General features: G+C 40.1%; 1 protein-coding gene across 1 annotated transcript; it reads left to right on the forward strand.

Annotated features, from left to right (window-relative positions):
• The first annotated feature begins 1035 nt into the window (after positions 1 to 1035).
• LOC308689941 (tripartite motif-containing protein 16-like) lies at positions 1036 to 29799 on the forward strand. The gene is made up of 6 exons (XM_081364066.1): positions 1036 to 1686; positions 4995 to 5090; positions 5176 to 5409; positions 14104 to 14266; positions 14417 to 14464; positions 28274 to 29799. The coding sequence occupies exons 1-6, from the start codon at positions 1114 to 1116 to the stop codon at positions 28810 to 28812; spliced, it is 1653 nt and encodes a 550-aa protein (XP_081220192.1). The 5' UTR covers positions 1036 to 1113; the 3' UTR covers positions 28813 to 29799.
• The last annotated feature ends 42290 nt before the right edge of the window (positions 29800 to 72089 follow it).

Here is a 72089-nt window from a genome sequence, read left to right on the forward strand (position 1 = left end):
GATTCATCACACACTGACTGTCAGAAGAGTGAAACTGCAGAACGTTCTCAATGGATTGCTGATTTAGATGAAGTTGCAGGAGATACCTCTGAGTTCATCTCAGCATACAGAGATAGAGAGTGATTTCTAGTGTATGTCATAATTGGGACTATGTATATGGCATGGTTTTTCAAATGGTTGATTGTGTCATGGGTCCGTGTGTGTCACCAGTTATTCTCTATTTGTTATGGCCCTGTCTTGTAGGACTGTGTGCACAATCTTCTGTCTGTGTGTCCGCTGTGTGTGCGGTGCGTACGGGAACCACCATACAGAGAACCATACAGTGTCACATGAACTGTTTCTATTGTTCCCAAAGTTTTCTAATTAACTTTACTCACATTTGTCACCACAATTGAGTCCTCCATTTATCTGAGCTACCAGACAGATTGGGGATTGGCTACACTTGATTTATCTGAATATTTAACAAGTTTGCTTTAAATCTGTATAACCTAAGGTGGTTTATAAGAAATTACATCACTGATATGTCAAGATGTTGGTCTGTCCAATAATCTAGTGTAAAACAGTGGGGGTGGATGTGATGAGTGTATGTTGTTATTTTAATTTCTTTATATATATATTTGTATTTTCCGTGTTATTGTCTTTGTTTTACCCTTTTTATAAATGTGTTAATCTGTATAAAATGTTAAGGAAGCACCATTACGTAAGTTACGTTGTGTAAGCGTGAGGCTAAAGCTGATGGTATTTCCGGTGGGTGCCCTCTCTCTCTTGCGCGGGATGTCATGGTGATGAGAGGCATGTACCAGAGTTTCTCCTTGTTAGAAGTGTCTGATGGAGTCTGTTATATTTTGATACAGAAACTGAAAGAAGCCTAGAGTAAATCACATCACAACTGCATCATCGTGTGGGATCTCTTTTATTAAGAAGAAAACACAATGCAGACGGAAACCCACCACACTAGGAGTGAAGAACCTGCTTTACAGATTTGAAGACACGTGTTTTCACACATCACTCAAACACAGAACCAGGAAACAGGAAACTCTTCAGTTCAGAGAAACTGAAACTGAAGTGTAGTTGAGCTGGTGTGTGTTTGTGTCTCTGTATTCAAGCAGTAAAATGGCAGAAGCCAGCATTTTTCAGAATGAGTTCCTGTGTTCAGTGTGTCTGGATCTTCTGAAGGATCCAGTGACCATTCCCTGTGGACACAGTTACTGTAAGATCTGTGTTACAGTCTGCTGGGATCAGGAGGATCAGATGAGAGTCTACAGCTGCCCTCAGTGCAGACAGAGCTTCAGTCCAAGACCTGCTTTAGCTAAAAACACCATGCTGGCTGAAGTGGTGGAGAAACTGAAGAAGATTAATCTTCCTGCTGACTGTTACGCTGGAGCTGGAGATGTGCAGTGTGACGTCTGTACTGGAAGAAAACGCAAAGCCGTCAAGTCCTGTCTGGGGTGTCTGGATTCTTACTGTCAGAGTCACCTTGAAGAACATGAGAGTTTCTTTAAAAGAAAGAAACACAATCTGACTGATGCCACTGGACGACTGCAGGAGATGATCTGCCAAACACATGATAAACTCCTTGAGGTTTTCTGCCGCACTGATCAGAAGTTTATATGTCTGCTGTGTACGATGGATGAACATAAAAACCACGACACTGTATCAGCTGCAGCACAGAGGACAGAGAAACAGGTATGAACTATAAAGTAGACACTGATGAAATAATGTTGACACTATTTATATTGGCACCCATATGATCAGGTAACATCATCCACACTGCAGACGTCACAGAAGTGAACAGAAGCTGTAAGTGGACTTTCACTGCTGAGTGTATTTGTGCTCCGCACTGAACTTAACAGAAAATATGGTGAAAATTGCACCGTAAACACATTTATCAACACAAACTTTTGTAAAACTTTTTATGTACTTCTCAGAAATATACTTCAAATTCCGCTTAAGTATACTTGACTTATACTGACAGAAAAGTGTAAGTATATTTGGCCTGTACTTGTTGATTGAGATATACTTATGTATAATTAAGTATTCTAGGTATTCTTGGCTTGTACTTGTGTTTACTATTTAGATTTTTTTTTAAACATAATATTACACACTGTCTTATAAATTAACATGGTCAAGTTTATATAGTAACAAGCTTTCGGGTGGAATAGCTTATAGAGATAAATAAAATAAGCATGGAACTGAAGCTGATCTTGTAATTCCCTTACGAAAAATAAGTTTATTCAAGTGTTCTATTAGTATATTTCTTTTCAACTAAAAAGAAGAAAGCATACTTTCAGTCTACATTTTATATACTTCTCAAAAATATACTTTATGTACTTCTCAGAAATATACTTAATTACACTTAAGTGTACTTGACTTATACTGAGAGAAAAGTCCAAGTATATTTGGCCTTTACTTGTACTCAATGTTTTGATCCAGATATACTTAAAAGTTTAATTATTCAAAGTATACTTGGCTTGTAGTTGTGTTAACTCTTTTGATCGTGTAGCTTATTAAATATACTTTTTTTACATCGTTTTTCATACACAGTTTTATGAAACTTACATTGTTTGAAAATATTGATATAAAACAGATATGTTTCTAATTCTGCGTATCTGAATTTTTGTGTAGGCTAGTCCACTGGTAGTGTACATAGGAATTTACTCTAATTCTACTTTTTCCCACCATTGGCTGAATTTTCCAGCGTAACCCATGAAGAGAAAACAACTGTGAAGCTTTGGGGGTGTTGGACTCGATCTACTCCATCTGTGTTTTGATCATGTTTCTGAATCTGATCAAGGCGTAGTTTTTGACAAAAATTTGATTTTCTCATCTTTTTCGTTTAAAATGTTGCCTTTCTTTAAAACTTACCAACATTCAAGTGTTGATTAAAAAAAGGATGCATGAAGCTAATAAAATGTTTTTAAAATTAAAGTACAGTTAAAGGTATTTTTCAAGTATAAAAAAATAACATTTGAACATAGTAGTATAGGCCTACTGCAAGGGCAAAAATTATATATAAATAGTAAACTATAAGTATAAAGTTAAGTTCACTTAAAAGAAAACTTGTAGTATAAAACTACTAAACTAGTAGTTTACTGAATATGCTACAAGTATTAAAATAGTGAACTACTAGTATACCCATAAGTTCACTTGCAGTACAAATGAGAAACGTAATTATGACCTAGTTGTGCACTTAAAGTTTACTACTGTTACACTTATAGTACACTTAAACATATACTTGTATGTACTGAAAGTGGGCCAATTTAGTCCCAAGCGGTATTATAATAGTACACTTACAAGTTTACTACTAGTTAGTCTCAGCCTCAGACGTCACGCCCACGGAACGTTGGCTAAACGTCTGATGCATATGGTACACTTAACTGGAAACACTTCAGGAATGTCAAAGTCGTCATCTGATTTGTTGAATTTTATCGGATTTCCGGGGGGCGCGAGTGTCGCGTTTATTTTCGGTCCGCCGGGAAACAAAGCACAGACGTGTAATTGCGTTTCCTACTGATTTACTCGGTGTTTTGATCAGATGTGGTAATGCAGACGCAATTGTTGTTATACGTGCATGAACAGATCAATGACTTACTGCTTGTTTTCTTCTCTTTCTTTGATTTTCTATACTGACTGACTTGTTGCACGCCGGTCTGTTGTTGTGGGGACATTTCCACGCAACGAAACGTGACGCTGAACGAAAGGAACTGTAATTGGTTGTTTGACATGTCGGTCAAACGGCCTTAAGGGCGGGCCTTGGCCAAAGAAAGCTGCTATGAATTCCAGACCTTCAGCCTGAAGGTCTGGAGGTCTGGAATTCATAGCAGCTTTTCTTCTGGCTACGCGAGACTAACTACTAGTACATATTGACATTAGTATACTTACTTCATAATGTATACTTAAACATGTACTTGAACATTACTTAAGTATACTTCATAAAATGAACATGAAGTATACTTTATCGTAAGGGTTAATAAAATGGGCAGGAAAAACACTATCCACATAGCCTGGCAAGCCAGACCTACATCAAGATGTTAGGTCTGGCAACTCACCATAGACACGGCTCAATCCGAGGGGCGGGATAAACGGTGGTCTTTCAAATTCCCTCTGCACGCAATTGGACAGTGCTTCAACCAACCAGAGCGTTTTCCCAACAGCGGAGATAACGTTAGTTGATAGATTCAACTTTTGAATCTGGCCGGAAAAACTACAAACACGTCTTCCTTTTTTAAAAATGACTTAAGTGCCGTTCTTTGCTCTTTTCTCAAAGAAAAACTTAACTCCAAGTCCTCCAGAGTCGCGGCCAAAGCCGATTTGAAAGACTGTTCTCCAGCAGCAGAAGCCATTCTTTGTTTTCAAGTAGCAGGGAACCGTCGCAACTCTGTCGTCATTATGGTAAGCCCGCCCCGCCTACTCTATACACAATGTGATTGGCCTGACCTAATTTTGTTTTTTCCAGCTCGAAATTCAACAAAGAGTTGCTAGACCACAACTGGCTGCAAAATAAATTTTGCTGCCACTAGGGTGCGTCTAGATTTCTAGGCTACTATCCACATGCAGTTCAACAAAAGACTAAATATAACATGAAATCGCGTCCGTTGGAAACACGAATCGCATGCTACACAGTACACAACACCACACATGGACAGAAGAGCGTACGGCCAGAGCAAACTCGAAACCGCATGCTTACACAACAAGACAGAGCGCATGAGAACGAGCGAATGCTCATCCTGTGAACTCACACCAGAATACAAGAGCATGAATGTCTGAATCACGGCACAACCAAAACCAGACTAGACATGAGTGCTGGAATCCGACCATCATGATTAGAATATTACACAGACACGAGACCTTATGCTCACACAAAGACAAGACAATACAGGAGTGTCAGGACTCTGGCACAAAACCAAGAATAATCTAGAACAAAGTGACAGAACCCTGACAGATATAGTGACAGCAGTATAAACTGAAATCTCTGTTATTGATTTGTGGTGCAGAAGCAGCTGAAGGAGACGCAGAGGTCGTTCCAGCAGAGGATCCAGCAGAGAGAGAAAGATCTTCAGCAGCTGAGAGAGGCTGTGGCGTCTCATAAGGTGAGTTTGGAGAAGAAGAGAAGTTTGAGAAGTCTCAGTCAGGACTCACTGAAGCTCACTGTGTGATTGTGATGTGTCTTAACAGCGCTCTGCACAGACAGCAGTGGAGGACATTGAGAGGATCTTCACTGAGCTCATCCGCTCCATTGAGAGAAGCCGATCTGAGGCGACACAGCGGATCAGAGATCAGGAAGAGACTGCAGTGAGTCAAGCTGAAGAACGACTGGAGCGACTGGAGCAGGAGATCAATGATCTGAGGAGGAGAGACGCTGAGCTGGAGCAGCTTTCACACATACAGGATCACATCCATTTCCTGCAGGTAACAGAGATCTAGAAGAACAGGGCCATAGTGGACTTGAGCAAGAGACTCACAGAAATATTTCATGAGAGCAGAATGAGCTGTTGACTGAAGTATTGTGTTATATAATATTAAGGTAGTTAAGGTAATTTGTTGTGTGGGCACACACATGGAGTGGAAGTTGGAAGAGCAAGATCTGATAAATATGGTTTGCGGTAGGTAACATTAACCCCTTTTTTTTAGCATTTTGATTTTACGATTCCTGGATGAAATCTTTTGCCTGTGATCAAAGACAGTGAGAGCTGATGTTGAGGACTATAGCTCTAACCCCTAATTTCCACCAACTGCGGAATGGCTGCAGATCCGCTCCGGCGATCCGCAGCCCTCCGGAGCAGATACGCAGAGCTTCTATTTTTGCCGGGTTCCGGAGAGCTCCGCAGCAATTCAGCACTTATATCGCGCGATCATACGTGAATTCGCGAGATCTCGTGGGTCCTTGTGACTTCAGCTGTTAGTCATGGCCGCAGCCGTTCTGCAACAAATCCGGACCTAGTGGGTATTGGAGGATGGTGGAGCACGGAGCTGACACGCAGCGGAGCCGATTCGCAGCCGTTCCGCAGTTGGTGGAAATCCGGGGTAAAACTCTCCTTCTGCTTTTAAAGGTGTCATCGGATGCAAAATTCACTTTTATAAGGTGTTTGCATATAAATGAGTCTTTGCAGTGTGTGGACACAACCGCCATACAATGAAAAAAAAATCCATTCACTCCTTTTTTTTTTTTTAAATCCTCAAAAAGCCTAAACACTCTCAATAATCAGGTCGTTTGGATTTTCTGAGCAATATGGTGTCATATTGGTCATGCTCCGCCCACGACCTCTTACGGACTGTCCCGTATTAGCATATTTGCGCCCTCAGCCATTTCTATAGACCTTGCACATCCATCTGTAGAATATTGTCTTTGAACTCCTATTTTTGCGGTCGCTCTGTATATTTCTATGGCATCGCTGTTGAGGAGTAATTCGCTGGTGAAGTGGTTTTACTTATTGTAGAGTTAATGAAAGTTATCATGAGCATTGTAATGTTTTAAGCAGATGTCTTAACAAATGTCAGTAGACCGAGAAGATACACAAGATCGCTGTGAAAATACAACGCTGAAAATAGGGCGGGGCTACATATGGTCTATATTGTCCATCAAGGCAGGTTGCCAAGGCAGCACTTTACGTGTCTTGTGTTGACACGCCCCATGGCAGTTGCAAATTATCCTTTAAAGAGACATGGTTGAAACGGGTCGCTGTGAACAGAGCTGTTTTTGAGGAGGTAAAAAGGGTGTTGTTTTACACAACCATCGAGGAATTTTAAACATAGTATGTTACAAACTTTACATGAAGACCCTAAAGAATCATATCAACTTGTGGAAAATGGGCATCCGATGACCCCTTTAAAGGTGACCGGTTTGAGCAGATTTGGAAGGCTGTCTACGATTGCCAAACTGGTTTTATTTCTTCCTCACTCACATGCAGATGCAGAGAGAGTGTTCTCCATGGTGGGTTTGAACAAAACCAAAACTAGTAACAGTTTGGCTCTGGATGGAATGCTATCATCCATCATGACTGTGAAAATGGCTGGCTTTGAGCCACAGTGCTTTAAGTGGAGCCCCCTACCCCTGTCATCAAGACATCCAAATGTGCAACAAACACTTATAACACAAAACACCATTCTTGTTAAAACTGTGCCGTATCAATGAGCTAAATGTGTACACTCACACAAAAACACAGACACACACAAACACTTTAAAGAACTGCTGTTCAGTTGGCTCGTTTGGGGCCAAATTTATTTCTATTTTTATTTTGTGATAAATTTGTATTTTTGAAATATATGAACTGCTAGCAAAAACTTTTGCGAATTTGGTGGGGCTGAGGGGCCACTGCTGCAAATATTTGGGTGGCTCCTCCCCAAACAGATCTCACTCCAAACTTTTGATAAAACTTGAGAGCGATATACAGTTTCATAATTGTTTGACCGTTCCCTTGAGGATCACACCCATGAGAATCTCAATCTAGATCGCATGGTACACTACTCAGATGACTCCCTGTGCACCTTATATCAAGCTGGGCTCAAAGAGCAGAGAGAGGCGTGCTATTCTCTGAGTGTGTGGAGAAGGTACTCTCCAGCTGTGGTTCCCCCCTTCACAGTGGGTGAAGAGGAGGAGGACCCCTAATACGGTGGTCTCGGTGCTAGCACTCATTGACCTACATATTTTGGAATGGACTCCTACCCATGCTCCCACCCTTGAGGTCTCCTCTTCTCCACCGGTCCCACCAGGTATAATGCACTTACTGGTTCCAAATAATTCCTTCCTCTGCTGGTCCCACCCAGCCTCCTGGCTCCTTTGTGTCTGCTGATCCCAATCAGCCTCTAAGCTTCTGCGTTCCAACCATGGAGGTTATCCAAAGACCTGTCACCCTTGCAAGTTCTGTCCAACTCCTTGGCTCCTCCCTTTCTGCTGGCTTCATCCATCTTCCATTTTCCAGGATTCACCACTGACTTCCAGACCTCAGGCTGAGCCAGAGTCCTGCATGGGTTCTGACGGGTGACCCACAATTTTGCTCTAACGGGTGAAAAATATCCAACTGTGTCGGATACGGGTGCGGGTCGGACATGGGCTAAACGTGTCTAAACACGGGTTTAAAACAATCACGTGCAAACGTAAAAATATATGCATATTTTTAGGAACACATCTACAAGAATATGCCTGTATTTTAAGTTGATAAAATAATTTAAAATCCACATCAGTTTATTTGTGCGCACGCCCTCCCAGAAGTCTCTATACCTACTTTCACTTTTAAAAATTCATCATAACCACGCGCAATCTGCTTGCAGTCATCGAGATGGATGCTGAGGAGTTGAAGAAAAGAATAGCTAATGGAGATTATAAAGTTGTCGACAATACGTCATCAAAAATCAAATCCAGTGACTAGGACTAAAACAGACAGGGTATTAATAGACAGGTACAAAGAATGTGATGAGAAACAGCTGTATGCAATGATGAGTGATAAGGGATAGCTGAGTGCAATGTAAAGACAAGAATCATGGGGAATGTAGTACGAGAGTGTGCTGGACACCGTGAGGAAGGAGGACATCTAGTGGTGACCCAAGGAACATAAACCAGACACTGTGACACCCGCCTACCTTCTGGCCAATCCATATATGGGTAAAGGTTATCTCTGTATATTTTAGGCAACGAAATATGTTATAAAACACCATACTAACTCTTTTCGTTTTCATTTAAAGAAATCTTAAACATTATAGCCACACAAATGTGGTTCAGGCAACGTGTATTGATTATATTCACTGCATATAACGTTTGCCTATTTATAACAAAACGAAATATAAAACACAAAACGAAATATAAAACACAAACCTGCCTCTTTTCGTTTTAAATATAATATAAAAATATTAAACATTTTAATATGGTCCAGGCAATATGTGCATTTGTACTAAACAACAGATGTTGCAGTAAACAACATTACAGATCATCTTCGTTGTATTAAAATTTAAAATGACAAAACTCAACCCAGTCTCTTTTTGTTACATTTCAGTTTTATCAATATTAGTTATTATAAAATTATAAGTAAAAGGTACAAGAAGATATACAAATAAAGCAAACAATTCAGTCAAACATACAAAGTCAGCGCTCTAGTCTAACCATACAACGGTAAAGTTAAATAGCTTATAAAGTTATGAAACTTCCCCTCAGAACGACTAGCCGAGGAAAGGCTGTTCCAGGCGGGGTACATGAGCGTTGAGCGTCCGGTGATCGTCTAAATCTCACAACCTGGATAAAATTTTCATAAATCTTTATAAATAAACCACAGATTTGTGCTTTAAACAACTACATTCTCGCCTGAAAAACTCTTAAAACTACATTTCATGATTCAAAAACAGTAGTATTATATTTCAACTGTGTTAAAAAATGGCGCTTCTTATGTTGTCATTCTCCTTGGCGCTGCCTTATCAGCTGTCAATCAAGCTGTCAATCCAAGTTAACCACGCCCTTATTTGTCATACATTTTATATCTAAATACGATCTAAACTAACGAGTTAGAAAAAAATTCATCCCCCTCACAGTTGTCAGGCACTCGGAACCTATCGAAAAATATAATAAAAGTCCATGGGACCAACCTGTAAAAACATGAATGTATGCTGTGCTCCCTTTTGGGACCTCCCTCTAGCGGATTTTCGATGTATTGCAGTTTTTCGCACTTCCGGGTAGGCTTCATTTTTCAGATTAGAATGTTGCCGCTTGGGTTATAACCAACCCAGGCACGTGCACAGGTAGGGCTCAACATAGACATAATATACATAGACGCCCTATTGGCCGCTGGATCGTACGTCAACGGCGCCGCCATACTGCGGAGGGCAACTTTCCTAACCTCTCATAACGAGAATTGAGAAAAATGCCTATTTCTTGTGCTGCTTGGGGCTTTACAAATCGCCACACAATTGAAAACAGGTCTCAGGGAATTACCTTTCTCAAGCAAAACTGAAAATTTGTTTCTGGTTGCATTTCATTTACTATTTTTATTTTCAGAGGAGAAAGGCCACGAAATTTAAAAATACTACTGTTATTGTGTCACGAAATGTAGTTTTAAGAGTTTTTCAGTCGACAATGTAGTTGTTTAAAGCTCAAATCTGTGGTTTATTTATAAAGATAGCGCCTTTTTAAAAATGTTATCTGACGGTTTCGGAGTTGTGAGATCCAGCGATCACCGCGGGCGCTCAGCGCTCATGTACCCCGCCGAGAACAGCCTTGCCTCGGCTATAGTGCATGTCGTACACCGCGTTCTGACGTTCGTCGCTGTCAGTCTAGTGAGAATAATTCGTCTTGTGTTTATCTAACGGGCGATCTTTGGTTTCATTAATCTATAATTTGTTCCTTGGCAGATTGTTTTGGCTGAGGGCAAAGTGAAGTTTCATAACTTAATATATTTAGGCTATTATAACAGTGTAGCCTGCTGTATGTTTGACTGGATCGTTTACTTTATTTCTTGATTTGTATAGCTTCTTATACCTTTTAAAAACTGAAATTTAACAAAAAGAGACAGGGTTGCATCATTTTATTTTATATAGCCTATGTAATAATATTTTAAAATGTATAAATTTACATTATTTATTATTGTTATTATAATAATATACCACTTACAATTATCAATCTATTATAGTTATGCTGTCAAATTATTTTACTATTCATAGTAACTATTTAACCTATTATTTTTTATTGTCTATATTCTGTAATTGATATTTCATATTCTACTGCTATTATTATAGTATACATAAACTATATGCTATTATCAATATATTATTATTATTATTATTATTATTATATTAGTACTTATGATATTATATAATTATACTTTTCAATACTATTTTATTTACTGTATACTGTTTGTTTATTTTATTGACTAAACTATTTACTATTAGCCTACCTCTCACTTTATCTTATATTTACTATTTGCATTGCACTGTAGTTGTACCATATCATATTACCATAAATGATCCATCAGTTATCTTTGTTATTGCTAAAATCGGGTCAATGACAGAATATGCTTTTCCCACAATAAGAAAACTTTATTTAATTTAATGTGAAAATTAAATTATATCTCAGTATGGGGGTGTTCACAATTCTTATCCAAGAATGAAAAGCTAAATACATGACAAGCCAGAGCTTTGGCCATTCCTTATTAAAAAAAATAAAATAAAATATAAGTCTATCTATCGAGAGTTTAACTAACTACAGATGGAACTTTTTTTGTACACCACATACAAACCACCGAAATCGGTTGATAAATGTTTTTTTTTTTTGGTTTTTATACAGAAAAACCGCAGCTCAGCAGTTTACTTGCATTTGATTACAGCGCAGTCTTGCCCTCCACAAAATGGCGGACGCGTTGACGTATCGCAGCAACGTTCCAAAGCGGCCAATAGGGCGTCTATGTATATTATGTCTATGGGGCTCAACCTGTGCAGAGCACATGCCCTTTTTGCCCTCACACTCCGAAGTGCCCTTTTTTTGGTGGTGGTGTTTTTTTTTTTTCTTTTCTTTTCTTTTTTAATCAATGCTATTGGTCATCCTTTACGTCTGTCTGTCTGTTTTACAAATATTTAGCCAATGAAAATTCTTAAACCGAGCTTGTGTAAAACTTATTCGATCCTCAAGCTGTCAGTAAGCTGATAACTCCGCCTCCTCTCACTGAATCAACTGAAGTTCCACAAGCAGCCGCACAGTAGACAGCAGCTGAACAAAGTTTTGCGAAGGGTAAATAAATATCTTGTTGTTTGAATAAGTACTACTAAACACTGTCTATAAAGGCTCATATTTTATTTATTTGATGACTCACTGACTGAGACATGTGGGACGTCGCCTGAGAGAGAGGTCTAGGCTAGCATTTGCCATAGCCAATACATAGCCTAACGGAAATAACTTAAATATCCTGTGCATACAGTAGTATTTCATCTTTTATAAAATGCGATTTTGGCCTAATGTATTTTACAACAGGAAAAACAAACTAGTTTGTAACCTGTTGATGAAAATGTAATGTGATACCGCCTGCGCCGTTTTAATGACGGACAAAAAAATGCACATTTGCACACATTCGCTGGTCAAAAACTATATATTGATAAGTAATACAACAACATATAATTTGTTTTTACCATCGGAAAATCATAACAGGTGCGCCCCCGCGCTGTTTCGTACTGGAACTTACATAAAGCGATCCTCATCACCTAGGTAACTTCTAAGAAATTTCTTCTTTGATTTATGATTGCTGATACAGTTAATTTATTAACATTTAGGATAATCATGTTATGGTAATAATATTCAATTATGGTTATTTCAAGGCTGTTAATATGCATGTGTTCGCTATCTAGCTAATTTTTAATCTATATTATTCTATACTCTCCGCTCATCCTCACATGTATAAAATGTAGTGAATGAAACATGGTTTTACTACAGTAATGTTGTAGTAGTAACAAAAAAAAAAAACATTACAGAAGATCACTGTGAAATCTTTATATTGTATCATGCAGAATGTCATTCATGATGTAATTCATTCCAAGGCTTCATTTATTTGATCCAAAATACAGCAAAAACAGTAATATTGTGAAATATTTTTAGTGAATAAGAGACCTTCAAGAGACCAACATCCCTTGTCCTCCACAGCACAGTATCAAATTTTTGCCAGGTAGGCGGATACATGTTGGATATAGTAAAGGTATGGCTATAGTTTCTTATAATCTGGAATTGATTTGGACATAATTACTCAAATTATATTTCAAAATAGTTTGTCAAAAATACTTGACTCATTGCTCTACCTTCCCCTCTTCTCAATGTCATACATAATCATGGTAACCAAATAATACAAATTAGCTTATAAAACCAAACAGAATAGCTAAAAAAGAGAATATGAAGAGTTCAGATGCAAAAGCCTCTAAGTGCCATCTGAAAAATTCTTCTAGAATGATAATTTTTATCAAGCTCATATATTTAAGTTCAGTAATTTCACTTAAATGGCAATGAAAATTAGCTATTAATTGTCATTTAAGTGAAATTACTGAACTTAAATATACGAGCTTGATAAAAATTATCATTCTAGAAGAAATTTTCAGATGGCACTTAGAGGCTTTTGCATCTGAACTCTCTCTCTCTCTCTCTCTCTCTCTCTCTCTCTCTCTCTCTATATATATATATATATATATATATATATATATATATTTCTCTGCAAAGTTCATAAAGTGCATAAAGTTCAATAAAAAAAACAGATTTTTTTAGCTATTCTGTTTGGTTTTGTAAGCTAATTTGTATTATTTGGTTAACATGTTTATGTATGAGTCAAGTATTTTTGACATATATTTCTATAAATGCAATTTAAAAAAGAGGGAGTACACAAGAGCAACAGAAGGTTGCTGTTGTATTTAGGTTAAGAGGCCCTTAAAACCCTGTTTATCTATATTATCTATATTATTATTATGGTTGTTAATCGTGAATAAATCTAAAGCTTTTGAGACTATTATTTTGTGTTATTGAATTTGTCATGAAGACGTGACCATTTCTTCCTTTTATATAGGCTTACTAAATAATTTTGATATAAAAAAAGGGAGGAGGGTGCCCTTTTTCAGTTTCAGCACATGCCCCTCAAAAGGTCTGTGCACGGCCCTGAACCAACCCAACATGTTATTTTGCTGATGCTGTCATTCATTTTTTAAATATATAATTTCAATATACACTAAACATTTGGAATCATGATCGCAGTCTTTCTAATAACGTTTAAAAATGATATCTTTATTATGCTAATATGTGTCTTATGCTTAAATTTTCTTAGCACATGGTGATTTTCTGCTAAAATGCAGTGTCATTATGTTACCGTGTTAACTATTTCATCAGTGTCTAGAAACAGCCCTCAATGTGACACCACTGATGCACTTGATCTGTTACATTTATGTTATTTTGTAATGCTTTATCATCCAAATGATTTCCTAGAAAGTTCACATATAGTGTAAATGGCAAACGCCAGAATTTGTAGCTCTAATGTCATACAATGAATATGAGAAGGGCTGGATTGAGGAGAGTTACTAAAGATTAACAAGAGCCGCACAAATTTGACAGTAGTGCAGGTTATTGATGAAGTGTGGATGAGCTTTGATTTCTGTTTTCTGTAGAGTTTCCAGTCTCTCTCAGCTCCTCCTGAATCTACCGACGTAAATGACAATCCCTTCAGTTCTCTCTCCTCTTTTGATGATGGCGTGAGAGAATCTGTCCGTCAGCTGAGAGACAAACTGGAGGATTTCTGCAAAGAGGAGCTGAAGAAGATCTCTAACAGAGGTAAAGTCCAGGAGATTCTGCTCTCAGAAATGACCCTCCATCATCTCATATCATATGGAAGATCATATTAGAAATGTCTTAGGAACAGATGCAGGGATCATTTTCTCTCAACATGATAATCACACTCTTCACATCTGTTGATTTCCACAGTCACTTCCACCAACATTGTTCCCAAGACCAGGAACGACTTCCTACAATGTAAGTCACTAAGAAAACAAGCAGAATAACTCACTGAGTGTGTTCATGTTCTTCCTGTAGAAGGTGAAAGAAAACATGACAGAAAAGTTTTATAGTTGATCATGTAAATGATGATCTGCACAGGATATCTGGTATACTGTACTGAGACACTGCTGATATATTGAACATGAAGAGTTCAGCTACACTGAAAAAAATAATAACACTGAGTAATACTTTATTTTAAGGGTCCATAATTATTCAGTAATTAAGCATTAACACACCCATAGTTAATGGTTATTGCAATTTATGACAAAATTCAAAATGATAGACACATGGCTCATTCAATCTCGGATAATTCTATATCCACGGATTCAGCATGACGCAATAAATAGCCATTTTCCAGATCTCATGACCTGTAGGTGGCGCTGTTTCCAAGTTTGGCATGGACCCTCAGGTCATGGCTCAGATGAAGCGTACCAATTTTCGTTACGATTGATCAAAGTTTGGCCGAGCTATAGCTTCTGAACCAATTTTGGGTCGACCTTGTTAAGTTTGCAAAAATATAACTTTTGAACAAAGACGAATGAAAGTTATAACTTTTGAACAAAGATGAATGAAAGTTATAACCTTTAGAAGACTGAATTTTTGAACTGGTGGTGGCGCTATAGAGTTGGTCCTAGAGACTCCAAAATCGGTCCAATTACTTTTCATGACCATTTCTACAATTGTGCCAAATTTCATCATTTTCCTACTTACGTTTCATTGGGCTGCCATTGACTCACATTTGGGAAAAATAATAATAAAGTAAACTAACAAATACAATAGGGGATATCCCCTTCGGGGCTTGGCCCCTAATTATGTGTTTTTTTTCCCTCTGACATTTAAGGGTGACATATAGGCCAATAAAAACGCTTTTAGGTCGAAAACAGTTTAGATAGTTGTTCATATGAGAGTTATGAGACATTTTTTAAGAGATTTAAGTATTGTATTACATGAGTAGCTCTCGGCCACTTTCATTTTAAAAAAGTAGCTCTCAAATGAAAAAAAGGTTGGAGACCCCTGTGCTAGTGAGTGGCGGCTTCAGCATAGCGCTCGTCACTCTCTAAGCCAGTGGAAGCCTGACAACGGCCAGGTGACAAACACAGCCTTCCGAAGAAAAAGCCTGCAACACCTTGCTGTTTGTCTGTGCCAAACACCGCTAGGGAGCTGTAGCTCAGCATATCGCTTCTAGTCTAACTCTTGTGCATCAATTAAAAAAAGTTACACATAGGTCCATAGTGGACAAAAATGTCCGTGCCAAACAACTGTCATAAAAATGTGAAGCTTAGGAGCACAGACTTAAGTATGGTCTCATTTGAAAGAAGACCCCTGGCAGATTATTGCTAAAGTAGAAAAATTGTAAAAAGTAAAACCAAAAAAAAAAAAAAAGTTGATTTATGAACATTATTTTATATATAAAATTGATATTTTATGAAACATGCTGAACTCTAAAATGGCTAGAAAATCGAATACATAAATCTAAACAAGTTGCGTTCCAAATGTGAGCTTGATATCTCAAAAAAAATATCTTTCAGTAAGATTTTGTTTGGGTGCACTACCACCCTATTGGATGCCAGCAAAACTCCACTGGTCACACAGAGGTTTGATTTGTTATTTGCAGTAGAGGTTTTCTCTCTCAAATATTACAAACACACACATGCACACATACACATATATTTTTTTTGTATTAAACACATACAAACAACACTCTGAAATCCAACACACCCACACAATTATCGTTGCATAATTTGTCCAACTGGTTCTATAATATGCCCTTAGCAGAAAACAGGAATAAAGCGAGTATTTGCTTTGTAGGCCAAACCTGAGAAAATGGCACCATCTGGTAAAAAATAGTAAAAAAACATGTTTTATGAAACATGTTGAACTCTAAAACTGATAGAAATTCAAAGCCATAAGTCTAAACAAGTTGTGTTCCAAATAAAAAAATAGCTTTCGGTAAGATTTTGTTTGGGCGCAGTAACAGATTTTCCCCATTAGATGCCAGCAAAACTCCACTGGTGCACACAGTGGTTGGTTTTTAGATTTGCACTTGAGTTTTTCTCTCTCAAATATTACACACTCAGACATCCATACCAACACACCCACACAATTATCGCTGCATAATTTATCCAATTGGCTTTATAATATGACGAAGCAGAAAACAGTTAAAAAGTGAGTATTTGCTTTATAGGCCAAACCTGGCACAATGGCACCATCTGGTAAAAAATAGTAAAAAATTAAATTTTGAAGCCCAACAGAGAATGAAAGTCTCTTAACAAAGATTGCATAATTTTATAGTTAAATGGCCCTGTGATTCCGGTAGTGGTCGACGCGCGTTCACAGAGATGGATGCTGGCGTATGACGTAGTACTAGGGCTGAACGATACATCGAATTTTCATCGTCATCGCGATATGAACTCGCGCGATGAACACATCGCAACAGACAGCCTGACACGATGAATAACGCCTGGTGCAGATTACAAGATTTTTGTGTCTGTTTACACGATTTTGACTCCTAAAATCTTGTCAGAAAACAGAAACATGTCAGACTACACTTTCCGACCAGTCATCGCGTGCCGTCACGCACACATTCACTCGCAAACATTCACTCGCACACTCGCGCGCACACACACACACTCACTGTCCCTCGCTCGCTGACTCGCGCACACACACACATGCTCACACACACTCGTTGCTCGCACTCTCACTCACTTGCGCACACTCTCTCTCGCTCACATACTCAACCCGTCGTGGAGGACCGTTAAAAAATTAAACATGCTAGTCTTTTTGTCGTGAAGCATCGCAGACGCGACGTAGGTTGTCGCCCACTATGAAACGATCGAATCTTGCATCCCGACGCCCGTTGTCGTTTACGAATCTCCACAATACCCTATGTCAAACGGATCGTGACAAAATCGCACTAAAATCGTGTAATCTGAACCAGGCAGGTAATAAACGTTTGACCTATCATGCAAATAACCTATTAAAGCACTATGGGAACAGTATAGCTAACATTCACATTTGAATATTTATCGAAAGTTATATCGTCATCGCAATATTAAACAATGTTATCGCACATCGCAGCTTTTCCTCATATCGTGCAGCCCTACGTAGTACGTAGCGTAGGAAGCGTCGTGACGTAGAACGAACGTGACAGCGCAGCCAGAGAGCAGAGCAAAACAAAGTGTGTGTCACTTTCACCTAGGGCTGGGCGATATGGGCAAAAAAAAATATAACGATAATTTTTTTTATATCAGTCGATATCGATAATTATCACGATAAAAGTCAAATCTTTATTTCTTTAAAGTTTAAAGGCAGATTTTTGCTCCTAAGTGAAAGTTGTAGAAACCTGGGCCCGGTTCCCCAAAACGTTCTTATCGCTAAGTAGTTCTTAACCTATTCCTTAACCTCTCTCTTAACGTTATGGCACGATTCCCGACACGTTCGTACGCTAAGTATATCTTCTGTAAGTCACACTTTCGCAAGGTTGGTCTGGACCACTCTTAGCTTTACCTTATCACTGTTGCAGGTCTATATGAATATAATTCTGAAGTTTTAATACACCCAGACAGTGTTCAATTAGGCTAATTCAAGTGTTTTCATGCAAAGAATAAAATTGTCATTACACTGATTGTTGTTAGATATTTAATTATATTATTATACAATATTATTAATTTAATTAAAACACTCTTTTAAAGGCCAGTGAAAGCATAGGCTACTGTCAGTTAAGTCCTATTCGGACGCTAATATTGTTTCTCATGGGCTTGTATGGTATTTTAAACATTTACAGGGGTAAGTCTGTGATTTTAGTGCCGTCCGAATCCATAATATCAGTGTTTTTCTCACCTAACCCACGTAAAAATCCCTTGCCAAATTAGTACCTACTGTTTTTTGACAAACAGGTCATGTGGTGATTTAATTGCCGTCTGAATCCACATCTCTGAGTTTACAAGAAGAGATTCAAAATTCACGGTTTAAATCCTTTTTGATCACTGCCGAGCACCGTACGCAAGATGCACACTTTTATTACTGAAATGCTGGAAATTATTTACAAGAACAATATTTCATCGCAGCTCCATCTCAGCAAACAAAAATGGGAAAGAGAAGAAAGCACATACAATATTTGAAAAGGTTATTGTGGCAGCAATATATGTTTAAAATATGTAGGCTAGGCTATTATAGGCTATTATAATGTAGTTTGGATTATTTTTTATAATATCCAATAGTCCTAATAAATGTAATTTCAACTATTTCTGAAGTGTTTCTTTAATAAAGAACACCGCTTTCTCACATAAACAGCCCCTGCACGAGAGAATAATTGATTCTCGAGCCATCGATATCAAACAATTCAGCACCATTGCCACGGACAGCACCCGGTAACGTCGCACGTAAGAAGGTATATCTTAAGCAGCTTTCTAAGGTATAGTTCGGGGAACACACTTAGGAACATAAACAACTTTGGTAAGATATATCTTTCGAGTCTTCTTAGCGCACAAAGGCTACGTTCACACTGCAGGCTGAAACGACCCAATTCCGATTTTTTTGCCCCTATGCGACCTGTATCTGATCTTTTCATGACAGTCTGAACGACACAGATCCGATCTTTTCAAATGCGACCCAGGCCACTTGGGTATGTGGTCCCAAATCCGATACATATCCGATCTTTTCAAATGCGACTTCAGTCTGAACGGCCAGGTCGCATGTATCCGACCCGCACGTCATTGATACGCGAAAAACGTCATAATTCTGCATTGAAGTAGTCGTCGGTTTGAAAACGGACTGCATATTCGTCGAGCTGAGGTAAATCTGCCGAACGGGTCGACCTCGACGAGCCCGTTAATTAAAAAAAAAAAAAAAAAGCCCACGGCAGTTATGTTAACTTATTTGTGCTGAATCTGATATTAGATTGGTCAGCGGCTGCTGTCTGGCTCTTGTGTAACGGTCCCTGCGTGCGCTCGTGTGTGTGTGTGTGTGAGAGAGTGAGAGAATCACAGTTAGTTAAAGCAGAGATCGGGCTCTGGTTAAAGTTTAGCAACTTCCGCAAACAACAAGTGACGTCGTTGACCGTTGAGAACTCTTCTGCGCATGCTGGTCACTTCTGGGTCATTTCACGTTCACACAGGAGATCACAAAAGGTCGCATTTAATTGGAAATGTGAACGGCCTTGCAAAAAAATCGAATTTTTTCAAAAAATCGGAATTGAGCATTAAGCCCTGCAGTGTGAACGTAGCCTAAGAGTGAGCGTTATTGGGGAACCGGGCCCAGAGCGTTAACTGTGGTTTTAAACTACTCTTTATTGTCAGAACATATCATGACAAACACTTGCCAAACTGAGGTAGAACATTCAAACATTTGTCATTTTTCCTTAAAAAAATAAATATATTTATTGGACAATTTCTTAGTTTCTGCATGTGCTAATTTATTTTTTTTTTTTTTTGGTAAAATGTAATATTCTGACTGTTTGACTTTTATTAAACTTAACCATTGGTCATTCAGTATCATGCATTTAGATCATGATAACCACAGATAAAACCAGGGATAGCCTATAGCACCTCACTATCATGGCAACATTTATGGTTTCTATGGTATTTGTATGAAAAACAGTAGTCTAAATACATTATTATTATACTGTAATTATATTCCATTAGTCCTTTAATACATTGTCTACATTAATAATATAATACAATTCAATATGTATATCCTGCATTTCATGGTGCGGTTAATATTACTAACAGTAAATCTGTGGTAAATGATGGGAATTTCAGCCTTCAGACTGTATCGTTGCGCACAGTTTGTCAGCGCTGTTTCATCTGCCTTTAAACTGGTTTAAATCACTGAGACATTTGTGTTCCTCGCTGAATTCAAGCGCTTCTCACTGGATTTCGTGACCGAGACCGATCAGAGTAAACGCATCTGCTCTAACTTTAGTGCGCTCGCGCTGCCGTTTAGATTTTGAGCGAGCGGATAAATGGTCCGTGTGGCGCGCGGTTCAAATGAGTTTCGTTCCGCTTTTGGCGCATAAACATTATCGAACATTTATCAACCTCTTGATATCGTTTTATCGAGAAAAATTATATCACGATAATTATCGTTATCGTTTTATCGCCCAGCCCTACGTTCCCCAAAGTGTCATCTTCGACGCAGCGCAAGTTCCCGCGAAAGGAATCTCATCATTTGAAATTATTCTGTACACTCAAAAATTGTTTGTTTAATGAACTTATTTAAATTAAGAACAACTTTTCCACACAATTAGTTTAGGTCTGTACAACAAGAATAAAACAAGTTCATTTAAACAAATAATGTTTTGTTGAACCAACCCAATAGATACGGGTAACATACGGGATCAGTGCTGGCATGAGTGCAGTTTTTGCTCATTGAGTGAAGTGACACACGTGATGTTTGTGATGTCGGCCTCCCACAGCCTGAACACAAACACTGACATAACTGAAACTCTTTTACATGTCAAACATAACTGAACATTAAACACTAACAGGCATTTCCCTCAAAAACACATAAAATAGCACTTAATATTGTAAGGACCACCCATTGGCCCAACGACGGAATCCAACGGCCTGGCGAAGGTTTAAAGCGTGTATGTCTTTTCAGCGCTCCAGTGAAGTTTACTTAATCTATTGGAACTTAGTTTTAGTATTACTTTAGCTCTACGTTTGATCTGACTCCAATTTCAAATGATAATCAAATTTAGATCGTATTTCTGATTAGAAATTAATCATAAACATCGATTATGAATTAATTTAGATCTTTGATTATCCGGATTATCCCATACTTTCAGTTATTAATACGTTATGGACCCGAATGCCGCACAGAGATCACGTCGGCCAATTCGTGTTTCTCACGGACACAAACTTGTTAATTCTGATTTGAGTCAGAGGATGTAGGGTTTGCTAATATACCCCTAAAGTCAGTCGCCTACTGCTTACGGACTAGAGAGTGTAGTTTATTTCAGCCATTTCCATACAACTTGCTAAACCAGTGATAGACAGAAATCAACAGGTCTCCAAGATGACGTGCCTACTGCTCCGTTCATTCATGTGCCTGTAGTTTGACCTACCTTAACTAAGTTTGCGGTAGCACCAGCCTCCTTAAATATATTAAAATAATGATTTCAGAATACTTCAGAATAAATCAAGATGTAACATTTATTTGTCAGGTAAAAATGTATTATGCCAATTACAGAAGTAATTTATTAAAAGCCAATTCAAATATACATTTACTCAAAGATGAATCTAAAAGTAAGCAATGTTCTCCTGACAAAGACACACAGTAATGTGTCAGGATTTTCCAACAGGAAAATACTGCCATGCATTACTGTGTGGGGGATGATCCCGGTAAAAGATTCCCAATGATTGCTCTGTCCCCTCACCTTAAATACCAGACCAGAACAAAAGGGGTTAAACAAATGTTGTTTAGAGTTGGTTGGGCCAATCCATGTACCCCAGGGGGGTAGCACCTGGTTTCTTGAGATATCGTAAAGAGATATCAGCCAGAGAGGAGATACAGGATTCTCCTAAGTTCTTCAATCTTTTTCATTAAACCAATGACTGCAATGAAATTAAGACCATTTTACCAATCGCACTGTGCCCTTTAAAATGACACCAAACATGAAAAGGAAAAACAACATATTCACAAGATACATCATATGTGATATATAGACATTCTTAATGAACTTTCAGTGCCTTGAGGAGGGAGAGGGGGGATGAGTTGAAGTCAAACAGGGGAACAATGAGATAAGTTTGGGCAGTACAAGGTTCTGTGCTCTGCCTTTGTTGTCCGCTGTCCAGGGTGCATTTTATGGCGTTATTGCAGGGTGAGTTTTGTTTTAACAGGAAAATCAGTTCTTACAGACGGCCCCTGGCCCCTTGGGACAGATTTAGATCAGGCCTAAGGGGACATTTTTTGGACATTTTCCTGTTTCCACATTTTTAGTGTTCACAGACCTGACCACTGTAGTTTGCAGTGTTAGTCGATTGGTGCAGGAATCCAGTCGTCACCTGAAATAACAACATTACGACAGGTTGAACATTAAAATGAAAGCATGGCAGAATGTGTGGATTCTGCAGCAGCCGGACTGGGTGTCACATGACCCTCTTGGCCGGGTTTGCTTCCACCTGCACTTGGCTGCGTTGGTATTCAGTCTGTAGAATGATCTCGTTGTATCAAGTCTGTTTGCGTTGGTCAGCATGATCAGAAAGTGTCATTGGAAAGTGTCATTATAACGCTTTGCGGAAACATCTTTGTCCTCCCTAGGATGTTTTAACTGACCATTTGAGAAGTCCTCGGTCACCTTCAAGCAGAAGGTTTCATTTGCCGGGTAGATCAGAACTCCATTGTTGAAGGAATCATTTCACTGATGACGCTCCACTGCGTGTAAGACACCTGAACAACTTTTGAATGACCATGCAATAATTGAACACTGATGTATTTGTGGTTATTGTAAGATGAGGAAAAGTTATTGGATAAACACAAGAACACAAGATAACAAAACATGATGTACTCAAAAATATGAAACCCAAAAGTCAAAGGTGCGAGTGGTAAATATGGTCTCTTCTTCAAAATCATATATTTAATGAACAGGTGTAATTTGATCACCAAATTCTTCACTACCGCAGTGATCTGGTAGTGGGATTTAGACTTGGTCTGGATGAATCAAGGACGGGTAGCAGAAAGTCACCATAACTAGTATATTTACTAGTTGTATGCATAATTAGAGTAATTAGAGTATATCACATAATTAAACATGGAAATACACAATTTCATAATTGTAAAATTGTCTACATTAGTTGTTATAAGTGCAAATCATCAATGAAACTTAATGTTTTAATCGATTCAATTAGAGAATGAAATGTATAGAAACAGAGATTTAAATTTCTGGTTTAACTTTTGTAATCATCCTCTGTGCATTTGATTTACAGGCTAGGTCACACTCAATAGTGCAGGTCTGAATTGTTCAGTTGACAAATAGAAATGCCTGCATTTTAAATTTAGCTGTTTAGATCATTGTCATTAGTCATTTGTTGGAAACTAGGGGGCCCTCCTGGTTTGCAACAACGCTAACGACTGGACATAAAAAATATTTTGTCCAAAGACCAGTTGCATTAATTAATAGGTCTCAATAAGATTTTTTATGTGGATTTAAATCAATTGATGTGTGACCACAGCCATGCATGTCCTATGCACAGCACAGTATTTACATACAGGAAGTTGACAAGACTGTAATGCTGAAAAGAAATTATTAAAATAATTTTCCTTGTCCTATATGTATGAAGGTAAATGATGTATTGCATGATGTGAATAATTTTGGCCTGGTTAGTCTTATGATCTATGCCAGGTAGAGATGTTCTAAGATTGCCATAGTGATGGTGTGTATTGTGTATGTTTGTGTACAGGAGATGGGTGGTGTTTTATCCTACCATAATTTGTGTTGCATAATTTAGTTCCAGTGCTACACCGGGAGGCCACATACAGGAGCTGCTTCTGTAGTGTTATGAGGTGTGAGCGGCCCCTTGGAAGTTTCTCCACCCCCATCTCCTAATGTAAAGTTGTGTGTCCTGCTTAAGGCAGGCAGAACCAGACCCTTGTGGAATCTGGTTCTAAAGAAAGTCATTTGTCAGCCTGTAGGGAAATAGACCTAGAGAGGAAAACACAGTTTAATCTTGAGCCTTTATACAAATTGCATTTAAGATAGATGGTCTATCTCAATATTTATTTGATGGCTTTAGCCAGACAGTTGTTACTGATGGCTTTGATCTGTTAAGATTTTACGCCATTAGAAGAAAATTTGTTTTTGTTTACAAAGACATGTATCATTCTCATGATCATGTGTTTGCAAAGAAAAGGTCAATTAAACAGTGATAATAGTCAGATCTGACTGCTATTGCATCTAAACTCAAACAGTCTGCTGTGTTGTGAGCATTAGGACCCTCAGGTCTGCTAGGGAAATCTCTTTACATGATGTTGTTTATTTACACTAGCCAGATCTGTGTTTAGAGCAATTAGATCACCAGGGGTGGTGCTGTGCTTGTTTGTTTTAGCCTTTGGAATTTATGGTGCCATTCAACTCTTGACCATTTGGATCTCTGTGGTCCATAAAGACTGTAGATTTTCTGCCTGATATTTAAATTCACACAACTGTTCTTACATGTACAGTAAAATACCTTTCCTGATCAGATCCCATGTGAGATGAAGCTCCTAGAGAGGAGTTTAACACTTGCACCACTTTGTTTGTGGTTTTGTTGCAAGAGAAAATTTAAATTTGTACCTCCCCTTGTTACTGGGTTAAAGATCTATTAGATCAAAATGAAATCATCCTGTGGATTTGGATGGACATTTAAGACATGGTAATCAGGTTGATCATTTTAGTTGGTATATACTGGGCATTGTAATTTCTCTCATTAAAGATTTTTGCACAAATAGAAGGTAAAGAAGTTCTTTCTGATTCATTCTTCCTTTCAGTTTCCTTTCTTACCAATACTTTCTCTAACCATTTATTATCTCATTCCTCCCAACACTAGTAGTGTTCCTCCTTCTTGTTCCCTACATACACGTACCATCTTTCTACATTCTGATTCTTTTAATTCTCATTAAACATTCTTTTTTCTTCTAACCCAATGCTGAATCATCACGAGATTAAAGCCATTCTTGGCCATTACAATATAAGATATATTACAATCTGGTCATAATATAAATTATATTTTATAAAATTGTATAAATCAAACCAATTTTATTTTCTGGTCTCGGGGGTTTCTACTGAGTAATTTGTCCAAACTGACTTGTTATCTTCTCACTGATCTTTTAGAAGGTGATTGGCCCTGCAGCTCCAGCTGTGCTGGCATTAGCATTGTGTACACAGCAACACCCAAACTGGAAACCAGTTACAGCTGCTTCGATGCTGTGAACATTCAATGGACTGCAGGCATTGAGAAACATGGGTCAAATCATTGCTCAATTTAAAGATTTTTGTGACTACAATTTAGAATTGGACACAATTATCTTATTTTAGGCTGAGATGTTATCAGTTGCATTCTTTTAAGAATCTTATTTAAATATGAAAGAAAGGTTGGACAAACAGGTCTCATGGAGGGCGCCAAGATTGTTTTATGGCTTGTTGCTTTTATCAGTCTCTTTTGAGACCTCGAAAGCATACAATAATGCAGTGATTGCAAAGTCTGGTATAAAACCAAATTAAAGCTATGTTTTATAAGACTGAGCCTTAAATGGTGTTGTTTAAACCATATACGGGACATCAGTCATGAACTTTTTGACACTATTAAAAGATTTTCAAAGAACCATGATTACTTTGATGTAATTCATATAGGTCTTTGTCTAAATTATCTCATAAGATAAGGACAAGCTGTGCATGTCCTCTGACACTATCAGGCCTGGTTACAAGCCTCTAGTAACACAATAATTGTCATTATATGCATCAGTTTTAAAATTTAGCGTATTTTTCCAAATTTCAGCCTAGGACTCCTGCATAGCAGCTGTTCTCTAGGACTGGAATCATTTTCCCAGATAATTTCTTTTGAAATATTCTAATTGCATTGCACTGTTTTGTCCAACTTTACACTTCACACACAAAGGATTCAAGTGAGACAATTTTACTTGTTATCTTTTAGCTCATCAAATCACAAGATTTTTTCACAAGTTAGCGTGACCATTTTCTTATTTCCAGTGTTGCAATGTTGTTGCAACAAAGCAAATAATTAAATGTAACAACATTATTTACCTCAGAATTTAAGTTTTTAGTTTTCAACCCTCTGTTGAGTACCAGAATAAAATTTGGATGATGTTATTCCAATTTAGGTTTCATCACTTGTTGCTTTGGCAAACAAGGAGGTAAAGTTAAAGCAAGGGATATCTTTTCTCATCTACACTGCCGCTATCATGTCCCTGATATGTGGTTTTATCTAATTCTCAAGCCCCACCGGATTTTGCGTTCTCCGGTCTAACTGGGTATGCCGACCCATTCTACAAATGTGTCTATGTGAGGTGCGTCTGAATTTTCCCTCAACACTTCTAAAAGGCAAAAGAGAATTGACTTACCAAACGGCTGAAGAAAGAGAAGGACATCTTTTTTCTCTTACTTGTTGCAAGTCCCAATATTTCGCTGAAAAGACACTCGCAACCTGGAGAATCACGGAGGGACTGTCACCACTTTGTAAGGACCACCCATTGGCCCAACGACGGAATCCAACGGCCTGGCGAAGGTTTAAAGCGTGTATGTCTTTTCAGCGCTCCAGTGAAGTTTACTTAATCTATTGGAACTTAGTTTTAGTATTACTTTAGCTCTACGTTTGATCTGACTCCAATTTCAAATGATAATCAAATTTAGATCGTATTTCTGATTAGAAATTAATCATAAACATCGATTATGAATTAATTTAGATCTTTGATTATCCGGATTATCCCATACTTTCAGTTATTAATACGTTATGGACCCGAATGCCGCACAGAGATCACGTCGGCCAATTCGTGTTTCTCACGGACACAAACTTGTTAATTCTGATTTGAGTCAGAGGATGTAGGGTTTGCTAATATACCCCTAAAGTCAGTCGCCTACTGCTTACGGACTAGAGAGTGTAGTTTATTTCAGCCATTTCCATACAACTTGCTAAACCAGTGATAGACAGAAATCAACAGGTCTCCAAGATGACGTGCCTACTGCTCCGTTCATTCATGTGCCTGTAGTTTGACCTACCTTAACTAAGTTTGCGGTAGCACCAGCCTCCTTAAATATATTAAAATAATGATTTCAGAATACTTCAGAATAAATCAAGATGTAACATTTATTTGTCAGGTAAAAATGTATTATGCCAATTACAGAAGTAATTTATTAAAAGCCAATTCAAATATACATTTACTCAAAGATGAATCTAAAAGTAAGCAATGTTCTCCTGACAAAGACACACAGTAATGTGTCAGGATTTTCCAACAGGAAAATACTGCCATGCATTACTGTGTGGGGGATGATCCCGGTAAAAGATTCCCAATGATTGCTCTGTCCCCTCACCTTAAATACCAGACCAGAACAAAAGGGGTTAAACAAATGTTGTTTAGAGTTGGTTGGGCCAATCCATGTACCCCAGGGGGGTAGCACCTGGTTTCTTGAGATATCGTAAAGAGATATCAGCCAGAGAGGAGATACAGGATTCTCCTAAGTTCTTCAATCTTTTTCATTAAACCAATGACTGCAATGAAATTAAGACCATTTTACCAATCGCACTGTGCCCTTTAAAATGACACCAAACATGAAAAGGAAAAACAACATATTCACAAGATACATCATATGTGATATATAGACATTCTTAATGAACTTTCAGTGCCTTGAGGAGGGAGAGGGGGGATGAGTTGAAGTCAAACAGGGGAACAATGAGATAAGTTTGGGCAGTACAAGGTTCTGTGCTCTGCCTTTGTTGTCCGCTGTCCAGGGTGCATTTTATGGCGTTATTGCAGGGTGAGTTTTGTTTTAACAGGAAAATCAGTTCTTACAATATCCACATTTACTCTCCTGATCAAGACCTCTTCAAAGCATGCTGGGAACTAAAAATCCACTGCCCAGTTTAAGTTAATTCAACACTTGTTATTCAGAAAGTTAAAATGGATTAAGCAAACTTCAGTTTTACATATTCAAGTGGATTTTACACAATACAATTAGGTAAAAACAAAATGTTTCTCATTTTAATTTTAACAAGCACCAAAAATAATTTTTGCAGTGTATATTAAAAGATCAGATTCATAATTCCTTATTCGGATATGTTTTATCTCCATCAGATTCCCATCAGCTCACTCTGGATCCGAACACAGCACACAATTGCCTTCATCTGTCTGAGGAGAACAGAGTGATTAAATTCACCGACACTCTCACAGTCCAGCCGTATCCTGATCATCCAGACAGATTTGATGATGTGCGTCAGGTGTTGTGTAGAGAGAGTGTGTGTGGACGCTGTTACTGGGAGATTGAGTGGAGTGGGAGAAGTGTGTTAATATCAGTGTCATATAAGAGCATCAGCAGGAAGGGATCGGGTAAAGAGTGTCGGTTTGGATATAATGATCAGTCCTGGAGTTTATTCTGCTCTTACTCCAATTACTCTTTCAGACACAATAACATATGGACTGATCTCCCTGGAAAGTACATCAGCAGGAGAATAGGAGTATATGTGGATCACAGTGCAGGAACTCTGTCCTTCTACAGCGTCTTTGACACACTGAGCCTCATACACACAGTCCAGACCACATTCACTCAGCCGCTCTATCCTGGGTTTAGGCTTAATTCTAGATCTTCATTGAGTCTTGTTGATGAATCAGAATAGACTGTAGAGAGATTCTACCCATAATCCTTTGAGCTGCATGTTAAATCAGTGACTGTCACACGCTGCCCAGCCAACATTTGTATGTGGGGCCCATGTGGGTTTGAAATGGGCTGAAAATGTTTATTGAAATTCCCCATCCTATTATGCTATATTCTGAAATTCCAGAGACAATATTTAAAGAAGTAGATTTATGTCAGATTAAAGAGTATCTCTTTACAGTTATATACCTAATTGTTAAAATACATACTTTTAATCTGTATTTGACCCAGTCTTTGCTGAAAGCTTACACTGCAGACAGTCATTTGTGCATTCTGGACACTGTCCTCCTCCATCTCTTGGCCCAGATTATTTTGTCATTTTAATATAAGGTATTAGATTCTCAGTCAATGATAGAATGGGCCGACAAAATGATGCATAATTAAAGTATTTTAATAATTTTTTATTGCTAATGATTTATGATTGCTTTTAAAGTAAACATATAAAAATATTATTCTTTGTGTCTTTGGAAAATAATTGAGGTGATCACAGGTGTGGAGGATTCTTAAAATTTCCAGGATGGCTCGACTTAAAAGTCACAGTTTTAATAAGTTAGAATTAAGTTAAAATGAGAATCCTGATTCTTTTAGTGTTTCAGACAGAGATCACGTTTCTGAACAGATAAATTAACAACATAACATGTAATTTACTAAAGGTTCTGACAAATGTTAATTTCTGCAGTCGATTTAAAATGTTGAAACTGACTTAATGACTAAAATACGTGTTTCATTACTGGATGAATCAGCGTTTTAGAACGAATCTCTAGATTGAATGATTAAAGGTTCAAGTGTCAAGTTTCTTTTGAATTACTCTATTTTGATTGCTACTGTAGACAGTGTTTATATCTGAACTATAAACTTTTATCTCAGTACTTCTGTGATCATTTGAATTACGAGCTGATGTTTTTGTAATATTATTTAAGAATATAATAAATGACTGTTGTGTCCATCTAAAATGATCTTCCCATTCATCATTCTGTGAAGTGTTTGTTTCGGACTCTCATCTGCAGATGCCTTGTTTTGGGCTCCTGGGCATCGTTGTTTTACTGTTTGATTAATATAAGCAGCACGGCAAAGCTTTGTGTGCTCCTCGTCTCCTAATAAGGACCTGAAATAGGTAAATATAAGTCTGCTTTTTGAAACAACGGAGGATGGTTAGTTTGTGACAACAGCAGGAAACTGCATATTACGTTCACATCAAAAGATTAAATCAGATTTGCAGAGGCTACAGCGTTAAATACGTGCTAATACGCTAATCGCGATTAGCATCTTACTATAATAAAAGGTGTGATGAAGCACACCTTTACAGTCAATGGTACACACAGCTGAAGGTTGTAGTATGTCCGTTATCTGTGTGTAAAAGTTACAGAACATTTCTGGGAAGTTAATGAACTCCATTAACCCTCTGGGGACCCCGCGCGTTTTGCTCGTTTCTTTTTTTAGCAATGTAAAATAAACACTAAATGCTCTGTTAATTTTGATCTTTAATTTTCGTGTAATACATCAATCGATCCTGTTCAGTTTCTAATTTTTTTCTGTATACTCACAATAAACATAAAGTGTTTTGCTTTTGCCAAATAAAGAAAAATTAACATGATGCGATTTCTGCACTCTCTCTGTCAGTAAACTCCAATTTGAAACGCGTTCGAAAATGATCTATAACTCCGCGAAAATTCAGTCAAACAGGCAAACAAACCCACGGGCATAAAGCTTGAGATCGCATCTTTTAAATGAAGTAATTTATATAAAAAAAACAAATATTCTCAGCTTGTGAAATCTGTATTAAAAGAGAACGATTCCATTCGAGCTCATTAGAGCTCATTCAAAAGTAATGTGACCACACCCGGAGAGCGCACAAGATTTGTTTATCTACATTATAGCTTCCGCTACACTGTCACGTGACAAAATGACGCGTACATGCTTCAGATGCAATTCTGCTGAAGACGTTCCTTCAACAAAGGTGAGTAGCTCGTTTTGACTTATCTGAGTATTTACAATACCCTCTGGTAGGCCCTCTATAAGGTAATTTATACATTTTGAATAAAAGAAATCAAAAACATATGTCTCAGATCTGCCAGGTTCCTGCACCAACCAATCAAGACACACTGCCAATCACAGTGCACTTTTTTTAAGGATCTGATTATAAAGGCCACCTATTGGCCCAACAACAGAATCCAACGGTATAATGTGTGTATGTCTTTTCAGCGCTTAATTTATTGAATTTAGTTTCAATATTACTTTAGCTCTACGCTTAACCTGACACCAATTTCAAATGATCATCAAATTTAGATTGTGTTTCTTATTTGAAAATAACCCTAAATATTGATTATGATTTAATTTAGATCTTTGATCATTCTTGGTATCCCCTATTTTCAATAATTCATTCATTATGGACCCGGTATCGCTTTGAGACGTCACTTAGAGAATGTGTGCTCATGATCACAAACTTAGCCAGTTCTGAAATAGTCAGAGGATGTAGTGCAAACTATTTTACCCTAAGCGGTCGCTCTATGCTTAATCATAACAAAAGGCGTCATTTTTTTAATAGTTGCGAGCTTGCACCGTGCTAAGTCAGTGACAGTCAGAAATCGGAAGGTCTCCTTAATGATGTGCCCCATGCTCAATTCATTAGTGCCTTCGGTTTGATCTATCCTGGAATAGTTTTGTGGAAACACCAGACTACACATTAATCTACTACGAATAATGATTTCAGAATAATACAGAATAATTCAAATATAACATTTTATTTGTCAGGTAAAAATGTATCATGCCAATTATACAAGTAAATGATTAAAAGCCAATTCAGAAATAATAAATACATGATATCAATTACTCAAAGATGACTCTAAAAGTAAGCAATGCATTTCTGACAGAGACACACAGTGGTGTGTGAGTGTGTTCCAAGTGTAAGACTTGAGAAAACACTGACACAGCACTGCATGGGAGTTTTCCTGGTTACAGGTTCCCAAAGACTGCTCTGTCACCTACCCTTAAATACCCAGACCAGAACAAAAGGCTTGTACAAATATTTTTTAGAGTTGTTTTAGGTCAGTTCATGTACCCCAGGGGGTAACACCTGGTTTCAGGGAAGAGGGGAGAATTATCATATCTTGAAGAGAACATCACCCATAGAGGAGAACAGAATTCTCTAAAGTGTTCAATCTTTCTCATAATACCAATGACTGCAATGAAATTAAGACAATTTTACCAATCGCACTGAGACATTTAAAATGATCCCAAACATGTAAAGGAAAAACAATAAATATTTTTACCCAGCTTCAAGTTTGCATGGCATGTGACATTTGTAACCTCATTATTTTGTGATTCTAGGGAAGATTTGTTTTACATTAACGTTACTTGTCTGTGCCAGTTGTATTTTTGACACAAAGTGTAACACAGACGCAAAGAGATGAAGATCTGCCCTCAGAAGTTATTGGTAAGTTTTAGTTGCTGTATGCATAAATAAATAACTCACTGTTTAGTTTTTTCCCTAGGTGGATAGGTCTGCTATGCATTTGCTAATATGACTAACACGAAAATTCGGAAATAGCGCTTACCTACCTCCAAAGTGCGTTCATCCACCTCTAAATTGCGTTTATCCACCGCTAAGTAGCCTATAGTTCCTAAGCAATTTTAAATTAAGCTTATGTCGTTTTAGTTCTCTTACGAGAGTCCTCTCGTACTGCGTTTTATCAAAACGCTACGTGAAAAGTCTCTTTTCACGAAACACTGAAGCAAAAAATTATCCTTTAATTTTCATATATGTAAAACGCGTTGCGGCAGCAGCAGACAGCTATGGCGAGACGGCTTGCTCACTCATTGGCTGCTCTGCGGCAACTGCTTAAGCCTATCGAGCGAGGCCTGAGATGACATCAGGCCAATGAGGGCGCTTCGCGCCCTCCTCGCCACTTCCCGCCGAAACGGGCGTGGCTTACCTCTATAAAAGGAGCTCGAGAAGGCTGACTCACTTGATTTTAATCTCTTCAGCGAAGCGCACGCATCGCTGGATCACGGAAGCAGCGTCGTTGAAGCAAGCACAATCAGCGGGACGAGCCCTCGAAGCCGCTGGCCAATGCCGCCTTCTACAGCCGTACCTGCTGCGCTTTCCGACGCCTATATCCTTTTCATTACTATTGCTTTTCTGTGTGTGTGTGTGTGTTCTCTGCAACACTCACCCCTAAAAGAGCTGCGTCTTTTTAAAGATGCCTTCCTGCGGCTCGTGCCGAGCCCCACTCACCGAGGGAGACAAGCACGTCATCTGTGTTTCCTGCCTGGGTGAGGACCATGCAGCGCTCGCGCTCGCTGACGGCGGTTGCCCTCACTGCGAGCTTTTGCCGATGGTGACTCTGAGGACTCGCCTGGCATCCTTTTCCAAGCCTGCATTCACCGCCGCGATGCCGCGCCGTAAGAAGCGCCGCTCGCAGCGGGTCCCGGAACCCGTTCCAGCCCGACCAAGCTCGCCGGTTCGCCTGCCAGCTTCACCGGCCTCTCTCGAATCACTTCCTGATGCCCAGCGCCCGCAGTCTGCCGCCGCTTCATCAGAGGAAGTCGGTTCAGAGGCCGCGTCGGGAGAGAAGGATTCCTGCTCTCTGCTAGCTTCAGGCAGCGAGGATTGGGCGAGCTTTGAGGATCTCGCGCCTCCTGCCCGCAAGCCCTCAACGAGAGCCAACATCGAGACGGAGCTCATGCGAGTACTCGCGCTGGCCGCGGCGAGCCTCGGCCTCGAGTGGTCTGCACCGGAGCCCCCCTCTCGAACCCGGCTGGATGGTAGCTTCCTCCCTGGTGAGCGCACTTCTCCGGAATCTAAGCCCGCTCCTTTTCTTCCTGAGTTGCATGAAGAAGTTGCGAAGGCTTGGAACGCGCCCTACTCTGCGCGGACGCGCTCATCTGTGTCACCCGCATTTTCCTCTCTGGATAATGCCGGAGACCGAGGCTACCTCTCTCTTCCGCCGGTGGAACAGCCGATAGCGACCCACCTTTGCCCGCCCTCTGCTGGACGGCGGACTAAACCGGTGTTGCCTTCTAAAGCCTGCCGCATGACGTCGACGCTGCTCGCGCGAATCTTCTCCGCCGCTGGGCAGGCCGCGTCATCGCTACACACCATGGCTACGCTGCAGATTTACCAGGGTGATCTCCTCCGTAAACTGGACGAGATGGGACCTGACGCTATCTGCATCGCGGATTTAAGGAGCGCTTCAGATCTCACGCTCTGAGCTACTAAAGCCGCCGCACAAGCCATGGGACGGTGTATGGCTTCCGCCACTGTCGCTGAGAGGCACTTATGGCTGACGCTCACGGAGATGGCCGATTCCGAGCGCACTGCGTTTCTCGATGCCCCGCTGTCTTCCACCGGCCTTTTTGGTTCTTCTCTCTCCGAGTTCGTGGAGAGATTTACCGAGGCCCAGAAAGCGTCTCAAGCCTTCAAGCACTTCCTGCCGAAGCGCTCCGGTTCTGCAGCGGTTCGTGACAAACGGACTCCGCGGAGCTCTCAGCCTCAGCCCCCGCCTTCGGCCGCCTCTTCGCAGCAGCCACAGCAGCGCAGCTCGAGGCCCCGCTCTCGGTCCAGCGCCCGGCGCCCCTCTTCGCGAGGGCCGCGATCGAGGATTGTGGTAAAACCGGAAGTGCCGAAGAAGTCCTAGCAAACCTAGGAAAGCGCAGGTGTGTGAGTCCCGTTGCGGCCGGCCTCTCACCCAAGCGCCCCGCTGTTTCAGTCTCAAGATTTGCGACTGTTCCAGTGTTTTCTGCAGAGAGCAAGCCCGCACTGCTTCCCGCTTGCCTGCACACAAAAGCCGTTCTCACGGCTACCCAGATAAATCTCGAAAAGAGTGTGTTTTCTGGTGTCCCGGCCACGGCCGATGGTGCTATAAATGTAGTCTCGATGCCCACTCCTCAGTGCCCATCACTACACATAAGCACAGCCCTACACTTAGGGCCCGCGCACATAAAATCGACTCAGGTCGGTTGCGCTTCCAGCATAGTGAGAGTGCCCACTTCCCAGTGCCCACGAACACTATGTCTAACACATCACAGGCTCTCTGTAAAAACGAGAACTGTGAGCGCGCGCTCTGCTCAGGCAGACGCCGCGCCCAAAGCAGTAAATGTGCCCGCTCCCAGGCACATCTACTCGCTCACATGGGTCCTATGAGACTTTCTCAGTCCTCCCTCACTCAGCTAAGCACTGTAGTAAGGTCGAGGACGAGCGTCTCGCCCGCTGTATTAAGCGCGCGCCCCGCCTCAAATGCCACAGGCATAACGCCTATGTTTGTATCCCCCGAAGCGCCTCTGTCGCACGGCGATCAGAGCGCGCTCCATATCCAGCCCCTAGCCAGCCATGCAGAAGCATGGGCAGCGCTCCCAGGGGTTTCGGACTGGGTGCTAGGCATTATAAAGAGAGGCTTCTCGCTACAGTTTTGTCGACGCCCTCCCCGCTTCACAGCGCGCGTCGAAACTACGGTTTCGTTGGAAGTAGCTCACCTACTTCGAGCCGAAATATCAAAACTGATAAGCAAAGGGGCGATAGAGCGCGTTCCCCCAGCTCTAAGCGAAGGGGGACTATACAGCAGATACTTTCTAGTCCCCAAAAAGGACGGTGGTATCAGACCCATACTGGATCTAAGACGGCTGAACAGAGTATTAGTGAAACGCAGTTTCAAAATGCTCACAACCAGCAAAATTCTCGTGCATGTTCGCCGAGAAGACTGGTTCATGTCGATAGATCTGAAGGACGCGTATTTTCAAATACAGATAGCGTCACACCACAGGCGATACTTGAGATTCGCCTTCGGGGGTCAGACATACCAGTATACAGTCCTGCCATTCGGCTTGTCCCTAGCACCTCGTACATTTACGAAATGCATGGACGCAGCGCTCGCTCCTCTCAGACTCAGAGGCATGTGAGTGCTGAACTATTTGGACGACTGGTTGATCCTAGCTCAATCACGATCACAGCTCGTGGAGCACAGAACCATTTTACTCGATCACCTCGAGAATCTTGGTATCACAGTCAACTGGACAAAGAGTTCATTGAACCCCAGTCAAACGATTTTGTTTCTGGGCGTCGTTCTGGACTCACAGTCTATGACAGCGCGGCAGTCACCACAGCGCGTGTTGATCATTCAGCGCGCGGCGAGGTCTTTCCGCCGCGGCGCTGTCACCCCGCTCAGGAAGTTTCAAAAGATGCTGGGTCTCATGGCTTCAGCATCGTCAGTTCTCCGGCTGGGCCTGCTCCGCATGCGCCCGCTGCAGTTCTGGTTGAAAACGCGGGTACCGCGCAGAGCGTGGGCGACCGGTCGATTACGCCTCAAGGTCGATCAGAGCTGTGTTTCAGCCCTGGCGCCTTGGACGGCGGACGACTGGTACCAATCAGGTGTAAGCCTGGGGACTTCCTCGAGAGTGAGGATGGTGTCGACAGACGCATCCACCTCGGGATGGGGAGCGCTGCTCGAGGGCAGACCGTTCTTCGGCCTGTGGTCGGAACGAGAAAAGCTCCAACACATAAACTGCCTAGAAATGCTGGCAGTGCACAACGCGATGACGCGTTTTTGTCCCCACATCAAGGACGAACACGTCATAGTCCGTTCGGACAACATGGCTGTGGTGTCCTACATAAATCGCCAGGGCGGTCTGAAATCCATATCCCTGTACAGGCTGGTGAAACGCCTCCTATTATGGGCTCAGCACAACTTACGCTTGCTGAGAGCAGTGCATGTACCTGGGCTTCAGAATGTGGGCCCAGACAGACTGTCCAGGAACAATGTTCCCCCGGGCGAATGGTCTCTACACCCACAAACAGTCCGGCTGTTGTGGGAGAGATTCGGCAGAGAACGGAGGTTCTCTCCTTCCTACAAGAGCTGTTAGATAAGGGCAGATCCCCTTCCACGCTCAAAGTGTATGTGGCGGCTATTTCAGCGTTCTTTGGTTCAACGCTGGGTCAGTCGCTGGGAAGGAATGATTTAGTCATCCGCTTCCTCAGGGGAGCTAGGAGACTGAATCTGCCCAGACCTCCTTCAGTTCCTTTGTGGGACCTTTCTACGGTCCTGGCGGCCATGAAAGGTGCCCCTTTCGAGCCTATCCAGTCTATTAGCCTCAAACATTTGTCTTTCAAAACAGTGTTTTTGATGGCTCTCGCTTCAGTGAAGCGCATAGGCGACCTGCACGCGCTCTCTGTGAGCCCGGCATGCTTGGAGTTTGGTCCTAATGACTCTAAAGTCATACTCAAACCTAAGCACGGCTATGTGCCGAAATCCCTCATCACGCCTTTTTGGGCTCAGGTCATTTCCCTGGCTGTCCTGCCGGCATCGAGTGAGGAAGGGGACTCGAGTTTTCTTTGCCCTGTTAGGGCTTTAAGAGCTTATATGTCCCGCTCTGCTGTCTTCAGACAGACAGAGCAGCTCTTTGTCTCGTTCAGTGGACGTTCCAAAGGAATGGCTGTTTCGAAACAAAGTCTATCCAGATGGATAGTTGACGCCATAGCGCTGGCTTATACTGCCAAGGGCATTCCATGCCCGTTGGGAGTCAGAGCGCACTCTACGAGAAGCGTTGCTTCTTCGTGGGCTTGGTCCAGCGGGATTTCCCTACAGGATATATGTACGGCGGCAGGCTGGGCCTCGCCGTCTACATTTATCAGGTTTTATAACCTAGAGGTTCCCGCCTTGCAGGCTAAGCTTTTGTCGGTGTAATCCGTTCAGCCGTCTAGTCAGACCGCTGAAACTCATGCGCTATGCGCTACCGACTATCTTGGGCAGAACTGTGTAAGACCCACATTTTCCGCATTAGTTCAGGTTCCCTACCCTGTCTATGTGATGTTATACTTGCGTCTGTGGACATGTCTATTCTACGACGCTACAGTTTAGGGAATTTAGGCTCCCACCCTTATTCCCTGACTCTGTGTGAGTCAATCTGGTGATTATGCACTGTATGCCTGAAATAGCTTCCAGTGATCAGTGTTTTTTATCCCAGCACGCACGGCGTTTTGCAAGGGCTTCCCGTAGCGTTTTGATAAAACGCAGTACGAGAGGACTCTCGTAAGAGAACGTACTCGGTTACTAACGTAACCTCGGTTCTCTCTAGAAGAGGGAACGAGTACTGCGTTCTCTGCCGTGCGTACGGTTCACTCTGGTTCGCTTCTGCGATCAAAATCAAGTGAGTCAGCCTTCTCGAGCTCCTTTTATAGAGGTAAGCCACGCCCGTTTCGGCGGGAAGTGGCGAGGAGGGCGCGAAGCGCCCTCATTGGCCTGATGTCATCTCAGGCCTCGCTCGATAGGCTTAAGCAGTTGCCGCAGAGCAGCCAATGAGCGAGCAAGCCGTCTCGCCATAGCTGTCTGCTGCTGCCGCAACGCGTTTTACATATATGAAAATTAAAGGATAATTTTTTGCTTCAGTGTTTCGTGACAAGAGACTTTTCCCGTAGCGTTTTGATAAAACGCAGTACTCGTTCCCTCTTCTAGAGAGAACCGAGGTTACGATAGTAACCGAGTACGTTTCATATTGTTCATTATTAAACCTAATATGAAGTCTTTCATATTGCGCTGCATTACAGTCAGTGTTGACCAATCTCTTGCGGTGTTGCCAGCAGGAAGCAGCAGACTGCATCAAGATTCATCAGTCACTAGCCCAAACTAGCCTACATGTCTCATGTAATGGTGAATGAATTGTAAAAATGGATATCCGGCAATTTTTTAAGCGCCGTCAAGACAGCAGCCCTCCTCCTGATGCCAGCAAACGGCCTCGGCTACAAGCCCAAAGTGAATGAGCTCGGAAAACAGTACTAAACTTCATGTTTTTGAGGTTAATTTGGTTCACAGTACTGCCCTACAAAGGCAAAAGACCTTAAGTCGCTAGAGTGTGGAACTGAGAAAAATGACTTTAAAGATTTTTAGTTGTCCCGCCAAATTAATTATAGGTAGGACACTGGAAATCTGGCAAATAGATGTTTTAGTAATGGAAATTATATACATAAAAAAAATGTTGAGCTCAAACTTGACTTTTGACCACTATTTTAAAGTTACTGTACTCTGCCTTTGTATTGTCAGCAAAAAGTGAGAAGTCATGCCAAGGCAAAAGGCAGTAACTTCCACATTATCAATATTTAGTTGCTGATCACCATTAACAAAATCATTATAGTACACACCTGTATAAAATCTAGTGATCATGGCATTTATTTTGTATGATTTACAATTATTTATAGCCATCTACTTATTGCTATCCTGTGCTTTGGTTGCATTCTGATGGCATTATTAATACATTTGACATGACAAAATACCTCCATAAATATATTAGTCCAGCGTTGACTCGACCGCGTTTAGGGCGGGGCTGAAGGCGAAGTTTTGGCACTCTGCCAGCTAGTTTGCCAAGCTTTAATTCTTGGTTGTATTCATCTGATACGGCAATGTGTAACGTTTTTCAGTCAACTCTGCATAATCCTTCGTGATCGATAACGCACGTTTGTCGATGGAGAGCGGTTTCAGACCATACTAAATGTTCTGACCGCAATTGTGCAGGACAAAGCTCTGAGGACATCAGAAGTTAGAGGGACTGATGGCAGCTGTAAAAAGTACACAGGCTACACCGTAATTTTAATTTTAATGGACTTTAAAACAAAGGCAGATGACAGTACAATCTGGTAGGTAGCATTATTTGATAGCACACCGGCACAGTAACTTCATTTTGACGCATATTGAAATCATTATTTTCTCGAAAAAAAAAATGGAATTGAATCAAGATACTTATCCACATGATAAAGGAGGTCTTGAATGTGCCAAAAATATAAATAACAAATTTTCGACCAAAAACGAAGTTACGGTCTTTTGCCTTTGCACGGCAGAGTAGATTCATGCCACTGACTCAACAAGTCACCTCTACCTTTTCCCATTAGCCAATGTTACAAGTTGTTTTGAATAGAAATCATCACTCATACAGCAGCCATTATTGTGTTCGTATACATACAATATCCACGATCCGCCAGGGCTATTAGCCCAATGGTGCGCACATTTGGAGAAATAATGATTAATTATGACATGTATGACATGTTATTCATATTTCGTCATACAGAATAACATTTCTATTCATTTTGCACTGATTTATGCAATCTGAAGAGCTCAAACAGCTAACAGTGCTAGAGATGACTCTCCTCTTCCTGATTCGCGCCAGCTATGACATCAGTGCGATATCATTCGTTTGTAAAGCTGTCAATCATCTTACGTGAACTATGTGACCATAAGGCTGTCCTTCTGCAATGACGCTGTCTGTGTATACTTCCTCATTCTGAGCTACGAGACAAACAAAACTAAACATCTCTTCATCTGATTCAAGAAGCTAATAAATGCAGGATTCAAATATATCTGGTTTGTGTGTGTGATTTCTGTTCGATTTTGGTTATTTTATAGGAACAAAGAATGTTTACAGCATGCATGCTAGTAAAGATAGCCCCTAGATTCATATGAAATGCTAAATATAACATATTTCAAAATCTTTTTTTTTTACTTGAAGCCATTTTAAACCACGACCGGAATATGATACAAATACTCGATGGTGTTTTAAAGTGAGCTTTAAGTAAATGTGTAATATTAATAAATTATATTGTGTCATGTAGCTTGAGGCTACCTCTTGAGCTACTACACCTGCTGCAGGAGCTTCTCTATTCCATACAATAATTTTTTTAAAGAATTTTCAAGAACAGTTATTTTTTTGTTTGTTTTCTAACAAGACTTAAGATAATAGATGGCTTACTCTTGTATAGTGGAATGACAGAGATTTAGATGGTCAAGCAAAGAATACAGGAATACAGGCTATAATGGCCTAATTCAAGCAAAAGAATAAGGATAAAAGAATAATGAAGATTAAGTCTCTCTCTTGCAAATGTATTAAATGTTTGTTGATTTCCATGAATGGGCCATTTCTCCTCGCCAGACATTAGTCAAAGACTGTAAATGGGTGTTTACAGGGCAATAAAATATCTGAAAGCATCTTATCAGCCTTTTCTAAAACTTCTCCAAAGTCTCCCCTGACATGGTCTTACAATAGACTTCATAAAATGCATAATTTTAGAGATTTCATCCTCAGATTTGAAATGAAGCATGACCACACTTGTAGCTACACTTTAGTTGTGGTTATAAGTTGATATCCTACATTCAAAAAAATATTTTATACATTTAATAAATATATTCTTAATATTTGTTGTTTTTGTTTTGCTATACCATTCAGACTGGATACCTAAACATTGAATGCATACTAAATAATTTATTTTAATGGTTTTTCTGAAAGGGTTATTTTATAGGCCTTATAATGTGACCAGCTACTTGACAGGATGTGGTGTGCTAAGCTGTCTTTTCTCCATTTTAACTTCATTTTACAGACAGAGGTGAGACAGACAATTATGCAGAGAGTACAGAGAGAGGAGATATAGAAAGGATAGATATAGAGAGAGGAGATGGGGAAAGAGGAGGAAAAGAGGTAAGACAAACAGAGAATGAAGAAACAGAGACACACTGTTAACAATTGTATTCGGGTGATTCTTAAACTATGGTACTTTTCTTGTCCCTGGATGAAATAATAAAATCTAAAAAACATTTCTTCTTTTTTGTTTTTGTCACACTTACTTCAGCCTAAGGGGAACTTATAAAAAATGTATCATGGCTCAATCATTCTTTTTATTATATAATATGAGGCCTTTTATACATGTTTTTTACTGTTTTCCCTCCGCCCCTAAGCCAGACTTTGTACCTTCAACCTCGCTTAATTCTAAATTAAATATTTAAAAAATGTAGATTTCAAGTACAAATTATAAAATAATGTCTATTTCAATTATACATATTATATATTGCAATATTTATTCACATTTTCCTATATTTTTCATAAGTAGAACCCTTGTCCCTTGGGTTCACTGTCATTTCCACCACACTGTACAAAATAGAATCCTGGAATCATTGTTTTAGGTTTGTATACTTGGTAACCATAGCAACAGAAACCCAACAGTGGAACACATGGCTGAGTGAAAGGGTGACCTCTTTAGGGGTTAATAAAAAGAAGAAAAATCAAGGTAAATATGAGTTAAACTGAGAGTATGTTTATTGGTCGTCATTTCCAAACGGCTCATATTTCACATGGACGTAAAAATAACTAGATCAATTTAATTTAATAATGTGTAATTTGTGTATATTTAATGCTAACTCTAAAACTAATATTAGCAGTCTAACATAGCATGATATTTTAGAGGGAAAGGGGGGAAATGTCATTTCCACCACAGTCATTTCCACCACGGGGTTCATTGTGGTGGTAAAGACATGGTGTGGTGTAAATGACATTGTTCGTGCAAAACAGCAAATTATTTGGGCTATAATACTAAAACTTTAATGTAAAAAACAACAACAACATATTAATTAAGTTAAGGTAGTAAGGAAATATTTTATTATTTATTATTGTTAAAATATTTTTGGTAAATAAGAGAACAATTAAGTAAGTTTGACATGATGTATTATCTCTGTTACGTCCTGTGACGTAGTCTTGTTTATATTGTGCTGGTGATTTTTGTTTTCTCTTTTTCTATCTCTCTCTCTCTCCCTCTTTCTCATGCAGCACTCCAAATTGTCCGCAGCTGATGCCAATTAGCAGGAGCGTGGCTTATCTGTTGGCAGCCTGTATAAAACCACAAAGAGACTGTGATCGACAGAGTCCCTCTCCAGCTATCCCAGACATTATTGTGTGTGAATTGCTGTTAAAAAGAGAACTTACATTCTTTGGTGAAACCTGTTGTCTGAGTCCAATGACCATTTAAACTATGTGAGTTTAAACCGTGTAGGGAGTTGGGCGCCAATTTGTTTGGAGTATCCACTCCTTAACTTTTTTCCTGTTTATTTCTAGTCAGGGAGAGAGGTAAGACAACTGTCTTTAATTTCTCATTTATTTTTTGTTAGGTAAGTTATCTGGGTTTAAAATTTAGGAAGTCCTTGTTTTGTTTGTTATTTTGGCCTGGCCCTCTCCTGACGATATGGTTATTTAAGTTTGTTTGTCTGTTTATTGATCTTTGTTTGCTTTATAAATATATTGATTGAACCTTTATTAAAAAGAAACTCGTTCAGCACACTTTCTCTCAGTTTCCTTTTGTTGCTAGTAGTAAATCAATGGGTGTTGTGTAGCCTTTTGGTGATTATAGGTGAAAAAGAATTAGAGCTGGGATAGATGGAAAGGAGATTTCTCACGTTTATTTACTTTTTGTTACATCTGTTACTCCCTCTTTGAAACCCCTAGACTAAAAAGTGGGAACGTAACAATTGGGGGCTCGTCCTTTGCGTTCTTTTGTGTGATCTTGTTGTGTTTTTTTTTCAGAGTACTACTAATTTTGCCCTGTGACAATTTGCTCGTCCTTACTAATATTGAGGATTCGTTACTCGCTTGCAAGCAACTCTACTTTGGTGAGTACGGCTTTTTTCTTGATTGCTGGCTGTTTTCTTCTGTGAGTGAAAGAGGAGAGTGTAGTAGGGGATTAAGATGGAATTTGATCTGCTCTCATTTACTCTTGCGCCATCTTTTGAAGTCTTTAATCGCTGTAAAAAAAAAGATCTTATTCAGATAGCAGAATTTTTTAACATCGTCATTGTCAAAGAAGCTACCAAACAGGTCATTAAAGAAAAGTTGTATGACAAATTGGTAAGTGATGGAATTTTGCCGAGACAGAGCGACGATAGTGAGGTGGTAGAGCAACTCCACGCTGCCGCAGGTAAAGAGGTGGGTAGTGTAGGTCCACCTGACACAGAAGCTATTGCTTTTCAAGATCCTAGGTTAGCACTGAGGTTAAAGGAGTTAGATCTGGAGATAAAGAAGCAGGAGTGTGAAGCTCAGATGATTAAGTTGAGAACTGTTGAAGCGGAGGCCGATAGGGATATTAAGTTGCGAAAATTGGCTTTAGAAGCTCAGCGTGCTGCTCTACAACCAATCCCTTTTCCGCGTACCAAAACTTCTTCAGTGTCTTCTCCTACAATAACAGCAACTAGTCCTTTGGCAGAAGGGCATAGCGACATGTCTACTACAGTTCCTTTTGACCCCAGTAGATATATTAAACTAGTACCACCGTTCAGAGAAGCGGAAGTAGATTCCTACTTTGTAACGTTCGAGAGAGTCGCAGGAAAATTAGGCTGGCCGAAAGAGATGTGGGCTCTTTTATTGCAGTGTAGCCTTACGGGAAAAGCGCAGGAGGTTTGTTCTGCTCTGCCAATCGAATCTTCTCTCGACTATGACATAATTAAGGCAGCGGTTTTACGCGCATTTGAACTTGTCCCTGAAGCATACCGGCAAAAATTTCGGCGACACGTGAAAACAGCCAGGCAGTCGTACGTAGAGTTTGCAAGGGAGAAAAAAATCCTCTTTGATAAATGGTGTCTCTCTAGCAAAATAACAACTCTGGAAGAGTTGCAAGAGTTAATCATGCTAGAAGACTTTAAGAATTGTGTCCCAGAGAATGTGGTGGTTCATTTGAACGAACAAAAAGTTGCATGCTTGTCTAACGCTGCTGTTTTGGCTGACGAGTTCGTATTAACACATCGCACTGTTTTTGCTGCAGGACGGCAGCCGAAATTCTCTGCGCCATATGCGGGCGATATGCCAAATGTGATGCCTCATGTAATGCGCCCTGCTAGAGCAGAAAATTTCACGAAGAGTGCTCGTAAATTTAAGTCTGGTAATAGTGAGAGACGGGAATGTTTCTACTGTCTAAGCCCTGAACATTTGATTGCGGACTGTCATCAGTGGAAGCAGAAGGGTTCGAAAACTAAGAGTGTAGCACTTGCTCAGTCCTTACCAAAATTAAGCCCAGCTGATGTAGAAAGTTACCAGCCGTTTCTTCTAGAGGGCATGGTTTCTATATTCCCTGATGCTGAGTTTAAGCCAGTAGTCATGCTTAGAGATACTGGAGCTGCGCAATCCTTCATTCTTGAGAGTAGCCTACCATTTTCTGCTGACACGTACACAGGGTATGATGTGTTGGTCCGTGGTATTGAGATGCGCTGTGCTAATGTACCTTTGCATACGGTTCACTTAAAGTCAGGTCTTGTCAGTGGAGCTGTTAAGCTGGGTGTCCGTAGACAGTTACCTGTAAAAGGTATAGACTTAATTATTGGGAATGATTTAGCAGGTGGCGAAGTTTTTCCCTCTCCAATTGTGTCATATAACCCAAGTGTAAAGGACCAGACTAATCTTGCTACTTTGTATCCTTCAGCATTCCCTGCATGCGCAGTGACTCGTGCACAAGCACAAAAATTCAAAGAAGTGGTGGATCTCACTGATTCTTTTCTGGTTGCTGACACTACCCCATGTGAATATACACTGACCACAGAGCCTGAGCTTGCACCTGATCCCAGTTTGGAGTCAAAAGTCCCCTTAAAAGTGAGTCGGGAACATTTGATAACAGCGCAGAGAGAAGACCAAACGCTAGCTAAGTGTGTTAAAGCTACCGATCTTGGGCAAGCACCTAATTCTGGGGTAAAGTATTTCTGGGATCATGGACTGCTGATGCATAGATGGAAACCAGACGAAGAAGATGAGAACTGTCACGTGGTGCAACAAATTGTTTTGCCTTCTGGCTATCGAACACATGTGTTGAAGCTGGCTCATGAACATGTAATGTCCGGGCATCTAGGAGTGACGAAGACGTACCATCGAGTTTCCAGATACTTCTACTGGCCTGGTATAAAGTCTGCTGTGTCTACCTTTTGCAAAGCTTGCAAAGTTTGCCAACTCACAGGAAAACCGAACCAAAGAGTTCCTGTCGCTCCTCTTATGCCAATCCCTGTGATGTGTGAGCCATTTGAACGACTGATCATCGATTGTGTGGGCCCGTTGCCCAAGTCCAAGGCAGGACATCATTATATGTTGACTATCATGTGTGCTGCAACACGCTTTCCCGAAGCAGTTCCATTACGCAACCTGAGAGCCAAAGCAGTTGTGAAAGAGCTGATCAAGTTCTGTTCCACTTTCGGCCTGCCAAAAGTAATCCAGACGGACCGTGGCACAAATTTTACATCAAGAATGTTTGAACAGATTCTGAAGGAGCTTGACATAAATCATCAGTTATCCAGTGCCTACCACGCGGAGTCACAAGGTGCGATCGAAAGGTTTCATCAAACTCTTAAAACGATGCTGCGCAGCTATTGTGTTGAGACGGGAAAAGATTGGGACGAGGGTCTCCCCTTTCTTCTGTTCGCTGTGAGAGAGACAGTACAAGAGTCTCTTGGATATAGTCCAGCTGAGCTTGTCTTCGGTCATGTGGTGCGAGGACCGTTAAAGTTGTTGAGCGAGCAGCTGTTGACTGAACATCCAATACCTGTGGCTATCCCTGATTATGTCCAGTCTCTCCGTCAGAGACTTCAGAGCGCTCGTGAAGTGGCAGCAAAACACCTTGAAATCACACAAGGCAAGATGAAAGCACGCTTTGACCAGAAGTCTGTTAAAAGATCTTTCCAGCCTGGTGATTCGGTTCTAGCTCTGCTACCCACTCCTGGTTCTGTGTTCCAGGCAAAGTTTAATGGGCCCTACATTGTCAAGAAGAAAGTGAGTGACACAAATTACGTCATTAACACACCTGACCGCAGACGTAAAAGCCGTTTGTGCCACATCAACATGCTGAAAAGGTATGTGACCACACAATGCAAAAGTGAAACGAAGTGTGATAAACCCACAGATGAAACGAACTGTGTGACGGCAAGTGTGCCAACCTCCACTGTTGCTATGGTTACCAACTATACCATGGAAGAAGACGGATTGTGTAGCAGAGATGTTCAAATTTCCTCCACACGTTTACAGAACTCTGCCATTCTAAACGACCTCATGAGTTACCTTGCTCATCTCGGTGAAAGTCAAGCTAAAGAACTGACTGATTTACTGCACAAATTCCCTAGTCTGTTCTCAGATGTGCCTGGAAAAACTACAATGTGTTCTCATGACATTGATGTTGGAAATGCGTCCCCGATCATACAGCATCCTTATCGAGTCAATCCCCAAAAGCGAAAAATAATGAAGGCTGAAGTGGAGTATATGCTGCAGAATGGATTTGCTGTGCCCAGTCAAAGCCCCTGGAGTTCGCCCTGCCTCCTGGTACCAAAACCTGATTCCACCTATCGCTTCTGTACTGACTTTCGTAAAGTCAATGGGCCCTATTTTAACGATCTGAAACGCAAGTGTCAAAGCGCAAAGCGCAAGTAACTGTGTGGGCGGGTCTTGGCGCTGTTGCTATTTTCCCGGCGGGATAAATGACTCTTGCGCCAGGCGCAAATCTAAAATGGGTTGGTCTGAAGTAGCTTCATTATTCATAGGTGTGGTTTGGGCGTAACGTGAAATAAACCAATCAGAGCATCATCTCACATTCCCTTTAAGAGCAGACGCGTTTGTTCTAAAGCGGATTCCTGTTGTAACGGTGGATTTGCCAGGCACGCGCCAGGAGCGGTTCACAGCCAAGGAGACCGACGTTCTCGTCAGGGACGTTGGGGATGGAGAAACCCACCCAAATTAACTTCGGTTAAAAAGGCGTATGATAATTTGGGTAAATGTGTAAGCTAGATGTATGCTTTTATAATAAATTGTCTATCTATCTATCTATCTATCTATCTATCTATCTATCTTAATAATGTATGATTTGCAAAAATGAAAACTGCTGCTTCTGTGTAGATGAGAGAATCAAAGTGCATTCACGTTGTGCACACGCTACATTGATTATGGCCAAGCATGCGCCCTTAAAATAGCTTATGAATAACATGCGCAACGCGCCACTGACTTTAAATTATTTTTTCCTGGTTAGTGGCGCAATTGTTTTCTAAACCTGCAAAATAGCATGAAGGAACGTTTGCGCTGGAACACGCCTCCTCTTTGCGCTGAACCGCCCCGGGGAGCGCAAGTGTATTTCTTAATTAACCGACGTGCTTCTGTGGAGGGAAAAGCGCGCTTTGCGCGGGTGCAAAATAGGAATGATACATGCGTCGGTGTACAAAGTCAATTGCGCTGGGTGCAAGATAGGGCCCTATAACATAACTAAAGCTGATTCCTTCCCGCTTCCTAGAATGGAAGATTGTGTGGACCAGGTGGGTAATGCGAAGTTTGTAACAAAGCTAGACCTCCTGAAAGGATACTGGCAGGTGCCTCTGACTCCACGTGCATCAGAAATCTCAGCTTTTGTCACTCCAGACAATTTTCTGCAGTATTCGGTTTTAGCTTTTGGGATGCGAAACGCTCCCGCCACATTCCAACGTTTAATGTATAATGTGTTGGCAGGTGTGAAAAACTGTGAAGTGTACTTGGATGATGTGGTTATCCATTCACATAACTGGACAGAACATCTTTCAACCCTCGAGAATGTTTTTCAGCGTTTTTCCGATGCCTCATTGACCTTGAACCTTGCCAAGTGCGAGTTTGCAAAAGCAATGATCAGCTATTTGGGTAAGCAAGTGGGACAGGGAATGGTGAAGCCTGTCGAGGCCAAAGTTGCAGCTATCCTCGAGTACAAGATTCCCTCTAATAAACGTGAACTGCGCAGATTCCTTGGGATGTGTGGGTACTATCGTGCTTTCTGCCCAAACTTTTCCTCAGTTGTCTCGCCATTAACTGATCTGCTAAGCACTACAAAGAGGTTTGTCTGGACACCCAGTTGTGAGTATGCTTTTAATGCAGCAAAAGACTTGCTCTGTAATGCTCCGATACTCAAAGCCCCGCAATTTGATGCCCCGTTTAAGTTAGAGGTTGATGCCTCAGCTACAGGAGCTGGTGCGGTCCTGTTGCAGGAGGACAATTTTTGTGTAGAACATCCAGTTTCATTCTTTTCTAAAAAGTTCTCAAGGTGTCAGCAGAACTATAGTGTTATTGAGAAGGAAGCACTTGCAATGTTGATGGCACTACAGCACTTTGAAGTGTACTTGGGTGGTAGTGTTGCTCCAATAGTAGTGTACACAGACCATAACCCGTTAATTTTTCTTGAGCGCATGTCCAATGCGAGTCAGCGGCTTATGCGGTGGTCTCTTGCGGTACAAGAGTTTAATCTTGACATCCGTTACAAAAAAGGCTCCGAAAATGTTGTTGCGGATGCGTTGCCTAGGTCATAAATGGTTTAATGATTTATGATTACAATAACATGTGAATATTTAATAGTGAAAGTGAATTGGTGACTGTATTATAAATAACTCTATTTATAATCTTAACGGTGGGGGTGTTACGTCCTGTGACGTAGTCTTGTTTATATTGTGCTGGTGATTTTTGTTTTCTCTTTTTCTATCTCTCTCTCTCTCTCTCTCCCTCTTTCTCATGCAGCACTCCAAATTGTCCGCAGCTGATGCCAATTAGCAGGAGCGTGGCTTATCTGTTGGCAGCCTGTATAAAACCACAAAGAGACTGTGATCGACAGAGTCCCTCTCCAGCTATCCCAGACATTATTGTGTGTGAATTGCTGTTAAAAAGAGAACTTACATTCTTTGGTGAAACCTGTTGTCTGAGTCCAATGACCATTTAAACTATGTGAGTTTAAACCGTGTAGGGAGTTGGGCGCCAATTTGTTTGGAGTATCCACTCCTTAACTTTTTTCCTGTTTATTTCTAGTCAGGGAGAGAGGTAAGACAACTGTCTTTAATTTCTCATTTATTTTTTGTTAGGTAAGTTATCTGGGTTTAAACTTTAGGAAGTCCTTGTTTTGTTTGTTATTTTGGCCTGGCCCTCTCCTGACGATATGGTTATTTAAGTTTGTTTGTCTGTTTATTGATCTTTGTTTGCTTTATAAATATATTGATTGAACCTTTATTAAAAAGAAACTCGTTCAGCACACTTTCTCTCAGTTTCCTTTTGTTGCTAGTAGTAAATCAATGGGTGTTGTGTAGCCTTTTGGTGATTATAGGTGAAAAAGAATTAGAGCTGGGATAGATGGAAAGGAGATTTCTGACGTTTATTTACTTTTTGTTACATCTGTTACTCCCTCTTTGAAACCCCTAGACTAAAAAGTGGGAACGTAACAGCTCTTTCTTTAAGATGGCAAGCAATACCACAGCACAGAGGTCAAGATCTTATAGAGAAAGAATAAAATCAGACCCACTTAAATATGCAGAATTCCTCAAGAAGGACAGAGAAAGATACCTGAAGAAAAAGCAACAAGGTGTTGTTAAATCTGTGACAGAAATGCCAAAAAGAGAACATCGAAAAATGAGAAGACTGTGGCGAATTTCTCAACAAAACAGACGTAGGATATTGAAAATGGTCTCAGCAGTGAATAGTTTTATAGCACATACAACACCACCAGAATCACCAGACAACATGAGTGTTGATGCAGAAGACATCCCTGAAACACCTCAGCTGTGTGAGCCTACACCAGAGAGAACTCCACAGAGGAAAAGAGGGAGAAAAAAGGTTGCGAAGGCAAGAACAAAGGTGTACAGAGATCTTAATCACATTAAAGAAAAGCTTGAGGATGCCCTCAGAAAAGTTGAAAGATACAAAAAAAGATGTAATCGACTTAGGAAGAACCTGGGGACCCTAGAGTCACCTAAAATGAAAACAAAGCAACATATGCAGCAAGGAAGCAAGCAATTAAAGAAGACACTCCTATTCCATAACACCATTATGTCAGAAATAAAAAAAAAGTATCAGAATGTTGACAATCGTAAAGCTCGACAACTGATCTCCAAACTTGTGGCTGGCAAGATCTTGAAAAAATACCGCCTGGTCACCATGGCTAAGAAAGAGTTTGGATTATCTACAAAGCTAATCAGGACAAACATGACAAGGGCAGACAAACTCAAATACACCCGCAAAACACAACGAAACAGAATCAGCCAAGAAGTGAAGGAAAAGATAACAAAGTTTTTAGAACGCGACGATAACAGTAGGGCCACTACTGGAAAGAAAGAGACAATTACAAAGATGAAAAATAAAATGCAAAAGCGCTTTCTGGTGGATTCTTTGCAGACACTGCACCTGGAGCCGGTTGCACCAACAGGGCTTACGTCTGGTCTTAAGGTAAGTAGGTCTTAACTCAGCATTCTAAGTCCGACCTAAAAGTTACGACAGTTGCACCATCCAGGCTTAAATCCTCTTCTCACTAAGACCGGACGTAAATCTTACGCCTAGTCAGTAGCAGGCGTAAATTCAAAATCTAGGCATATAATAGTGTTAATAGCCGTTATCCGACAGATAGTGTTTCTATAGTAACCACTTGATAACTCGGCAGGAAAGACAAAGCGGGCTATTAGACGGGAGAGAGTTTTTTTTTTGTTGTTGTTGTTTTTTATTATTATTAAACAAAAAAGCACAAGGGATACATGTATCAATCACAAAAAAAATTGACGGGAGAGAGTTATTAGTTATTAGCAATTCATTGGACATTTACATTGTTACAATGAGGTTTCGATTCTGTCTGAGAGATAAACGGTTACAGTTTGTGTCGAACCACAACGCAGCATTGACACCAGCGGTACAGCTGTTAATAGCGCTATGTTTTTATGCAAATGGTGCGTTTCAAAACACTGTTGGAGACATGATTAATGTCCACAAATCCACCGCGTGTCGATTGATACGGCTGCAAGTTAACAAAACAGCGGAAGATAGTTTACAGCGTAACCTAGCAACGCACGTTCCGTGGTCATTCACATGAACGCGCAACTCTAAGATCAGGCGTAGTTAAGCCTAGGCTTAAGTTTGGTTGGTGCAACTGACGTTAAGTCAACTCTAAAGACTGGTCTTAACTAAGACCTACTTAGCAGTTAGGACCAGGCTTAGTAAAGCCCTGTTGGTGCAACTGGCTCCTGAAGTTTAGACACGAACATCCCGAAGTCAGACTCTCCTATGCAGAGTTTTGCAAAAAGCGACCCTTTTGGATTGTTACACCAACGATCAAAGACAGAGACACGTGTCTGTGTAAGCTACACTCAAACATACAGTTCATGGCAAACAAACTATTCTTTCACAAAGTCATTAAAACATCTAAAGTCACCGATCTCATGTATTCAATTGCATGCAAAAATGTGACAAAAGAATGCATGTACAGGGAGTGTCTGGATTGTAAAGACCATGAGCTCCAAACCTCTGCCTTCGATGCTGGGGAGCAAACCTGGTGGTTTGAATGGAGAAGCTCTGTGGAAGACAGAGAAAAAAATAAAAAAGATGGCTCCAAAGAAATGATTAAAGTTCACCACACAACGAAGGAAAAAGTATATGGGACATTGAAGACACTGTTGGATGACTTTTCAGACCAACTGAAGAAAAAGATGGGAAAGCACATTCACAACATAAAACACCAATATCTGTCTTTGAGAGAACTAAAAGAAAAGATTGACGAAGACAGTATTGTTCTACAAATTGACTTCGCAGAAAATTACATGTGCAAATTTTACAATGAAATCCAAGCTGTCCATTTTGGTTATTTCCCACCAGCAGGTAAGCCTCCATACTGGTGTGGCTCACACTAAGAATGGTGTTGTGTCTGTTTGCACCATTAGTTCCTCAATGTGCCATGACCCACCTGCAATCTGGGCTCACCTCAAAAAAGTGCTTCCCTACCTCAAACAACTAAACACAGCTGCAACCACCCTGCATGTCATAAGTGATGGCCCAACCACTCAGTATAGGTCAAAAAAGAACTTTTTTTTCCTTAGCAAAGTACCATATGAGCTGGGATTCCAAAAGATGACCTGGAATTTTCTGGAGGCCGGACATGGGAAGGGCCCAGCTGATGGAATTGGTGCGGCTGTTAAGCGCCAGGCAGACTCGCTTGTGGCCAAAGGCATTGACCTTCCAACTGGAAAAGTGATGTTTGAACAACTGCTTAACCAGCCATCGACTGTCAAGTTAATGTACATCACTGAGGGGGAAATTGAAGAGATGGATAGTCTCCTTCCTGATGGCCTGCTGACCATCAAAGGAACCATGCAGATACATCAGGTATCACACGTCACCTTTGTAATGAGAGTTTAACATTTTTCAATTTATATCTCCACAGTGTTTAAGTGCATTTTGTTCTTTTAGATAGTCTCTACAAGACCGGGGGAGATTTCTTGACGAGTTCTCAGTTGCTTTTGTGCAGATCCCCATCCTTGCCAGTGTTTTGGTCTCAAAAATGTTGACATACTGGGAGAACAGAACATGGAGACTGCATTGGGATCACCAAGTTCAAGCACACTTACCAGCACCTTTCAACCCATCATAGACCTGCATGAAGGACTGATTGGAAGTTGGTGTGTGGTACGGTATGATGGGGATCCTTACCCTGGCATTATACAGGATGTGGACCCTGAGGGTTGTGCTCTGGTGAGAACCATGAGTCATATTGGCAAAAACAAGTTCTTCTGGCCTATGAGTCAAGTCAAGTCATCTTCATTTATATAGCGCTTTTAACAATGTAGATTGTCTCAAAGCAGCTTTACAGAGATAAGCGTATAATTTAAGGTAACAGAGATTGTTTCGGCTTTACAGCAGAGTTAAGTTATTTCCATCTAAAGTTAGTTTTAATTGATTTGGTTCCGTCGCAATGATCATTTGTTATTAAATTAGGGGCCGCTAAGACGACACCATTCTCTCTACACAGACTTTAAACGCGAACCTGTGAGAAACGCTGATGGCGGTCACATGCGCATTTAGAATGGGTTCTATAGTTATGTGCGTTAGAATATACGCAGGTTTGGAATTCCCTACAAGCCAAGCCTAAACAAAATACTTGTCTTTCCTTATAAATTTTGATAAGGAATTTTATTTTATTTGTTGCTTTGGGGTAGGACCGCAAGACGAATTTTCCCGACAACGCCTTATCTGTAGAGTGGTAGTGGGATCCTCCATAGGGAGAGAGTAGTTGGCACTTCAGCACTGCGTTGTCATCGGTCCAGGTGAAGGTCCTTCGTCAGATCTGGATACGGCCTGGATCCGGCAGGCTGCAGGAAAAACCTTGGGATAAACACAGACACTAAAATTAGCGTAGATGCCATTCTTCTCATGATGTAACGAGTACATCAGGATTTTTGGGAAGTGTTCCCGGTTCCGGCTGACCTAATCTATGCAGCATAACATTAAATTATAGAAGTCTATAATGTATTATGTGAAAGCTAGGTCAAAGAGATGTGTCTTTAATCTGGCTTTGAACTGACAGAGTGTGTCTGCTTCCCGGACAATGGTAGGAAGACTGTTCCAGAGTTTTGGTGCTAAATAGGAAAAGGATCTACCGCCAGCAGTGGATTTTGATATTCTAGGTATAATCAACTGGCCGGAATTTTGAGATCGTAATAGACGTGACGGACTATAATGCGTTAAGAGCTCGCTCAAGTACTGCGGAGCTAAACCATTCAGTGCTTTGTAAGTAATCAGCAATATTTTAAAATTTATGCGATGTTTAATAGGGAGCCAGTGCAGTTTTGACAGAACTGGGCTAATATGGTCATACTTCCTGGTTCTGGTAAGAACTCGAGCTGCTGCGTTTTGGACCAGCTGTAGTTTGTTTATTAAGCGTGCAGGGCAACCACCCAGTAGAGCATTACAATAATCTAGCCTTGAGGTCATGAACGCATGAACTAATTGTTCCGCATTTGTCAATGAGAGCATATGACGTAATTTAGATATATTTTTAAGATGGAAAAATGCAGTTTTACAGATACTAGACACGTGACTTTCAAATGAAAGATTGGTATCAAAGAGCACACCCAGGTTCCTAACCAACGACGAAGACTTAACAGAGCAGCCATCAAGTGTTAGACAGTATTCTAGGTTATTACGTGAGGAAGTTTTTTGTCCAATAATTAGAAACTCTGTTTTTTCAGAATTTAGAAGTAGGAAATTACAAGTCATCCAATTTTTTATATCCGCTATGCATTCCGTTAATTTTGTGAATTGATAAGTTTCGTTAGGTTTTGAAGAAATATAGAGCTGAGTATCGTCAGCATAACAGTGAAAGCTAATTCCATGTTTCCTAATGATATCTCCTAATGGTAGCATGTACAGAGTGAACAGCAGCGGTCCTAATACTGAGCCTTGTGGTATGCCATACTTAACCTGTGATCGATGAGACATCTCATCATTTACTGCTACAAACTGATAACGGTCAGATAAGTATGATTTAAACCATGCTAGTGCATTTCCTGTAATGCCAACATAATGTTCTAATCTATTTAAAAGAACGTTGTGGTCGATGGTGTCAAATGCAGCGCTAAGATCGAGTAACACTAATAGAGAGATACAAGCACGATCGGATGATAAGAGCAAATCATTTGTGACTCTAACGAGAGCTGTTTCAGTACTATGGTACGGTCTAAATCCGGACTGGAAATCCTCGCAGATATCATTTCTTTCAAGAAAGGAACACAGTTGTGAGGATACTGCCTTTTCTAATATCTTTGACAGAAAAGGTAGATTCGAGATCGGCCTGTAATTGACTAAATCAAGTTGCGCTTTTTTTAACAAGCGGTTTAATCAAAGCCAACTTAAAGTTTTTTGGTACGTATCCTAGAGACAAAGACGAATTAATGATATTAAGAAGAGGATCTATGACCTCTGGAAGTATTTCTTTCAGTAGCTTAGTCGGTATAGGGTCTAACATACATGTTGTAGATTTAGATGATTTAATGAGTTTAGTAAATTCTTCCTCTCCTATAGCAACGAATGAATCAAATTTTTCCTCAGGGAGACTACAATGCACTGCCTGATGCGATACTGTAGTAGACGGTTGCATAGTTATAATTTTGTCCCTGATATTATCAATCTTATACAGTAAGTGAAGAAGTTCATAAAGTCATTACTGCTGTGTTGCTTGGAAACTTCGGTGCTTGAAGCTTTATTTTTCGTTAGTTTAGCCACCGTTTCAAATAAATACCTAGGATTATGTTTATTTTCTTCTAATAGGGTTGAAAAATAAGCAGATCTAGCAGCTTTTAAAGCCTCTCTGTAAGTAATTGAGCTCTCTTTCCATGAAATGCGAAATACCTCTAGTTTTGTTTTCTTCCAGTTGCGCTCCATTTTTCTGGCTGCTCTCTTAAGGGCCCGAGTGTGCTCGTTGTACCACGGCGTTGGACTATTTTCTTTAATCTTCTTTAAGCGCAACGGAGCAACTGTGTCTAAAGTGCTGGAAAAGAGAGAGTTAAACGTTTCTGTTGTAATATCTAGTTCTTCTAAGCTATCTGAGATGCTGAGATGATGAAACTGATTAGGAAGATTATTAATAAAGCAATCTTTAGTAGCAGAAGTGATAGGTCTCACATATTTGAAACACGGAGTCGGCTTTGCAGCCTTGGCTAAATGCAAATTACACGAGACTAGATAATGATCTGAGATGTCATCGCTCTGCTGCAGAATTTCAACGGCATCCACATCTATTCCGTGTGATAATATTAGATCTAGAGTGTGATTACGACGATGAGTAGGTCCTGACACGTGTTGTCTAACTCCAATTGAATTTACAATGTCTTTAAATGCCAATCCCAATCCATCTTTTTCATTATCGATGTGTATATTAAAATCACCAACAATTAGTACTTTATCTGCAGTCAATATTAATTCTGATAGAAAGTCCGCAAATTCTTTGATAAAGTCTGTTTGGTGCCCTGGTGGCCTGTATACAGTAGCCAGCACAAATCTCAAACGTGATTTATCGTTTACACTATATATTTTTACATTAAGCACCAATGCTTCAAAAGAATTATATTTAAAACTTGATTTCTTAGTGGTTTTGAAACTATTACTATAGATTACAGCAACACCACCCCCTTTGCGTTTCAGACGAGGCTCATGTTTATAACAGTAATCTTGCGGGGTTGATTCATTTAAAGTAATGTAATCGTTTGGTTTTAGCCAGGTTTCTGTCAAACACAGCACATCTAGGTTATTATCTGAAATCATATCATTAACAATGAGTGCTTTTGAAGTAAGCGATCGAATATTCAGCAACCCAAGCTTTAGCATTTGCTCATCTGTATTATAGCTGTTTTTTATTTGTTGAACATCAATTAAATTTTTAACCTTAGATGGGTTTAAACGTTTTTTGGATTTCCAAATTCGGGGAACAGACACAGTCTCTATATGATGATAGCTAGGTGAAAGAGGCTCTATGTGATGGGATTTATCTGACCTTGGTGACGCGAGGCCGCTAGCAGACAGTCGGTTAAGCCAGTCTGTCTGCTTCCTGACCTGAGCCCCAGATTGTCATGTTTGAGCTCTAAGACTATGAGCCATATTACTAGAGAGAAGAGCAGCACCATCCCAGGAGGGATGAATACCATCTCTTTTCAACAGGTCAGGTTTGCCCCAAAAACTTTTCCAATTGTCTATGAATTCTATATTATTAAGCGGACACCACTTAGACAGCCAACCGTTAAGCGAACACAATCTACTAACTATCTCATCACTCCTGCGAACAGGAAGGGGGCCAGAGCAAATTACAGTCCTTGACATCGTACTTGCAAGTTCACACACCTCTTTAATATTAATTTTGGTGATCTCCGGCTGGCGGAGTCGAACATCATTAGTGCCGACATGAATAATGATCTTAGAGAATTTACGATTAGCATTAGCCAGCACTTTTAAATTTGCTTTGATGTCAGGCGCTCTGGCTCCCGGCAAACATGTGACTATGGTGGTTGGTGTCTCTATTTTCACGTTCCGTGTAATAGAATCGCCAATAACTAGGGCACAATCATTCTCAGTGGTTGTTTCACTGAGCGGGGCAAATCGATTTGTTATGGTAATCGGAACCGAAGAGTGGTTTTTAGATCCGCGACTAGAGCGATCCCTCACTGTCACCCATTTGCCCGGCTGCACAGGCTCTACTTCAGCCAGAACCGACTCATGTAAAGTGTGCACTATTCTATGCGCATCCAAAACATCTAAAGCACTAGCACTCTTACTATCCTCAATTAAAGTTTGGATGCGTGTTTCTAATTCTGAAATCTTCTCTGTCAACCTAACTGTCTCCTTACATTTATCACATATAAATCCTATATTGTCGACAGAGAAGCCTATACTAAACATGTGACATGAGGTGCAAGTGACAATAACAGGACAAGACATTACTCACCGTGTTTGTTGAGTGATTCTTACTCACCTGAGCTTTTTATGAACTCAAAGGCGCGGACGCGCGAGAGAAAAATAAATAAATAAAATAGCTGAGCGCACGGGTGGCGCGTTAACAGGCTAGCGAATTACTAGCGTTTTGTGCTAGTAGTACTAATAACAAAAGCTAGCGATGTCAGGTTAATCTGAGATGTTGGGTAAAATGTAGTTGTATAAACAACTAGAAATGGTAGTAAAATGATGGTTCAAAACAAAGAAATATATGGCTAAGACGGAGCTTATCGCACCGAATCAAACAAACACACTCACAGCAGGCAGCGAGGCAGACAGGAGCAGAGAGACGATGTAATTTGGTACCGGCCAGAAGATGTGATCAGGCTGGTTCCAGAGCCTCTACCAGTAACAAAGAGGCATGTGATGGTGGAACCAACAGTTTGGAAGGAAATATGCTCTGTTCTTGACCATGACACATAAATGAACCTCAGGCCCATATGCAAGTTTGCAAGTTTGCCAGATACAGTATTTTGTAAATACAATATCTATTTGGTCAGATTCAAGTTGTTATTCCACATTATTACGTTTGACAGTACATGGATTTACGACATAACACACATGACAGTAACGTTTAAGTACAGAGTGTTTGCTCTGGTTCAGCATATAGGCATATAGAAGTTTTCGATTTCAAAATATTGCCTATGTTTATCTGTTATTCAACATTTATATTCAGCTGGTTATATTAAGGTTATATTAAGGTAATGATGACATAAAGGGTTTGCTCTAGTTTGTACTAGTTTGTACTAGTTCTGTCACGTAAATTACAGAAAACAAAGGGAGAACTCAAATGCAAAGGGAAAAAGATATTTATTACAAAAGAAACACTAAACACAAAACAAAACCCACGAGGGGGAAAACATAACTAAATACAAAACAACTTCAAAAACGAACATACCAAAAGGGGTCATGGGAGAACAGGAGACGTGTACAAGACAACGATCCGACACAGACTGCAAACACAAAGGAACAGACACTGGCTCCGGCTCAGGAACAGACACTGGCTCCGGCTCAGGAACAGACACTGAAGGTTTGAAGGGCGTCTCCAGGATCCGAGCTAAACGCTCTAAATAGCCGATCAGTGCCCCCCCGGCCATGAGAATGGGCATCTCCCGATCTGTCTCCGACTGGGCAGACGTGGCTTGAACCATCTCTGGCTGGGCAGATGTGACCTGAACAGTCTCTGACTGGGCAGACGGAACGTGAACAGTCTCGGGTTGGGCCACTAGACTCAGGACCACCGGAACAGGGACCACCGGAACAGGGACCACTGGACTCGGGATCGCTGGAACAGGGACCACCGGAACAGGGACCACCGACATAGCCACGGAGGGGTTCTTTCCTCTCCTCCTCCGTTTCGGAACCACCGGAACTGGGACCACCGGAACTGGGTCGAGGAGGGGCCAGAGTGGAGAGTGGTCTTGAAATTCCCCTCGCCCACCTCCTCTACTGCGGCCTCCACGGGTCCCGCGAAATATGACCAACCGGGTCCCCTCAAAACTTTGCCTCCTCTCCCGCTCAGTGGCTGGGGAAGAGACCCTTTGCTGAGTCCTTGACATGGTCGGATCGTTCTGTCACGTAAATTACAGAAAACAAAGGGAGAACTCAAATGCAAAGGGAAAAAGATATTTATTACAAAAGAAACACTAAACACAAAACAAAACCCATGAGGGGGAAAACATAACTAAATACAAAACAACAACTTCAAAAACGAACATACCAAAAGGGGTCATGGGAGAACAGGAGACGTGTACAAGACAACAATCCGACACAGACTGCAAACACAAAGGAACTTATAAAAGGGACAAATCAGGCAGGTAATGAGGGAACAACAGGTGGGACAAATGAAACCAATAATGAGATAACAAGGAGGGTGGGGTCAAAACAGAGACAGGAACACAAACACCACATGTGCTACACAAGACAGGACAGGCATGTGACAAGTTCAGCATGTAGAAAGCAGTGAAGAAATGTTTTTTTTTTATTTCTAACACATAAATATTGCCTATGTTTATCCGTTATTCAACATTTATATTCAGCTGGTTATATTAAGGTTATATTAAGGTAATGATGACATAAAGGGTTTGCTCTAGTTTGTACTAGTTTGTACTAGTTCAGCATGTAGAAAGCAGTGAAGAAATGTTTTTTTGATTTCTAACACATAAATATTTCCTATGTTTATCTGTTATTCAACATTTATATTCAGCTGGTTATATTAAGGTTATATTAAGGTAATGATGACATAAAGGGTTTGCTCTAGTTTGTACTAGTTCAGCATGTAGAAAGCAGTGAAGAAATGTTTTTTTGATTTCTAACACATATTCATGTTTTTTCATTTTTTGGATTGTTTTTTATTCAAAAATATTGATTATATATTTTTGTTCACTAATGAAATAAAAAATGTTTTTAATTGAATCTATGTCATTTCCACCACACATTGTCTTTTCCGCCACACCATGTCATTTCCACCACAACACATATTTTAAAGTAAAACATATAAAAAACATACAATCAAACCAACTATTTTCAGTGGTGTTGATAATTGTGCAGTTAGGGGTAAGATATGTGTATACACTTTGAGAAATACATGATTTTGAGCTATGATAAGTAAATGAAATTTTCCAGTGATCTAGTTTTAGGTGTTTTTTAGTGTAAACATTGTAAAATCTTTACAGTAACATTTCTGAAAAATAAATAAATTACAAATTTGATCAGAGATGTGTGTGCTATTTAATCAAATATATTTATAACAGAAGATATTTAATTATTTTCTCTTCAAAACACACGTTTTGCTATGTGATGGAAATGACCGTTTTCTTGGACTGTCAGATAAAAATGGAAAAAATATATATTATTCAATACAAATCATCACAGCCAACTTAAGGGAAGGTTTCTAGACAGTCTGAGAAACCAACTGATACTAAAAAACACTTTTATTTTCTGAAACTGTCTAGCTCAAAGAGTACCATAGTTGAAGAATTACCCATTCATGTATTCATGTTTTTATTGTAAATGCAAATGCATGATGGGAAATTTATGGACAGTCCTGTAATTTTATTGTAAATACACTGTAGAAGCATTATTTTACAGCCACCGCATAGCATTGTGGGATCGTTGCTGTCTGAATTTTGAAATTGCGCGGCCAACGGTACATGAGAATCAAACATTTTTGGAAGAAGAACACATCTCAGGTATGAAACGTTAACGCGAAATCTATTTTATAAGTATATGGATATGGATATATTAATACCGTTTATATGAGTGAGTGCTGTTGATTGTTTCGTTTGGTATATTTCAGTGACATTAGCTTCAGTGACGTTCGCCCTAAAAACAACCTGAATTGACCGCAGAGAAGTGGCGTCTTCTTTCTCAATCCATACGGAAAAGGAACCACATGCAGGTGCAAGGTACGAGATATTCACAATTTTTCATTTGGTATATTTCAGTGACATTATCTAGAATAACGTTAGATCCCTATAACGTTAGCTCAACTCGCCCCGACTCGACTCGCTCACACCCGGTATAAACAACCTGAACTGACCCCGGTGAAGTGGCGGCGTCTTACTCAATCCATAAGGAAAAAGGTAAGTTACCACATCAGGTACAAGACACTAGATATTCACAATGGAAAAACAAACATGGTGAGTAGAATTGAGGCGAGCTGAGCTTGTAACATAACGTTAATGAAAAACCACCACAATGACGATAGCTCAAATAACATTATCCCAGACTGTAAAAATAAGCATTAACATTAGCCCGGTAAGCTTCCTTAGCTCAGGTTATTATTATTATTGATTGTGTGCTACCGGACAGGCTGTTGTAATTCTTCTGTTTTGCTGTCTTGTAATCGGTGGTCTTGAAATCGTGGTTTGCACACTAGCATAAACGTAGCTTGTAGATTTTACGGTCACTGAATACTTACATAATTAAATTAAGGTATCTTCATTTAATTCTGTAAGTTAGCTATAACGGCGATAAAAGCTGAATATAGCATCTGTTATGTTCAGATGTTATAACTTTACTTTGTGCTTGGCCAACCACGGTGAAAGAGCAGTCATGTAAGCTGTCTTTATATAAAATAAACCTTGTGTGCGCAACTTAAACCAACCTGCATCGTCATTAAATATGTTTTCGGATCCTGGGTTCTGTTGAAAGGCTTTCGCTGCTCTCTTTGTCTTCAGAGAAGGCAGCAAATTATCAGGAGTATTAAAATCAAGTTAACCATTTTGTTTGTCTCAAATTATATGTGGCTGCCTGGCAGACTGTATGGAATATTAAAATAATAATAGATTTGTAATTGGTATTTGTTGTGTAATTGGTAATACATTTGGTAATGTTTACATTTTTTATTCCCTAGCCCTCTGCCACAGCTGCTGATATCCAGAGAGAGACCCTACCAAGCACACCTTGCTTAATTGTACAAGGTATATTCTTCCCTTATTTTGTTAAAAGGGTAGTTTACTTTTAAATGAAAATTACCCCATGATTTACTTACCTTCAAGCCATTCTTTCAGACAAATACAATCTGAGTTGTATAAAGTATATGAACTTTATGAAATGATGCACAATTGTATTTTAAGTTCCCGCTGAAACTTTATTTACCTTTTCTGAAATAATCCATTAAACCTGCTGAGAAACGATCGCGTGAACTAAAATGAGCAGTTAGACACACGCATGCTCGGGAAACTCTACAGATGCACAACTCACTTTTGAACCAAATATCAGGGTGCAAAATGGAGAGCGCGCGAAACTTGTCACTTGAAAGCGAAAAACAGTGTTTGAGATTCGTTGCAGCAGATTCAAGCAGCTGTAGTTATGTACTTGTGTTTGTGCTAGAAACATATACAAGACATATACAAGAAATATTCTTGAAGTGTGCAACTCTCATTGGATGAATTCACATACTGATTTTCGGATGTGCAAAATTTCTCCACGACTTCACTTTTCTTGATGCGGGTGTGTAAATGCGTTTTGCACCATATTCATTGCAGGAATTGTATCAAAAATGTGAGCGTACGAGTTTCTTAATTTGTGATTTGTAGAATAGGATTTGTCCACCTGCAATTAAGAATTTGAGAAGGTGAAACTGTTGTGTTGTGTTTGTGGGAGAGAAAAAAAAGTCTACAAGTTTGCAACTCTTAAAACATTTCTCTCTGTTACTTCAAATTTACTGATACACATGTGTGGCTTTTCTATACAACTACATATCGCACTGTCACAGGCGTTCAGTTGATTTGAATCAAATATACCTCCATAAGCAATGACTTGATATATGAAGGGATCTTAATCAATGTTTATAACTTTTCTGTAATTTACATTTTTTGTTAGAGTTAGGGATATCAGTAAGTCACCCCGGCCCACTTAATACAAAAACATATTACTTCACATTTTGAGTGATTTTACACATTGCTTTGCAGGTATAAGAAAAAAAATCAAATAATGCTATCCAATTTAGTGAGAAAGGGATGAGTGAGGAGAGGCATGAGAGAGGGGATGGGGAGAGAGGGTTGACGATCGCACACACAGACACTCACTCAATCTCTCACAGGCACACAATCAGGGGTTAAAGTATTCCGGCACCGTACTGGATCTCCAGTGTGACACGGTTGTGAAGAAATTTTCATCAGGATAGAAATTCAGAAAAGTTTATCATTTTTGACTTCCCCAAAACCTATGGCAGCTCTCACTTAAAAAAAAACAAAAACGTGTTTAGCCAATCAGAAGCAGAGTAGGGTGGGACTTGTGTTTGCTAGCTATAACAACGTGCAGCTAGGGGTGTGTCGGTTTCAGAATTGGTGATGACGGTTATGACGTGAGTCAAATGTGACGGTTCGTAACATAACCGTCGGGTGGGTTGCGACGTTCGTGACGTTCGTCTGTTATATGACAACTTAGTTTGAATAAAATTAATATTTGTGTAGTGTTCAATGTTGTTATCAATAGAGATACGTGGATGGGGTATTAGTTCATCCACAACCGCATCACAAAACTCATCATCCGCACCAGCGTTTTTTGACCAGGTTTCAAAGCTGCAACCGCTGATTGTTTTGCGGACTATGGACGATGCAATGCTCTGCTGATGCGAGCCGCAAGAAAGCCCTTGTCTGTTCTAGAAAGGATGCAGCAAAGATATTTAATGCTAATGTATGAGGCATAGGCCTACGCTGAGTTTCATTCATTTACCATGAGATGTGCTCTAGTTCAACTTCACAATGCAATGCAAGTGAACGCGACGCATCGGAGCCTCCATGTCATGGTTATTATATTGTCTCCTATATTTTTATTTATTAAATACATGCAATTGGTTGATGAAACATTTATTAAAATTAAGATACAATTTGTACAAAACGAAATTCGCTTTAAAGAAAGGCTTTCTACTAATCAAAACTTAATGAAGTGGTAAAAATCATGTCTGACGATTTACAAAACAAAACTTCATTAAGTGGTAAAAACCATGTCTCCCGATTGCAAATGTTCATTGCTAATGTTTATTATTGCAAATGTTTTTAATTTGTTTAATAAATCTCACAATGATGGCACATCACATAGCTTTTATTTCTATCTCAAATGATTGGCGGTCGGTCAGGGGGTACTTGGCAAAGAATCAAATACAGTTGGAAACGACGTAGACCATTAATAACAGACTGTTAACAATTGTTTTTAATTAGTATTTAAACATTCTCTATGATAAAAAATATTTTAACACGGTTTTGACGGTTATAGATTTGTAATGACGGTGTTTAACTATAACCGCCGGTCTCACGGTTATATACTAACCGTCACATCCTTACGTGCAGCTATCCAACAAGATGAAAGTTTTCTCTGTCTCGCAGATGCGTGAGTGCGTGGAAAAATAGAACCAATTCTTATTTTAAAGCACGTGTGCGCCGAGTCCACGCTGTCCACGTTCCTGGTGTAGCCAGAATCGCTGACATCAGTTGAATCTACGAGTGCGTAGAATTCAGCGTAATACGCGCGTGTAGAGGCCCAGTGTAGCTAGGGTGTTAGAATCACAGTTTAGAGAGATCTTTCTATTTGTAAACAATGCTCATGAATTTAGACCTGAAAATAGACCTACCCCTTCCGCATCTAATAGTCTGCTCGTTTGGGAAATGGCTGAGATAATTATGAAAGTAAATTGAATGAAAATAATCATTTAAAAATATACAGGCCTATATAAAATAGGAAATCAGATTTTACCGTTGCAAAGCTTTTAAAGGGAGATGCATCACGGTTTCAGCACAATTTCTATCCGATGCACTCCACTCCAACGGGTGCACTCGCGTCACAGACCCTTGCATCGATTATGCCAAGCCACAGACACATACACACAGACACACACATACTCATATAGCCTACAATGACTCTCAGTCTCACACACAAGCACTCATTCGTTCATAAAGATCCCTTAATGTTTCATGTCATGGTTATGACCATGTCATATCAGTCTTAAATGTTCCCTGAAAGTGTATTTTAAGTGTGATACTATCTGCCAGATTTGGCCCCACATCTACAAAAAAAGAATTAAATTCATTAGCCACCTCATTCAAATCATGCAGTGTCTTATCATTATAAATAAAATGATCAGGTAGGGCTGTGTGTGGTGTTTTGTTACCCATTACTTTATTCAGAATGTTCCATGTACCTTTTATGTTATTTTTATTATCATCCAACAGTTTATTATAATAATCCTTCTTAGCCTGTCTCATAATTAATACTAGCTTATTTTTATACACCTTATATTTAATTTCAGCAGTATTTGTTCTATATTTTATAAAATTTCTATAAAGTTTATTTTTCTTTTTGCATGCATTCATCAATCCTTTTGATACCCATGGCTTTCTATTTTCATTTACTTTTTGTTTGTGTACCACTATTGGACAATGTTTATCATATGTTATATATGTAACCGTATGCTTCTGTCTGCGTTGTGTATTCAGTGCAAAAACGACAGGAGAGCGCCGGATTGGGTCTGCATAAGAGAATATATTTTTATAAACAGGCCGTCACGCCAGCTTCAGATCAATCACAGTGACACTCAGTTCGGGAGAAAGGCAGAAAATGAAGCACAAGGAAAGAAAAAGCACAAAGACGGAGAAAACGCAGTAACTCCATACACTTAAACATGAAACCCGATAATATAAACTTAAACACAAAAATAGGGTTTGTCAATTAGGGTTTGTTAGAGAATATATTTTTATAAACAGGCCGTCACGCCAGCTTCAGCTCAATCACAGTGACACTGCCAAAAAAAAATAACATTCCCAAATATTGTATACATATCTTACATCTGTGAATAAAATAAATAAAAACAACTTAAACATCGTGTGTGTGTGACTTATTTTCAACCAATGCGAACAACTAATCGGTAGCATGGAATACAGCATACCTCAGTTCGGAAGGAAGGCAGAAAAGACCGCTCAAAGATCAATACAGCGGATATAGCTGCCTGGACCGAACCACTTTGTTGTAAAGAGGAGGGGGGAAACGGTCGAACCATCACCTCTTTACAGATCCTTTTTAATGAATTTAATGAAAATAAACACTTGTTTAAATAATAGTAGAACATCCTTAAATTAATAATAACAGAAAAATCTTGTGAAATAAATAAAACTATTTTAACCTCGTTACATATACATTTTCAAAAAAGCCTTGTAGGCAGCATCAACATCCTCCACATACACCCCTTCCCATTCCTAATTTAGGAGATCATTCCGAAACCTATGGGTGCTTCTCAATATCACTCCTCATCTCCTCTCTCCTCCATCCTATGACCCGGAAACCGATCGAGCACAGCCATCTTGAAAGACATCTCAATTCTCTAATTGCACCGGGAGGAGTCGAGGATCAAGGAGTGAGGAGGCTTCCTGAGGAGTCATGAGCGAGGACACACAGGTGTATCCTATGCAGAAGAGTTTTATCGACTAAAACGTGACGCACAATACATTCTCCTCCCCCTTCACATCTGTCACAATCATTTTGATTTATACTTTACCTCTGCAGTTTATATAAACCACACATCTCATATATTTCAACAGGGTATCTTGTTTTATTATTATTTATTATGAATTTCTTAAATAAACAAACTTCAACAACATAAGGGCAGATCCTCTGAGCGCTGCTGATGACGCGATGAAGTGACGCTGGAGTGATCAAGGATTCCAATGTATAAAAAAAGCTTTCATTGGATCCCTCCGTCCTCGCGTCTTTTCCTTGCAGCCTTCCCTCGCATCCTACAGGGGGTGGAGCTGAGACGCGAGGAAAGGAAGCGAGGAGAGGAAACGAGGAGAGGAAACGAGGATACACAAATAAGAATTGAGAAGCACCCTATTTATAGCATCATCGTTTCTTACTCTTACAAGTCTACACCCTATCTTCTCTTTACTTCTTTTTAATTGCCAAGTAAAAGTAACAAAAATTGTCAAGTGATCACTTACATCATTTATAACTAATCCACATTTAATGTTTTCTGTAAAGCAGTTTATAAAGATACTGTATTATCGATTAAGGTTGCTGATTGCTCTGTAATTCTACTGGGTTTATCAATCAACGGATATAACCCTCTTCCGTACATTAACTCAAGAAAGTCAACGGATGACTTCTGCTTGGTAACCTTTAATAAATCAATGTTGAAATCTCCACAAACTAAAAAAGTTTTGTTTTCGTTTACCTTACTCAATAACTCATCCATCTTTTCTATAAATGTTTCCATCAGAGACCCAGGTCGTCTATATATACACGTAACAATTATATTACTCATCTTTATTAACTCAATTTCCACCGATATGCATTCTATGCAAGAAACATCTCATGGATGCACTGGGACACATCTTCAGTGATGTATCCTGGGATCATTGGGTGTTTCGGGTCTCGCAACATCATACACCCTCGCCCAGGCGACCCAGCCGGGGTTGATCAAGCCCCGACTTGCGTCCCAGTAGCAAACCACTGATCAGCCCACTTAATCCAAAGCCACCTTGTAGCTTTTTCTGCGGCTTCGCTTGCAGATTGAATGGCCCTCTTCTTGGCCGCCCCTGTCAGACCCAAACGACTAAGGACTTTGCAAAGTGAACGCCCTGCAAAGCCTCTACAGCCGACTTTTATAGGCTCATAGAAGGTTTTTTAGCCTCTCTCCCTGCACTCCTCCACCAGTTCCTGGTACTTAGCGCGTTTCCTCTCATTGGCTTCCTCAATACGCTCTTCCCATGGCACCGTAAGTTCCAGCATGATCAGATGTTTTGAAGCCTCGGAGGTAATTATCATGTCTGGGCGGAGACTTGTGGTTGCAATATGCTGAGGGAACCTCAGCTGTCTTCCAAGGTCAACCTGCAGTTGCCAGTCAGAGGCTTTGTGGAGGAGGCCTATTGTTAATTGTGGACGCGCCAGGGGTTTCTCTCCAGCTTTGATGAAGAGGACTACCTTCTTTGGAGCATGATGGTGTTTGCTGGTGCTAATGGCTGAGGCTACACTCTCAGCAATTGCCTTAAGCACCTGGTCGTGGTGCCAGCGATAGCGACCATCTGCCAGAGCCTTTGGGCAGCTGCTGAGGAGATGTTCTAGGGAGCCTCTTCCAGAGCAAAGAAAGCAGAAAGGTGTTTCACTCTTCCCCCAGACATGGAGGTTCGCTGGGCTTGGCAGGGCATCGTAAACAGCTTGCATTCCATTATATCATCAATTGCCATCGTCATACACTGAATTTGTTTACATTTTAAATCTTCATTCACGAACAAAGCAACTCCTCCTGATCTCTTATTTGTTCTATTAATGTGATAAAATTCATATCCATCAATATGAAATACAACACCTCGTTCTTCTTGCATCCATGTTTCTGATAAAGCTATCAGCATAAATCGTCCCTTGAGAGTATGCAAGTAATCATTTATCTTATCAAAGTTTTTATAGAGACTCCTGCAGTTGAAATGAATTAACGAAAACATGGAATCAATAACTATTTGTTCGGCAAATTGTTCTTCAGAATAATAACGACAAGTGGAATTGCTAGAATTAAACACATGTCTTCCTGGGTCAACGTCACATTCAAAATCATGCACTTTATGATCACTTAAAAGTAAAGATTCATCTTTTGATTCTGACATTTTTCATACACAACTGTCTCCTTTTACTTTTGAGTACCTTTTGATCTTTCATAAAAAAGTTCATTAAACCTTTTTTGTCGACTCTTCGTACATTCCTTATATGGACCTTCAGCCAATCACAGCACAGGCCTATTAACTTAGCATCGAGGGGCCTCATTTATAAAGCTTGCGTACGCACAAAACGGGGCTGAAAACATGCGTACGCCAGTTGTAGCGACAATGAGAAGGAACCAACCACAAACTAATCTTCTTCCAGAATATTAATTCAAACAGAATATTAATTCAAGATTTGGTCAGGACCTCATGATCCTCATCCATCTTGTCATCGGGGCCAGGCGCCAACCAGTCGGGCTGTTTAAAACTGACCCCCAGCACTAACGAAATAACTGGTCAATACTATCTTTGTTGCCAAAATTACTGATTGGTTAAAAGAAAGACAGAGACCAAGGTCTCACACAAGAGCCCTCACATTCCAGATTCAAATTACCCAACCCAGAGCCATGAATCATTTCAGTCTCCAGAAAGTCTGCTAACCAAAGACTTTTATTGGTTAACTGAAGGAAGAACTGGTCAACGTTGGTAGTTTCACAAGACGGATCAGTTCAGAAAATGGTACTGCTGACCCCTGCGGCTAACGGACCCCATCTTGGTCCCATGAGAGATGAACAAAACCTCTCTTCAGCAGGAACTATCCATGACCTCAGATTGGAATGTCTAAACTTTACACACCAAAAAGACTTTACCTATCAAAATCCATAAAACTCATTCAAGAACAATTTTCAATGGACTTAAAAACATCATACATCATACTATGTGTTTCTACGATATATGTGTCCATTTAATATGCTTTAATCCCATGTAAGTCATTTAATGGTTATAACTGTTAGATTTTTGAATGAAAGTGTGTTGTGTTTCATATCAGTATGATCGTATGCCCGAGATGATATCTGTGTAAAATGTTTCATATTCTGATAATTAGAAATCATGCCTAAAACTGTTGCATCTGGTCTTTTAGTTTCATTACAGAAACCCCCCAGGGAAGACATGATTTATGACTTTGCAAACAAAGCAAGTGTCTAATTGGTCCGCTCTCTTCAGGTGGGGGGACAAAACTTTGAGTTTAAAATCTTGGATTCTCTGTTCGCTCTCTCTCTAAGTTGCCCTCTAAGTTCATTCAAAATGTTCTGATACAGAAGAGCTCTCAACGAGTGCAGAACAAAGAAGGAGACGGCAGACGATGGTTTTAGTAACCATGTAACGTTAACAGACGAGCAGATCAACCCAAATTAATATCAGATGGGTTAGATTTAATTTCCAGTCATCTAGCTCTTTTCCGTATCTTATTTTCTTTCTTTCTTTTGTGTTATTCTTCTTTTCCAATTGAAAGTCTCGGTTTTAAGTTAAGTTTTGCTGCAAAGTTTCGTTCCACGATTCACGGCTGCAACGCACGCTTTCAACTTCAAAGACGCATCAACCATCCGCGACCGCCAGCCACCACGTGACTGGTTCTCGCCCCATCTATCCAGGCACGAGGAGACCATAACCAACGAACGAACCCTGACGCTGACCAAAGGAATTCCCAAAAGGAACGCAAAAGCAAAGACGCAAGTAGACTACCTCCAGACTAAAATCTTAACTGGTGTTTTGATAAATGTAATAACCTGTCTAAGAAACGATAGAAGGGTTAAATTAATGATTGATGGTTCGTTCAGGTCATGTCTTACAAGTGCATATAGAAATTCGGAATTTCCTTCCTCTTACCCTTAAACTCATTCTTTCCAAACTCATTCTTCTTTTTGTATTTCTTTCTTTATTACTCTCTTCCTTTCTGCAACCTGTATGAATGTGTGTGTGTATGCGTGCGCGTGTGTTTGTGTTAGTTATGTGCTAGTATATAATAAATAAAGTATTGTTTGTATTTGAAAAGATATTGCTTGTGTATGTGCTTAACAAATTTATTGTCTTGAACTTCGATCAAAAGTTACCTATGCTTTTACCCTATTTCTTAATTTACTGTTAGGGGATTATTCTTTCTTGGCCAGGAAAATATTATATTTCCTAGAGTTAATAATTGTTTATGCTTTCTGTTCATTGGATGAACTGATAAATGATCATATTATTGATTCTGTTACAGTAAATTCTGAAAATAATTAAATGATTAATTATTGATCATAATTCGTTATGAATAATAATTAATGATATTTATACGGCCGTATAAACGCTACACAGTTCCTGCGCAAAAGGTGGGATTTATAAAGAAAAACTTGACGGGAAAATTTGCGCACCTGCACGCAAACTCTGACCCATGCGTACGAACGTTTTGGAGATGGAGCACTTTGGCGACACCGATGGTGAGCTGGAGTTAAATGTATTTTTGGTCACTAAAATGTATTTGTGGTTAACCACAGAGATAATTGCTTATCATGATAATACCAGATTGTCTGAGAAAATAGTTTCGTGCAAATAATGCACAAGGCCCATCTGTTTCCATTAAAAATATAAATCAATTAAAAATACAATTTGGAGGGGGGTGGTCACGTGACCCGGAGCAAGATGGACGCTTGAGACTTCGCTCCTTGCTAAACCAAGGTTTAAAGTTCTTTTTTTCGCTTGGCAAACGTCACTTAATCAGTTAATTTCTATCTCAAGTATGCCTAAACCTCCTCGTGACAAAGATTTTCCTATATTTTCGTCGTCTGGCCCGTCCACCGGGAAAAAGAAAACGACGACTCGACTGACCGCGTGCTCCACGGATGAAGATAAGCATGGCGAAATTGACACCCCGGAGGCCACCTGCTCGACGACTACCATGGATCAGATTTTGATTGAAATCAAATCTGTAGCCTCCCGTGTTAATATCATGGATGAAACTGTCGAAGCTCGTTTGAATACGATAAACAGTGCTCTGGGTGACATTAAAACATCTATCACGTCAGTTGAGCTTTCTCTTTCCAATCTATCTAATCGAGCAACAGATTTGGAAAAACGAATGGATGAAGCCGAAACTCGGATCTCAAATACCGAGGATAGTCGCGACAATTGCGAAGTCCAAATATCAGCTATGCAAAAGATAGTGGATATGCTGCAGCTGAAGGTTGAC

Source organism: Scardinius erythrophthalmus (genome assembly GCF_964197995.2).
Source record: "Scardinius erythrophthalmus genome assembly, chromosome: 4".
NCBI lineage: Eukaryota > Metazoa > Chordata > Actinopteri > Cypriniformes > Leuciscidae > Scardinius > Scardinius erythrophthalmus.

Coding starts and splice junctions, on each gene's coding strand:
- LOC308689941 (XM_081364066.1), top strand. CDS start 1,114: ATGGCAGAAGCCAGCATTTTTCAGAATGAGTTCCTGTGTTCAGTGTGT. Junction 5,091..5,175: donor AGGCTGTGGCGTCTCATAAG/GTGAGTTTGGAG, acceptor GTGTCTTAACAG/CGCTCTGCACAGACAGCAGT. Junction 14,267..14,416: donor GAAGAAGATCTCTAACAGAG/GTAAAGTCCAGG, acceptor TGATTTCCACAG/TCACTTCCACCAACATTGTT.